The 54,807-nt window shown below is 40.9% G+C and overlaps 1 protein-coding gene across 2 annotated transcripts; it reads left to right on the top strand.

The window, feature by feature from the left end:
• Positions 1 to 6,479: 6,479 nt before the first annotated feature.
• SFT2D2 (SFT2 domain containing 2) lies at positions 6,480 to 32,541 on the top strand. 2 transcript variants are annotated; one of them, XM_019986351.2, is made up of 8 exons: positions 6,485 to 6,654; positions 12,300 to 12,386; positions 12,638 to 12,723; positions 15,729 to 15,810; positions 18,180 to 18,215; positions 18,303 to 18,361; positions 20,260 to 20,289; positions 22,092 to 32,541. In XM_019986351.2, the coding sequence occupies exons 1-8, from the start codon at positions 6,592 to 6,594 to the stop codon at positions 22,129 to 22,131; spliced, it is 483 nt and encodes a 160-aa protein (XP_019841910.1). In that variant the 5' UTR covers positions 6,485 to 6,591; the 3' UTR covers positions 22,132 to 32,541. The 2 variants fall into 2 exon arrangements, with proteins under 2 accessions (XP_070638298.1, XP_019841910.1); XM_070782197.1 differs by lacking the exon at positions 22,092 to 32,541 and having other exon boundaries at positions 6,480 to 6,654; positions 15,729 to 15,815; positions 20,260 to 20,295.
• The last annotated feature ends 22,266 nt before the right edge of the window (positions 32,542 to 54,807 follow it).

Raw genomic sequence — 54,807 nt, 5'->3', positions numbered from 1 at the left:
CACTTGACTTTGCTTTCCAGGATGTCTGGTTCTAGGTGAGTGATCACACCACTGTGGTTATTTGGGTTATTAAGACCTTTTTTGTATAGTTCTTCTGTGTATTCTTGCCACCTCTTCTTAATATCTTCTGCTTCTGTTAGGCCCATACCATTTCTATCTGTTACTGTGAGCTTGTATGAAATGTTCCCTTAGTATCTCTAATTTTCCTGAAGAGATCTCTAATCTTTCCCAAACAATAGAAGCTGTTTTCCTGTATTTCTTTCATTGATCATTGAGGAAGGCTTTCTTATCTTTCCATGCTATTCTTTGGAACTCTGCATTCAGATGGGTTTATCTCTCCTTTTCTCCTGTGCCTTTCTCTTCTCTTCTTTCATCAGTTGTTTGTAAGGCCTCCTCAGACAACCATTTTGGCTTTTTGCATTTCTTTTTCTTGGGGATGGTCTTGATCATTGCCTCCTGTACAATGTCACTAACTGCCGTCCATAGTTCTTCAGGCACTCTATCGGATCTAATCCTTTGAAGCTATTTGTCACTGTCACTGTGTAATCATAAGGGGTTCGATTTAGGTCATACCTGAATGTTCTAATGGTTTTCCTTACTTTCTTCAATTTAAGTTGATTTTGGCAATAAAGAGTTCATGATCTGAGCCACAGTCAGCTCCCAGTCTTGTTTTTGCAGACTATATTGAGCTTCTCCATCTTTGGCTGCAAAACATATAATCAATCTGATATTGACCATATGGTGATGTCCACGTGTAGAGTCATCTCTTGTGTTGTTGGAGGAGGGTGTTTGCTATGACCAAGGCGTTCTCTTCGTAAACCTCTGTTAGCCTTTGCCTTGCTTCATTTTGTACTCCAAGGCCAAACTTGCCTTTTACTCCACGTATCTCTTGACTTCCTACTTTTGCATTACAGTCCCGTATGACTTAAAGGACTTCTTTTTGGTGTTAGTTCTAGAAGGTCTTGTAGGTCATCAAAGAACCGTTCAACTTCAGCTTCTTCAGCATTAGTGGTTGGGGCATAGACTTGGATTGCTATAACATTGAATGGTTTGCCTTGGAAATGAACAGGGTTCATTCTGTCTTTCTTGATGTTGCACTGAAGTACTACATTTCAGACTCTTTTGTTGATTATGAGGGTTACTCCATTTCTTCTAAGGGATTCTTGCCCACAGTATTTAGATATAATGGTCATCTGAATTAAATTTGCCCAGTCTGGTCCATTTTAGTTCACTATTTGTAACATGTTGATGTTCACTTTTGCCATCTCCTGTTTGACCACTTCCAATTTACACTGATTCATGGACCTAACACTCCAGGTTCCTATATATTGCTCTTTACACATCAGACTTTACTTCCATCACCAGTCACATCCCCAATTGGGTGTTGTTTTTGCTTTAGTTCTGTCTCTTCATTGTTTCTGGAGTTATTTCTCCACTCTTCTTCAATAGCATATTGGGCACCTACTGATTTGGGGAGTTAATCTTTCAGTGTCCTATCTTTTTGCCTTTTCATACTGCTCATATGGATCTCAAGGCAAGAGTACTGAAGTGATTGGCACACTAGGTTAGTAGCTTCAAATTCCCCAAGCAGTTACAAAATGGTCGGAGAGACCAGGAAAAGCTGATTGGGCAAAAGAACTTCAGTCCATATGCTTTTGAGTTAGCAAAATAGAGCCTTTACAGTAAAACAGTAAAAGAGTTCCAGCTCTGAGTATTCTTACCTTGCTTTGAAGATCCTGGATGAGCCCCCAAGATGATAGCTTAGCAGTGAATGGTGAACACTGCCACCGGATTTGTGGTCTCCAAAGGAGAAGCTTTAACTCTGAAACCAAAAACAGTCTCAGTCACTCAGAGTTTTGTGTAGATTTTCCTTTAAAGTAAAAGTGACAGAAAAAGCTTCTGACATAGACATCAGAAGTGGGTAGCAGAGAACCCACCTCCCTATTTTAAGCAGGGCCTTATTTACGTCTCAGCTGGTTGCTGAGAATAGATAAAAAGAATACCTTAAGGCATAAGACTTTCACCAGACCATTACCCAAAGCATACATTTTGAGATAACTTTGGCACAAGATTAGCCAGGGAGGAAGGATTCTAGGAAAGGTCTCTGGGAAAGATATACTGTTGCTATGTAATCAGGGGTACAAGTCTTGAGAAACAGGTTCCCAGGCAAGATCTGTTACAGTTACAATCATTAATATAGAGCCTAAGAAAAGCATTTCCATGAGCAAGACCTTGTGTGTGTGATCATTAGTTCCTTAGTTCCTGATCTAAAGAAAGGCCAGTTCTGAGGCTGGGTACATTGTTGCACAAGGCTTGAGGAAATCATGAGCCAGAATGTTCACTTCCTCCTTAAAGGGCCCTAAGCTTTAACTCTATCAGCACAGGGAACTCTACTCAATATTCTGTCATAACCTATATAGGAAAAGAATTTGAAAAAGAATATTATATATACATAACTGAACCACTTTGTTGTATATGTGAAAGTAATACAACATTGTAAATCAATTATAATATAAAATAAAGAAACTAAAAATGAAACAGAAAGTCTTTGTACTTTTATATCTGAACCCATCTAGCATTTCCCCTCAGACAACTCAAAAGTCCTTTGACTGGACCACTTCCAGTAAGTGTTCCCCTAAGATTTTCAGGGCCTGAGAAACTGTACAAATGGAAGTCCATATGTCTAAATACTATTTTAAAAGCCATTGGAATATATTATAACAACATAAATTCAATTTTCAAATAAAATTGTCACTTTTTTATGTTTTCAAGAGTAATTTTTCTAAAATGTTCAAAATCAAAAGTTAAAGGGAAGAAATATAATTTATGATTAATAAACATTAAGAATTGAATATCAAGTATTTAAATAAAGTTGAAACTTTTTACTTGACATTTTGAAAACGTAATGAAGTTTTATTAAATAAAGTTATTTATGATTCAAGTGTTCAATATCAAGTTAGAGTCATGTTTCACATACTTTATGTGTATTCATATTAAAGAGTAATATGAATTGTTTAATTTTGCAAAATACTTGCCAGCCTCCATGTGAACTGCTGCAAATACTGAATTAATTTATGGGTACCTCTGGGATCTTAAATTAGAGCATGCAGAAAAACAAGAAAATGGTTATTTCGTAGTGCTGGGAGATGGTATGTTCTTATACAAGAATCTATTGCATTCAAGGAATCTTAGTGGAGGGATCTGACAAGTGGACTTAGCTTTCTTCCGTTGCCTAAGCTCTTCCATTGTTTGTATTCACTGGCGAAGCAGTCTCTGTCTGCACAGGTAGTGGCACAACCTAGGAACTTCACAGATGTTGCCTTCTGTTTCAAGGACACTGGCTAGAAAACATGGATAAGCAGCTCCCTGGGACCTGAGCAGTGTTAACCACGAGAACGGGGTGTCACAGTGTTGAGAGTGAGATCCCAAATAACCACAGTGTCCTGTGTTCTTTAATGCATGTGTGCGTGTATTTGTGGTTTTCAGGCTCCCTTGCCAGCCTGGGCTAAGAGCAGTCTATCCCTACCCAGTCGAAAGAGAAATACTAATTTTAGGCATGAGGTGAGATTACAAGTATGGTCTTTCTTATCAAAATCTCACTGACTCTCATGAATGCAGAGTGGAGGTGGAGGTGGAGGGCAGACCAGTGGGTCTCACTTTGCTAACAAAAATAGGCTTTCTCTGCTGAGTTACATAGCATGGCCATTTAAATGTCACCATATCTGCCAATCTGGCTGTTAAATTCACTGAATTGCAAAAGACAGAGGCAAGTTTCTCATTCATTCATTCACTCACTAAATGTGAATTTACTGAGCACCTGTTTTGTGGGTCTTCTCTGGGTTCAGGGAATAAAGAGATGAGTGGCACTGTGAGGGTCTCCCAATGTAGAGGAGACAGGCGTGTAATAAAGGTAAGTATTTACAGTATGCTTAAGGGGCTCCGGGAACACAGAGGAAAGAGCAACTGCCATGTTAGTATGGCCTAGAGCAGGCTTATAGGATGAGGCAGAGTAATGCTGGCTCCCATGAGTTGCTAACTGAATGCCTGCCATGTTCCAGACTTTCTATAAACTGCCATGTTTACTGCCCACAATCACTTGCAGAGGTGGTCATTTGTGTCCATTTTATGCATGAGAAAGGTTAAGTAAATTGCTCAATGTTACACAGCTAGTAAGTGACGGTAAGACGTTTAACACCCATTTCTTCCTAACTCCACTATGGATGGACTTCTCACTGTGTCCTTATATTTGAAGAGTCTTGAAAGACGTGTAGGAATTTACTTGAGTGAAACGAGGGTAAAGAGCATCCAGGCAAGAGCAGTAGCATTTGTTGTTCAAGATCTCAGGTGTAAACTAAAATTATAAAGCACAGCCTATCCATAAAGATGAAATCACATAAACATGTAATTACAGCTATTTGACTGATTTGCATAGGGTCCTGTGCAAATCCCTTTGCTTAGTTGATTTACAATACTTTCTAAAGGTCAAGTTCTTGGTAACATCTAAATTCTCTCCATTCAGACACAGCATTCCTACTCTTTCATGAATGTTCTCCTGTGTGTGTGTGTTCATGGTGGAGAAAGAGGGTATAGGAATATTCTCTAGTGGGTACTCCTGGTACTCTCCCTGTGGATTTCTTTTTTCTAAGCCTTTTTACACTTGAAATTAGTTTTCCAGACATTTCCCAGCAAGCAGTTTGAGATGTGAGACCATGTCCTGTCTATGCACCATCTGAAGGTAACATGGATTCTCTAACATAGAATCATTAGCACTGGAGTCTGGTTTCAGTACAACAAACCAAGGTGAAATGAAATATTTTCTGCCATATGGTGAGCAAGAAATGTCACAGCCATCAGTGATTTCAGGCCTCCAAATGTGAATGAAGGCTCCCAAAATGGAACACAATGCCTGCAAACCAGCAGATGCCACCAACACCCCACGCCCTCTCCCCCACCCCACACAGATTGCTGAGGAGCTGGGGGTGGGGGAATGCAAGAAGAAGCCATCTGCTACATCTGCCACCCCTTAGGGTGAACAAGAAATTAAGAAGGTAAACAATCTAGAAACAGGATTTGGCCCCATATAGTTGGCGGTGGCGGCTGAAAGGCTTTAGTCGTGTCTGACTCTTTGTGATCCTATGGACTGCAGCCTGCCAGGCTCGTCTGTCCATGGGATTCTCCAGGCAAGAATACTGGAGTGGGTTGCCATGCCCTCCTCCAGGGGATCTTCCCAACCCAGGGATCAAATTGCATCTCTTATGTCTCCAGCACCTGTAGGCGATTTCTTTACCACTAGCGCCACCTGGAAAGCCCCCCAGATAGCTGAGAGAGAGAGAGAGAGAGAGAGAGAGAGAGAGAGAGAGAGATCAGTCGCTCAGTCGTGTCCGACTCTTTGCGACCCTATGAATCGCAGCACGCCAGGCCTCCCTGTCCATCACCAACTCCCGGAGTTCACTCAGACTCACGTCCATCGAGTCAGTGATGCCATCCAGCCATCTCATCCTCTGTCGTCCCCTTCTCCTCTTGCCCCCAATCCCTCCCAGCATCAGAGTCTTTTCCAATGAGTTAACTCTTCGCATGAGGTGCCCAAAGTACTGAAGGTACATGTAAAAGGAATGAGTTCAGTGAGCCCAGAGGCTTGCATCTTCCCGTACATAGAACACTAAATTTCTTAGCTTGACATCTGGCTTTCCTTACTACTTAACAATAATCTTTGATGTTCAGACTGCCTGCCCGCTTTGTTACAAACGTGTATATAGCCTGACTCCCTTTCCTGCCTCCTCAGAACAGTTTTCTCAGGGTTACTGAGACACTATTTCCCAGGCTCAGTCTTCCAGGCTCAGAGTCGTTAACATTCCCACGAAATAAAATAACTCTCTACTTTCAGGTTGTGACTAATTTTTTAGCCAACACCAAAAAACACAAAACAATCTAATATAGATTGCACTCCCTCAAGCAAGTTCTACTCCTTTCTGCCAAAATCAGTCTTCTGGATGCATTTCCAGTTGGAATTACAGTAGTGTTTTTGTTAACTTTTCCATAAAGCTTATTAAATTTACTCCAGTTGGCCTCAAGTGATTTTTAAACAGTTGTTTACACTGTAAGTAGGACATGAATGCAGATTCCTCACAGCATTTGTTTATAAGTTTGCACCCACACCAGAGGGAGTGTGGGGCACAGGAAGATGGGTTCCAGGCGTCAGTCTTGTTTTTGCAGTGTCTTTCATGTGCTAGGGACTCCGCGTTTGTTCACTGAACCTATGGAGGGCCCCCGGAAGGGAGGGCTGCCGCTTGCAGTGTGTAATGCAGCGCTGGACGCAGAACCGCGACTTTTCCTAGCTCGGCAGACCTTAAATCCAGCTCTTCCTGCCCACCCCGCCTTCCCAGACCAAAATCAGCCGGAGAAAGAGGGCGGGGCGTAGGCGGGCTGTGGGCGGTGGCCTCGCTGGGCGCCTGCGTGGGTCGGAGCCAGGTGGGCAAGTACCTGGGCGGGGCGCGCTGTGGTTGGCGACGGCTGGGGCAGCACCCGGAAGAACCTGCGACTTAGCCAGCGCAACAGGCGGCTGGAGGGGCAGCCGGGTGGACCCGTCCCGCCATGGACAAGCTGAAGAAGGTGCTGAGCGGGCAGGACTCTGAGGATCGGGGCGGCCTGTCTGAGGTGAGTGCACCTTGGCGCCCCACCCTCCTGGTCGCACTCACCTCCGCCCCGCGGCTGCTGCTCCCCTGCAGCGGTGGTAGGTCCGTCGGGGGCCTCGGAGAGCACCAAGCCCGCCCCCCAGCTCCGCCGGCTCTTGTTGCTGGCTGGTGAGAAAAGCATGCTGGACTTCTAGGGTTTCTTGGAAAGCAACTCTGCCTCTGCCCCTTTCTCCTCCCTCGCAGGCTCAAGACCTTCGCGTTCCCCTCACTGTCCACCCCAAGTGCCAGGGCCCAGGCACTCTGCATAGGGCGGTTGGCACCTGTTTACTTTTTTTGTGCTTCACCCTGTCAACCTTCCGCGCCCCATCCCCTCACAAAGGGAGGGCCACGCTGGAGCAAAACTGAGAAACATCTGCGAAAGGAAGGGTGGCCGTCGGCGACCCCGTTCCTGCTGGCCAGGGAAGAGGCTTTAGCGCCGAGCTAGGCTGAGGCCTCTGAGAACCCGGCGGAGGGAGTCTTCGTATAGATTGCCTGGGCTAGGCCCTGGTGAGGGTCCCTGCTCGATGCCCACTGCGCGACGGGGCTTGTGGCCGCGCCCTGGTAGCCCCGGCTCGGTTTAAGTTGTGGGGTGTTACATGCCCACCCGACGTTTGTGTACACTGCTGCTGTAAATTGTCTCCAGGAAAACCGTGAATTCCTGGAGCTTTGGGACCACATCTTGTTTCTCTGCCGGCACGTAGGCGTCTTAGACTTCATCGACGCCCAAAACCTCTTGAGGCCGCCTGCTTGTGTGTTTAGCTTATTAGAAAGGTTTGGTCGAGCTGAAACGTGGGCAGTATTACCCACTATGTTCTAGAGCTACACAGTATGTTTATTGCCTATTTCAAATGCTTTGAGCTTTTGTTATTTTTTTTTCCTTTGTAGATGACAAAGTAACATTTCTCTTTATTCTTTTTTGTATTCCATGGGCTTTGGTTTCCTCAATTATAAAAAGAAGCCGTTGCACAAGATAATATAGCTCTTTCAACTCTGTACCTAAGTTTTTCCTCAGATTTTCATCAGTGTCTTTAGTGGTTATCTCAGCATGCTGCTTTCAATTGGTTTTGCAGTTGCTGATTTTATGTTGAGTGACCCTGATACCTCCACCCCTCCTTGAAATCTCAGAACCCTAAAATTTGCTGTCTGAATCTTCACCTTGAAGAAGTAACACTATAGATGTTGACTGTTATAGGAATTGGGGTTAACATTTTTTGGACAGTTCATAGCAGCCTCTGGCTTCTTTTAAATCGATTGCCTTTATTAATTGGTCAAGGCTCAGAAGTAATTTCATTAGTTCCTGTTCTTGATTTCTGGCTTCTAATATGAACCCTTAAGCCCAACCTCAGACTAGGCCTAAGAAAATTTAGATGGTTGACAGTCATGCTTATCTTAAGTTTTTGCTGCACAGACTGTCAATAAAGTTTTAAAGCAGCTGGGGTTCAAAAGGGAGATGTTTTCTTTTCCTGAGAATTCTTGGGGGGACAGTGGGAATTATGCAGTTATTTTGATTTGGAAAACCACCATGAAGTGGTAGACAGACCCTCAAGAGTGAATGATGGTAGTACAGATTGAAAATATAAATGCTGAGTTTGTTTTTACCTAAGATAGTGAATGCCTATGTTGGATACAATGAAGGGCTTTAAAGAGTTGTATCAGGCATGTAAAGTCTGTTTTAGGAAGACGAGGTGCTTCTCTCTTGTTCTAAAACACTGCTGTCAGTTTCCTCTTTCTTGAGTGTGAGATTCCTGATTACATACATCACTGTGTGGTACTTTCTGAGTCCCCACTCCCAGGAAGCATTTTGCATCTAGCTGAATCACTCTCAGGGTTGCTTTTGGCTTAGTTTTTACTTATTAGGTCCAGGCCGCCTTGAAAATGTTGGTCCTGACTTGTCTCACATTTCCTATGCTTTTAAGACTTAAGAATGCTGGTGAAATTTCTGTGTTTGTGTGTGTGTATGTGTGTGTGAAGTTAGACTTGGTGACCTTAAAGTCTCTTTTAGTTCACTTCAGTCGCTCAGTCGTGTCCAACTCTTTGTGACCCCATGAACCGCAGCATGCCAGGCCTCCCTGTCCATCACCAACTCACGAAGTCCACCCAAACCCATGTGCATTGAGTTGGTGATGCCATCCAACCATCTCATCCTCTGCTGTCCCCTTCTCTTCCTGCCCTTAATCTTTCCCAGTATCAGGATCTTTTCCAATGAGTCAGCTCTTCGCATCAGGTGGCCAAAGTACTGGAGTTTCAGCTTCAGCATCAGTCCTTCCAATGAACACCCAGGACTGATCTCCTTTAGGATGGACTGATTGGATCTCCTTGCAGTCTAAGGGACTCTCAAGAGTCTTCTCCAACACCACACACAGTTCAAAAGCATCAGTTCCTTCGGCACTCAGCTTTCTTTATAGTCCTACTCTCACATCCATACATGACCACTGGAAAAACCGTAGTCTTGACTAGATGGACCTTTGTTGGCAAAGTAATGTCTCTGCTTTTTAATAAGCTCTCTAGGTTGGTCATAACTTTCCTTCCAAGGAGTAAGCGTCTTTTAATTTCATGGCTGCAGTCACCATCTGCAGTGATTTTGGAGCCCAGAAAAATAAAGTCAGCCACTGTTTCCACTGTTTTCCCATCTATTTGCCATGCAGTGATGGGACCGGATGCCATGATCTTCGTTTTCTGAATGTTGAGCTTTAAGCCAACTTTTTCACTCTCCTCGTTCACTTTCATCAAGAGGCTTTTTAGTTCTTCATTTTCTGCAGTAAGAGTGGTGTCATCTGCATATTGAGGTTATTGATATTTCTTCCGGCAATCTTGATTCCAGCTTGTGCTTCCTCTAGCCCAGCGTTTCTCATGATGTACTCTGCATATAAGTAAAATAAGCAGGGTGACAATATACAGCCTTGATGTACTCCTTTTCCTATTTGGAACTAGTCTGTTGTTCCATGTCCAGTTCTAACTGTTGCTTCCTGACCTGCATACAGGTTTTTCAAGAGTTTACATTCAATTATAAAAGCTGTCAGATGTCACCAGAAATGAGTGCTTAAAAAAAAATGTCATTCTTTTAATGCAAACAATAGAAGTATGATTAGTTCTGTTTCTCCTATACCTGAAACTGCAGAATTATAAAACTTGCCTGGTAATGTCTAGTCACAGATGGCTTCTTGATGAGTTTTCTAACTGATAACCTGGTCTTCGTAAATCCAACTTCAACCTTTATTTTCTGTGGGCTTTCTGAAAATAGAGGCTTTGCGTTTTCTCTACAGGATTGTAGGGACGAGGAAGGTCTGAATGGTACCTGGTTTGAAAGCACAGGAATGAAGCAGTGTTCCTTTCTCACCTTCGTCTAGTTACCAGTCCTGTTTTCCTGAATGATTATCAGTTTTTCTTATTTTGGCAAGAGCCCCTCTTCTCTCCACATCCTAGAGTCAAAGGGACCTTTGTGCATAACTACCAGTCAGACAGCCTGGGAGCTGTTTGCCTACAGCTTCTATCCAGGTGCTATTCCAACTACTCTAATTTCCAAAAAGTGCACTAGCAGTTTCTAGAAACCATGAATTTAGGGAGTTATTTTGCATCCACACGGTTGATCTTCACAAACAGACAAAAAGAAGTGTTTCGTTTTCGCTGGGTCTAGTTGGAAGTGGAACAACAGCAACAGCTTCCTCTGGCCTGTGACCAAGCACGGGTGTGAAAGAACCTGCCATTACATGGATGAAAAATTATGGCCCCTCCCCCATTTTGCCAAATAGGGTGACATCTGGATGGTAGTCAGCTTGAGAGACGTGTAGAACCAACGTGTTACTTTCCTTTCTGAAGGCAGAAACCAGAACTGCTTCCTATAACAAATGATTTTAATTTTTACAAGAGCTGGCATCTCATCATCCTTTTGGAACTATTGTGGCTTATCTTCTTTAAAAAACAGATGACTCTTAAAATGTCTCTAGATGCCAAGCAATCCTATCCAATCTCGCTACCACACTTTTTTTTTTTCTTCTCACGGAGCTCTGTTCCTTTTTCCACCTTGACAAGCACCTTCTTTGGTGCTTGCATGAGTAGCAAGAGTGGTAGCTTTTGATTTTTTTCCTCTGTCCTTGGTAGGAGGGTGAAAAAGGGTCTAACCTGATTTTCTGGGATGCCAGTAAAGCCTGGTAACAGAGCATCACAAGGCTCATTTCGGGGGAGAGTGTGGAATCAGGTGGCTCTGCTGTCAGCTCCTGACTCCTGCTCCCCTTGCACGTCACCATCTCTGATCATGCTGTTCGTGCATTCTGTGGCCGTGTGTGTCTGCAGGGGCTCTTTGTGTGTTTGTGTACGTGTGTGTGTGTGAAGGGGTTTGCAGTGTCATGAGCCCACTTTCAATATGTGTGAATAGATGGGACAGGAGAGCCCCTTTTGATAAGCTGCCCTAAATACTTTTCTTGTGAGTGGAGAGGAAGCCATGCTGTAGCAAACTTGCCATGCCTGGGGGAGCCTCTGGTCCTGTTCTTCTGGCTTCTGGTTTGACAGGAAGTTTGGAGACAGGGTTGAGAACAGGCTCCTAAGCTGGGAGCAGTCAAGGCGGTGCCCATCTAGTGACTTTCGCAGCCTCTACCACACTGCCTTCTTCCATTAGGTAGTGGGATGTGGAGTCTGTAAGCTCTTCCCACATGGCCTGGTGGAGACTGTGCTGTCCACCTGAGGCGAGGCCTGGGTAAATGAATATACGTCGGGCCTGGCTGCCCTGCCTCAGCTGGGCTGGAGGAAAGGCCTTTGGTCTCCCTGGCAGCTACCTGTGCAACTTGGAACAGCTGTGGCCAGTGCATGAGGTGAACAGGCCTCATGTCTCTGGTGCAGACACCTGACTGTCATCTTTGACATGGGGAAAAATAGCCTCAAGAGCTACTCATAGGCTCCCTTGTTTTAGCAGAGCTTTTCTGGAAATCTTGGCCCCTTCTGAACTTTGCTCTTGGGAAGGATCAATCGTGATGGCAGAGAGGGATGAGTAGGACAGTCATTAATTAACTAGGATCCGTCTCACATGAGGGTGGCTTGGCTGATGCCAACACCCTGAAGAACAGTTTCTACCAAGAGTAAATAGACTTGGATAAGAATCCTGATTAGGGTGAGAGTCAGACTCCTCCTGGGTCCTGGAAGGGCCAGCAAAAGCAGTGAGTGACAAAACTTGACTGGTTGAATTAGGAGATGGTGCCCCATGGACCCCACTGCCTGAGTGCCACCCCTGTCTCTTCCCCTTTTCCTGGGCCTCTACAGGCAGAGCTCATGCCTTTCCAGGTGTCCTCATCATGTCTGGGCTGCCGTAAGGGCTCAGGCTACCCTAGGATCTTCTGCAGTCTCGCCTTTCTGTTTGTGAAGTGCATTGTGCTTAAGGCAGAGAGTTTTCACCTCTGCAGATATTCAGCCAGAAGTTGGTAGCCTCTAGCTACAGGAGACGAGATTCATGGGATGGATAAGGAGCTGGATTCAGTGACTCATGAGGGCTGTTGTAGACATGACCAATTAGGAGTCTGTGTTCCTGCATTCCTCAGTACAAATTCTAAATTTAATTATGTGTATCCTTTGTTTTGGTGATTAAATATGCATACACATGTATGTAATTAGTTTTTTTATTTTATTTTTTAACTATTTTAGGTTGTTGAGGCAACTTCATTAAGCTCGGGCACCAGAATAAAAGGCTTCATTGCCTGTTTTGCTGCAGGAATTCTCTGCTCACTTCTGGTAAGACCTCTCTCCCCTCCTCCAGTCTTTCCCGCAGCCTGCCTTCTCTCCTCTTTGTACTTTCATCAACCCCCTTTTCTCTTTTATTTTTCACTGAAATGCATGGATAAGAGGAGGGGGAGGTAGGTAACAGGGGTGGAGAGGGAGCTGAGGGGTGCGGGGAGGGAACAGGTTCCTCTGTGAACTCCTGGTTCTGTGGCTGTGGTAGAAGGGGTTCCTCATGTGCAAATGCCCTGTGTCTTGTCTTACAGGGAACTCTTTTGCTCTGGGTGCCCAGGAAGGGACTATATCTGTTCGCAGTGTTTTATACCTTTGGTAACATCGCATCTCTTGGGAGGTAACAGTTTTGTTTTTTTTAAAATCTAACCTTAGCCAATTATTAGATGGGGAAATGGATGTAGATTGTGTTTAGAGGGAGGTGAAGGAGAATGCTTCAGTAATTATAAGGATTTGGAGAGTAAAGAAGTCATTAAAACACATCACTTTTATATCCTACCACTTCTATATATACATATGTATTTTTAACTTCAGCATGTATTTCTATCTTACTTCATCTTTGAAGTACCCCCGGGAGGAGGCAAGAACCACTTGTAAAAATTACCACTGTAATTTTACATGGTGCAGAGCAGTTGAATGACTTCTTCAAGATTTACAACTCCACCATCTCCAACACCACCTTCTCCATTGCTCTAGTCTTACTGCTCTGCTCCTCGCTGAGTGACTTACATGCTCCCACCTTGTGCTGCGCTCAGCAGATTCACAGACAAACAGGGTTTGGATCCTTACTGGTTGGCCAGGCAGACAGACATACAGGATATGGAGAGAGTGATGCCTGGGAGAGGGGCAGGTGGGCTGAGCTGATCTGACCCGACTTGGGGAGCCAAGAGGACTTTCTGTGGAGAAGGTGCTATTTGAGCTGCTCAGAGCTCTGGCATCTGTCACTGCTCCTCTGAAGACTGTGTGAGTTTCCTGTTGGGCTTCCCTGCCTCTTTTATGGACCCCTCGCCGGGCCATTTCCCACAGGACTGTGGAGTCACTCCTCTTGTAGCCCAACTTGCCCCCTTAGTGGCCCCCCCATTCCCTCTCAACAGGTGAAATCCAAACCCCTCAGCATGCATGTGGGGCAGACCCTTCCAGCCCTCCTCCTCAACCAGGCTCAACTTGCATTTCCCCCAAACGTTTTTGGTCTTTGCTGGGACTATTCTCTGCCTGGGGTCCTGGCCCTTGTGCGCCCCATATTTGACGGGTACTTGCTCATTTGTCAGTACCTGACTCAAAAGTCACCTCTTCTATGAAACTTCCCTTAGTTCCATTTTCCCCTTCAGAATCACTGACCTCCTCCTTTAAAACGGGCTCTGTCTATCCCATATATATTTATGTGACAACACAGGTAGCGTTTTATTACACTGACTTGTTGCAGGCGTGTAAACCACTTGACATGGGCTGCACTTCTGTCTTACTTGTCTCTACATGTCCCCCAATGTAGGTCTTTTTCTGGCTGGAAATGCTAACCAAATGATTAAGTATAATGCACTGGACACCTTCCTGAAGCTTCGTTTATTAATTCTTATGATAGTATGATGCTGGACCTTGGAGATGTCTAATCTGGCTCTAAAGCTCTCTCAAAGACTAACTTTTGGGGAGTTTTGCTTTGGGTAGGCAGCACAGGTTATAATGTAGAGTCTAGATTGAGCAGAAATATATAGGTGTGTTAGTCCAAAAGACCTATTTAACAAATCCTAATGGAACTGACCCTTCATGGCATTGCTTGGGGAGATAATAAAGGGACTGAATTATTTCAGCGTGTGTCTAGGAGTTTGTGATTTTACCTGTAATCTTTTATATTTCTATATATGTGCTGCATTTAATTTTGAAAGCTGCCTTTGGCTCTTGCTTCTTGTTCAGTGTAGGCTTAAGAGTGCACTCAGCTCAAACACTTGACCTGGCAGCCTTGAATTCAAGTGGAAACTTAATGGCACTTCAAAGAGAGGTAGATTTATTTAGCTTTTTTTTTTTTTTTTTTTTAATAGAACACTTAGTAGCTCATGTCATCTGCTGGTTGGCTGTGTTAAACACTGACTATAACCAGCTACTCCTGGAGCGATGCTTCTTGTGGCATTTCTGTCAGAGGAGTTGGGAAGCATGACTTACAGCTGGCCCTGGCTCTTGCTGTGTTAGGCATGTCTGATTCATTTGTATTTACTCTTTCTTATTAGCCACCTCCGGAGACGGCAATGGCACCCCACTCCAGTACTCTTGCCTGGAAAATCCCCTGGATGGAGGAGCCTGGTGGGCTTCCGTCTATGGGGTCACACAGAGTCAGACACGACTGAAGCGACTTAGCAGCAGCAGCAGCATTAGCCACCTCTCAAATTTCATCCCTGCAGAAGACATGCTGAACCTGTCCTTTGGAGCTTGGTAATCCAATAAATGTGGGCTGGAATGCCAGCTTGTTTAAATGCCTAGCTGTGTGATCTTGGATAAGTAAATTAACCTTTCTGAACTTCATTTTCTCAACTCCAAAATAAGCGTAATGATAACTAACTGCCAGAGTAGTTGAGAGGATGAAATGGAATCATGTATGTGATATCTGCTGCTGCTGCTGCTGCTAAATCGCTTGAGTCCTGTCCGACTCTGTGCGACCCCATGGACTGCAACCTACCAGGCTCCCCCGTCCCTGGGATTCTCCAGGCAAGAACACTGGAGTGGGTTGCCATTTCCTTCTCCAATGCGTGAAAGTGGAAAGTGAAAGTGAAGTCGCTAGCATTTAGCAAATAGTCCATACATCATGGATGCTACTAGTATCATCATTAGAATTATTCTCTGGAGATTATGAAAGAAAATGGAATTCTCTACTTATTAACATAAACTGCCTAAGCCTGTAAGATATGTTTTTTCTTTTTTCAATTTCCTGAGTCTTTTTGTCTCCATGGGTAGGTTGTTAAGCAGGCCAAGGTAGCACCTGTGAGAGAGCGGTCCTCTAGCCTAGTGGTTTTGGAGGTTGTTCTGGAGTCAGGCCTACATGCATCTGCAGCCTCCCTGTACCATTTTCTAGTTGGATGGCCTTGGATAAGTAAGAAGTACTTCTGGATTTAAGTTTCTTCACCTGCAAAATAAGTATGGTAACTGTTCTGTGATCACTTCATAAACTGTTAATGGATTGAGTAAGAATAAGGCACAAAGGCCCTGAGCACAGCACCTGGCCCAGAGCTTTCCGAGTGCAGGCCACTGTTCCCTCTCGCATTGCCACAGGTGAGCTGCAGCGGGCGATGAGGCGGCACCTTGGTGTCCCCAGTGTGGTTTTGTTCCAGTCTGAACGGCTTGTCTGTGTTTGCTTCTTAGCACTGTCTTCCTCATGGGACCAATGACACAGCTGAAGCGAATGTTTGAGCCTACGCGTTTGATTGCAACTGTCTTGGTGCTGGTAAGGTCTGCCTGTCAGGTAACAGAAGTTACCTGTTTAATTATTATTATTATTTTTAAAAATTTTTTATTTTATTTTTTAACTTTACAATACTGTATTGGTTTTGCCGTATATCAACATGAATCTGCCATAGGTATACACGTGTTTCCCATCCTGAACCCTCTTCCCTCCCCGTACCATCCCTGTGGGTCGTCCCAGTGCACCAGCCCCAAGCATCCAGTATCATGCATCAAACCTGGACTGGCAGCTCATTTCATATATGATGTTATACATGTTTCAATGCCATTCTCCCAAATCATCGCTCCCTCTCCCTCTCCCACAGAGTCCAAAAGACTGTTCTATACATCAGTGTCTCTTTTGCTGTCTCGTATACAAGGTTATTGTTACCATCTTTCTAAATTCCATATATATATGTTAGTGTACTGTATTGGTGTTTTTCTTTCTGGCTTACTTCACTCTGTATAGAGTTTTTGTTTCTGCTGTTTGGAGTTTTTTTCCTCTTAAATCTATAGACTTCTACCCTTTTCTCTTTCATCTTCAGTTACAACCCAATGTCTGCACCCGCTGTGGCAGAAGGGGGTATCCCTTTTTTAAAATTTATTTTTATTTATTTATTTGGTGTGCTGGGTCTTAGTTGTGGCATGCAGGATCTAGTTCCCCCATCAGGGATCGAACCTGGGCCCCTTGTGTTGGGGGTGAGGAGTCTTAACCACAGGACTACCAGGGAAGTCCCAGGAGCATTCTTTATCTAATAATTTTTCTCTTCCCTTTGACTTGTGTTTTAGTTGGTATTAAGGTATTGCCAGTTCTATAAAGACCTCCCAGAAGGTGTTGCTTGTCAATTTAGCCAAACTCATGTGGTAAAAGGCTTCCCAGGTGGCGCTTGGAGTAAAGAACCTGCCTGCCAATGCAGGAGACATGAGACGTGAGTTTGATCCCTGGGTTGGGAAGATCCCCTGGAGGAGGACATGGCAACCCACTCCAGTATTCTTACCTGGGGAATCCCATGGACAGAGGAGCCTGGCAGGCTACAGCCCATAGAGTCACAAAGAGTCAGACTTGACTGAAGTGACAGCACGCATGCAGGCATGTGGTAATAAGAGAGCTGTGACATCCTTCTGGTAACGGGTGATGCCACATACAAGCAGAGCTTGGAGGGCATTACTCAGGAATACAGGGTTCATTCTCTAGAGTGGGTATCCAGTCTAACATGGTCTCTTTTTCTCCTTGTCATTATCTGACTTGGGAATCCTGTTTGTTTTTGTCAGTTTTCCTGCGGTGGGTCTGGTCTCCCTCTGGCTCAGCACCCCTGTTCCCTGCTGGTCACCACAGTGCCTTAAGTCTTGTCCTGTCTTTCTGTCCCTAATGGGGAATGCCTCTCTCTTCCTTGGGCCATTTCGTTCCCTTGGACCATCCCATCATTCCAGACCATATTCTCTGGACTTCTGTTATAATTACCGGTATTACAGTATTGTAACTTGATCCATATACTTCTGTTTTTAGTTTTGTGTACATCTCATTTGTTCAGATAGGTAAAAGTCCATTGCAACTATTTTGTGTTCTTTGAGAGCATTGGGTACAATGCTGGACACCAGTTTATTTCCATCAAATTTTTTAGCAATTACTGATACAGCAGGGTAGAGGGGACAAGCGTGACTGACAGCTGGATTAATTGTTGTTGGCCAGCCCTGGAGGTAGATGAGCTGGAGAAGTCTCTTGCAGAAAGAACTTTCTAAGAAAGGATGCAGTGCTGAGGGGAAGGCGTGGGAGTCCCTGGCAGTCCAGTGGTTAGGACTTTGTGCTTTCACTCTCATGGCTTGAGTCCAGTCCCTGGTCAGGGAACTAAGATCCCACAAGCTGTGTGGCGCAGCCAGAAAAAAAGAAGACTAGAAAGGACTCGGGGAAAGTGTTAGGTGTAAACAGATACAAACAGATAACTGACTCGTGGGCTCTGAGAGTGCCATCTCATGTTAAACTTTGTCCTTTCTACTCCAGAGACTATAAAGAAGTGTGTGTTAAACCTACTTTCGCACATTTGATGGAAAGATGGATGGATGGGTAGACCAGAAATGTGCTTGTATTTGCTGGACAGAGATTTTGAGAAGATTTGAAAGTAGAAGAGGATCCTCCTTCTCTTTTTAATCTACATGAATCCTTATTGACAGTTGCATTTGTACTGTTCTGCCAAAACATGGGTTCTGAGGTAGCTTAGATGCTTTGAAATAATGGATGCATTTGGTTGCTGTGATAATCACAGAATCTGATTACCGCAGTTTGATGTGCTGTTGTAAGTTTGTCAAGAACGACGGTTTTTCCCCTCCCTGTTGTCATTGTCACTGTATTAATTAACGTTTCCATTCTCTCTCTAGTTGTGTTTTGCACTTACCCTGTGTTCTGCCTTTTGGGTAAGTGTTTCTTTTAGTTTTCCGTAACCTTTTTGGTGTGTGCCTCTTGTCGTACACATTCCTGTAACCGAATCATTTTTCTTCCAGTGGCACAACAAAGGGCTTGCTCTCATCTTCTGCATTTTGCAGTCTCTGGCCCTGACGTGGTAAGTAACCTTTTCAGCCGTCCGCTCCCACATCAGTCTCTGACTAATGCAGCTGACGGAGATAAAATCCCACATGATTTGGGTAGGAGGATTAGGAAAACAGAAGCTTTTCAATTGAAAAATCCTTAATGATGCAAGTCAAGTACACTGTCGAGCCAAAACCTGTCAACTCAGCGCACTGCCAGTAGGTGGCATTAGTGGTCTTGAGTGGTCATGGGAGGCTGTTTGCCCACTGCGGCATTTTTGCTGGGCTCAGGGTTGGTTTTGAGATGTTGCTAGCATTATTCAACCATTCACGTCCGGTAAGGACAAGGACAATGAAGTATTGTAGGGGCTGGTGAAAAGAGGCTTGTGAGTCAAACAGACATTAAAGAAAAGGGAAACTGGCAAAAAAAATCATGAGTGTTATATTTATGGTTGGATGAATCATTTAACAGAAGGACAAAAAGTGTCACTGTCCAGAAACAGTGACTGATGAAATGGAAAACCGTGTGGCTGTGGGCTGTAGCACGACCAGAGAATGGTGGCCCAGAGCCCAAGCATAGAGAAAGGACCACTGGAGACATTCAAAACCATGGATGGTGCTGGAGGTTCATGGACATTTCACACCTGCCCAGGCACATATGGAGACAACAGCTCCTGAGACATTTCCGTAATATGTCCACAGTTTATCAAAGGATGATGTCTGCCAGGACAGTTTCATAAAAATGTGACTAGATCTACTTTGGGAAAAAAATGTTGGCTCTAATGCAAAGAAAGGAGGACTGAAAGCTTTAAAACTTCCAGGGATCAAGTATAGTCTTATTGGATAGAATTCAATCTTGAGACTGCGTGCTTAACATCCATTCTTCCTTTTAGTAATTTTGGACTTTTGAATAAATGTACTTTCAAAATTCCCTTTGGAATTTACTCTGTTCCAAGTAAGTGAGCTTCTGTACATGGTGAGTGTCAGATTCAGAGAAGGATGGCCTGATTTTAATATGACACATACAGTGTGTTAATGTATTGAAAGCGCCTGGTGTAATGGCTTATGTTTATATTTTTGTTTTTTTTTTCTGGAGGCAGAAATCAGTCCTCACATGCCCATGCCTTTCTTTGCTTATCGACTGATTATGAAGCCAGTTTTTAAAGGTTTAGCATTCATATGGGCAGAAGCAAATGGCCCTGTTACAATGCTGATGTGTTTCAACTATATGCGCCTTCTTAGGGCTGATTGACTTCCAGCCTGCCTGACACCCAGGCCTGGTCTTTTAGGGTGTGGCCAGCTTCCTCCCTGTGTGGTTCCCTCCTGGGGAAGGGGCTGAGTTAACTGAGACCACCAAGAAATCTGTGGGCTTGGGTTCTTAAAGAATCATAGTTTAAAAAAAAAAAGAATCATAGCTTGCTTATACTTTCATCCATAGAGCAGTTGGTAGTGTGTTTCCCCACCTTTACCTATTCTCTTTTCACTTCTTTTACAATTAATAGGCACGGACCAGAAAATTTATCCCAGTTGGGTAGAAGGTACATTCTGTTGAGGATTTGTAAAATATTAGGGGACAACTGATCTGGATCTTATTTAGTGTTCCTTAAGAATAGGGCTTCCAAAAGAAAAAAAAAGAATAGGGCTTCTAGGATATCTGGAATCTGTATGTTGTAGGTGATGTTGCTGGCTCATTTGGTTAAAGATTAACCCCGTGAGGCTGAGGTGACAATTACCACCACATGGGCCTTTTGCCCTCCAACTTTGATTACAGATAATACTTGCTTCCTTGTTATACACATGACAGTGTGTGTGTGTGTGCTTGTGTGTGTGTTCGTGCACCCTCCACACATTGCAGATGCTCAGAAGCCCAGTTCACTCTGTAACCTTCCACTCGCTTCATCTGACTAGATCTTTTGTCTGTTTTTCATTGTAGGTACAGTCTTTCCTACATACCATTTGCAAGGTAAGACTGACTCTCCTTAGGACTGTAACATCAAGTATTTGGGGATGAGGATATGTTTGCACAGGTCCTTTTAGTTTAGGGTGGTTTTATAGAGCTCATGCTATTATATGGTTACGAAAAATCCTTGAGACAAATAGGCAGATGTTATACATCTGTTTTATGATTTTATACATTTGTAAGCTGAGGCTCATCCCCAGCCCCACCTATAATACAACCAGTGATGGTCATTGACCCAGGTCTACCAATTCCTGATGCTGGGAACATTCTGCTGTGATAGATAGATAGATAGATGGATTCCTTATCGCTTTTTTTAACCTGTAACTTTGTGGATATTTTCTTAAAGGTGATTATCACCTTAATAATCACTGAGCAAAGCATGGAAGGTTCATGCTTGTTTTCTTGCCCTATCCCACTGATGGAACATTTCAGAAAAGAATTCATAAAGGGAAGTAAGCAGGGCCAGAACTCTGGAGGACTGCAGTTTTCTAATGAAAGCAGTATGACCTTGGGCAACTCACTTGGCCCCACCTTGGCCTGAAAGGACTCATGATAACTAAGAATAGTTTCACCCCTTCTCACTTTGAGCTTCTGACCTCAAGACCTCCTTAAATTAGCACTTTCAGTGATCTCTATCTCTGACTCTGTTCTCATTTCACTCTTTAATGTCCATTCTTTTATAATCTGTGAACTAAAAAGGGGCTTTTCCTTAACTGTGTTAAGGAAATGAGAAGTGTGGGAGAGCTGAGAATGAGGAAGAATAGGCTTAAGTTTCAACGCCTTCCAAGGCTGTGTCTGACAGTGACCAGAAGATGCTGGGGAGTGACTGATTAGACAGGAAGTTAACCAGCTCATTGTGTTAAAGGCTGTGTGAATAGACTTCCCAAGTCCTTTAATATGTTATGTATTTTGTGAGCTGCCACGAAGGATCTTCGTCACAAAACACTTTCTCGTGGATCTGCTGACTTCAGTGTGGAGCGTATCTTAAGAAATGCAGTCCTAGAATTATCTTGATAGTAAAATACAGTGTCTTTTCATGTGAATGCGTTCTCTCATGCTCCCTCCCTCAGGTGACTGTAGCGTCCTTAGCACAAGAACATAGAGAATAGAGCTTGGGTGAGAAGTCTTAGATGTGGAGGTGGGATGGACATGCCTGCTTGGAGAGCATAGTAATTTGCTGAGCCCTCACTCTTTTCTTGCATGCTCTGCACTGAATTCCAAGGAGTAAGTGCCTGAGTTAGGGCTCATACAGCAGGGTCACAAGTGCTTAGTCCTCATAGAGAGCTCCATGTGCTAGGGAACTGCACAATGTCTCTTAACAAGTTTCTGCTGCCTACTTAGAAGGAAGAAAGGCCCTAGTGCTTATTTTATTTAATGTTTTTAGTGCAGTCTGTGCTTCTGGTTGATATTAAAGTACACAGTTCTGACTAATTTTTTGGTTTCAGAAAGTTTCTGCTTTCTTCCTGTTTTTTCCTCTGATTGTCAAAATAGCTGTTGTTTATTAAATACCTCCTCTGTTCAGTGCATTAATCCCTGAACTGGTCAGTAGGATTGGTGGGAACATGTCCTTTTACAGGTGAGGAATTTGAAATTCAAGTAAGGCAAGTAACTTGCCCAGTAAAACATTGCTAATAGGTGTTGACGCTGAAGTCGATGCCATGTAGGTCTGACCTCATAGTCTAGGTGCTTTCTGCTCTGCAGCATGCTACTCTGGGTGCCCAGGAAATCTCAAGGAGGGCCTTTACCACTTCCAGGAGGCTTTGGGGTGATGATCTCCTGTTTTTCTTTGTGTTTTTTTCTCCCAGGGACGCTGTAAAGAAGTGTTTTACTGTGTGTCTTGCATAACACAGCCAGTTTTGCAAAGCTCTGGAAAACACCGTGGATGGATGTGGGTGGACCGTGTTGTAAATATCTTCTAAACCTCTGTCTCAGAGACATGTGCCTTTGATCTTGCAAGCAACACGTGGCTTGCATTTTGAACCTTTGAGGATTGGTTCTGGAGGCAACTGTGTGTTCCCAAACCCAAGTGTCTGCCACATGATACAAGAAATGGTTCTGTATCTGACAGAGTGGAATCTCCCTCATATACCTTTGGATGGTGTTCCACTGAGTTTTTATGGGTAAAAACCTTGTTAGCAGCAGCAGATAAGCCTTGGGAGCCAGTGATTCCCAGTTAGTGACAATGGCCCCATTGGATACAAAGGTGCAACAGGAAGGGATAGAGTTTGGGAATCCATGGGACTTTGTAGATTTGTCCCTCAGCGTGTCACGCCTGCCCCATACAACATGGATATACTTCTACTTTGGTGTCCAGGAACAAGCTGCCATCCTGACATTTGAACATGAGCCTGTGAAGAGCCTGGCTGTGGAATGAGGTAGAAAAGCACTTTCTGATGATGTGTGTTGTTTTTAAACCTGAACAGCTGTCTTCTGATTCCACACCTGTGAATGTATTTTCTTTCCTTTTTTTTTCTTTTATTGGAATATAGTTGCTTTACAGTGTTGGGTGGGAATGTATTTTCTAATGCTCATTGCATACTCGTCTTCTTGGGTTTTCATTTCTTTCTTTCTCCCTCCCCAACGTATCTTTACTCTTGACTTCCTGGAACGAGATTGAAAGAGAACAAAGCTGCGGCAGTAAATACTAGTGTTTCCTTTTGGACAGGAGCCAGTAGGAGGTGGAAAACCATGCTGCTCTCTGCTGTGTTCCGCCCCCACCACCATTATTTGTAAATGTTTGCTTTTAAACCGATTTTATTTTCCATTCTCCCCTGGAATGGGGCCAGGGGAGAGTAGGTGGGAAGACAGAGCCCAACCCTGGAGCCAGCAGAAAGTAGGCACGCCCACCCAGTGACCTTTAAACAGTCCCAGTGTTTTGCACTGGAGTCTGTGCTGGAAACAGTGGGAGAAGACACCAGGGGCTGCAAAGTGGCCACATCACAGCCTGAAGCCTGATCACAGACAGACTGCTTTCGTGTCCCTGATTTTGTCTAGTTCTGGTAAGAGCCTTGTGATGAAGCAGAGATTGTCAACCCACTTGGCAGGCCAAAAAAATCAAGGCTCAGAGAAGTTACTAACCCTAACCCAAAATCAGAGTTGATGGCAGAACTGAGTCCTGAGCCTGGGTGCCCCCACTTCAGTCCCCTTTGTAACCCGCATTTCTGGATATGGCTCTGGTGATATCTCCTGTAACTATTTTCCCCGTTTTCATCAGCAAGCTTCTTCCTTTTCTGGCCCAGTCCTCTACATCATTGTATCTTCTCCTGCTTAGTCTCCCTGTGGGAAGCTTTCTCCTGGATCTGTGGCCTCTTCATCAGTTCTTTTGTGCCCGTTTGCCCTTCCTTGCTGCATGACCATCAGAATGTCCTGTACTGATCATCAGAGCTCTTGGCATTGCAGGGCCTCCAAAGTCTCCTTCAAAGCCAGTCTATTTGTGTTTGCCTTTCTTGTCTTCTTCCAGGTCTGGCCTGTCCACTCAGGCTCTTGCTCTGGGAGCCTCCAAACCAAACGCAGTGTTCCACCTCTTGTCTCCTTGCTTGCTAATTGCTGAATTCTTTCTTCTGCTGTAGCTGAGACCTCAGACTGGCAAGACTTTTCTTCTGATCTGGGGAAGGTATGAACAGGCCTGATGGTGCTAGAGTGAGGAACCAATGTTACTGGGTCCTTTCTAGGCTGTTGAGGGCATCCTGTCTTCTGCTGAGACCCCTAATATTCATTCAGCTAGAAGTGGAAAGTATATACCACTATCTGGGGTTACCTTAACATGCCAGGTGCTTCCAAGAGACTGCTCAGGTCTCAGAAGGACCCTGAATGGGGCCAGAAGGAAGTCAGGAGTCTTCATTGTTTCTTCTCTTTAAAGCTAATGTGAAACTAACCTGGTCTCACTGTGAGCTTCAACTAGCCTGGAGGCCACAGACAGCCACAGGATCTCTGGAGGCTACAGACAGCCACAGGGTCTCTGTGGCTGACCCCTCTGTACCTGTTTCAGAGGCTGGACTTGGACTTTGTGAGACATGAGGTTAAGGGGTCACCTGGCCTGTATGATGTAGTGGTAGTTAATGTGGGCTATGAAGTTAAACAGGTCCGGGTGAGTTGTGGCTCAATCACATGCTAGTGTCAGGTTGAACAAGCTCCTTAACCTCTGGTCTTCATGTTGCTCATCTGTTTAAAAATAATGGGGATAATTGCTGCTGGATCATTGCAGGATGTCAATGAGAAATATGTCAAGTGCTTAGCAGGGGGCCCAGCATAGGTAAATATCTCAGTAAAAGGTGGGTATTATTATTTAAGCTTGACAATAATGGATGACCATAGAAGGTGACAAGGTGAATGTCTCTGGTCATTAATTTATCTAAAAAAATTTATTTTGTAGTATGTGTCTGGCACTATAGACATCACCATGCAACATCTCACTGAATATTCACAATAACTTTGCTAGGCTAGCAGTGTATGCTAGTCGCTGGGTTGTGTCTGGCTCTTTACGACCCTACATACTGTAGCTCACCAGGCTTCTCTGTCCATACGATATTCTAGGCAAGGATACTAGAGTGAGTTACCATAGACTAGCAGTCTTGTCTCTATTATTAGACAAGAAACAGCCTCGGAAAGGGTAAAGGGTCTGTACCAGATCTCACCGGCAGAGGACGCCAGTTCTTAGATAAAAGCTCCTACTTTGTCTATTCTTGAGTCCTGTGGCCAGTTTGCTCAGACAGGTCCATTCCAACACCTTAGCAGCTCGGGGGTGATCTTGCCTTCCAGGATCTTCCCAGACTCCTACGTTTTTCTTTCTGCTGCCTTACCTTTTGGTTGGTTCCCTACTTGTTTTTGTCTGCCGGATTGTAGGTGCCCATTTCAAATGTACTGAAATCTGTTACCAAGCAACAGTGCCGGTTAAAAAGCAACCCCATGGATGAGACAAGGAGTGGAGAGTTAGGGCTTTAGATCCTGTGGCTGTTCGTGGTCTGTTTCCCTGCTCCTCTGCCTTCTACCTTACCTGTTCATTGCTGGGTTAGATCTTTGCATTTTGGAATGAAGGGAGCCATTGAGGTGGCTCTTTTGTAGACAAGAAATGTGTGTGTTCAAGGCGGCGCTTCCAGCAGCTGGCTGGGAGGCTGGCCTGAATGCTGTTCCTTGGCTGTGGTGGTCTGTGACCACTGTGCTGGGAGCAGCACTGCTCTCCCGTCCTGGAGGCCTGGCTTCTTAGGTTTCCCCGCCCCTTAGAAACTGCTAGTCTGATGCTGGGCCAGCGTGTTTTCTAACTCATTGCCCCCCACCTCCGGTCTCAGAGTTCTTCGCTTTTGCCTGATGTGTTCAGGGTGGCCTCTGGCTCTCCAACTTCTCTGCGTGGCTGTGCCCATGGCTGTGGGCTGCTGAGACCTGGCCCAAGGTTTCCTCTTTCTCTTCCACAGACTGTCTTGTCTCTGGGAAGGAGCAAAACACTCTGTCTGGCTGAGCATTCTCATTGGCCTCATTATCAGTGCTTGGAGCTTCTGTGCATCACTCCTCTGTGGTGATTGTGGATTATCCACCTGAGTGCTACCCTAATCAGTATATGCTGAGAAGCAAGAAATATAATCATGAAATGCATCTAAAATTACTTTTGGATACTTCCATTAGGAAAGATAATTAAGAAGAGGGTCATACCTTAAAAAAAAAATGGTGTGGGGGCACTGGTTTGGCTGCTTCTGCTTTTGGTATCTCCACAAGAGTGACACGTGTTACGACACACGTGATGAGACTTGGTGGAATGAATTAGAAAATAAAACTGCAGCCCTGTGACTTCAGTATTCTTTTTGTATGGGGTTGCCTATACAAGGCTTGTCTTCTCATCTCTTTCCTCAGATAACTTCTGACCAGAGTCGGCTACAGAATTACAGATACTTCAGAGTTCACAACCCATCCTTAAACTTCATTTTAAGCAAATAAAAACAACAAAATCAGTGTTTAAGGTTTATAAAGTCATTTTGCTAGATAGTAGGCATCATTCTTTTGATTTTAAAATCCAAGACTTAAGTTTTTAGATACGCAGTAGTTTCCTTGCAGTTACCATTTTTAAAAAGTGACTAGACTCTACACCTGATGTGTAGCTGTTGAAAAGATTAACAAAAGAATTTACATTTAAAAGTCTACATTTTTTTAACCAATTTTTATTTAAAAAGTTGGAAAGTTAAATCATGTGACTTTAACGTACCTTCTCATTTATAATTTTATGAAAGTCTGAGACCTTGAGGGTGTTTTGGTCAAGTGAAGAGGAGAGTGCCATGCAGTGTAGTTGCCCAGTTTACTTGGGGTAAGGCATTTAGTTCCACTTTTCAGTTATCTAGTTCTACCCTGAATGCCTTGATAACACTCCTAAGGCCCTGGTACGCTTACGCTTTGCTGTTTTTGGCTCAAATTTCTGCCCCTTGGCTTCACAAAGCAGAGATCTCACTGCAGAGCTTGTGAGCAGAGCCCAGGGACCATCAGTGCCTTTGTTGATGTAAACTGACAGAATAACATTATGTTCTTTTTTAGCTGGAGCTGATAAACCGATGATGAGCTTGAAAATATACAAAGCATTTTCTATAGATGGAATGAACTGAAAGCAGGGAAGAGTATCTTCACTAGGCAGAAGGAGCATGGCTATCTGAAGTGAAAGGTCAATCCATAGCATTGTAATAAACAATCCACAGCATCGTAATAACTACTACTATTGATGTGTATATTCAGAACAATATCACTACATTTTTTTAGTGGAGGGTAATTGCTACAGTGGTCATTACATTTAATAAATAGCACCAAAAAACAGACATAGCATAGGCAAAAATTCCCTGATATAAATGGCTGCCTAGATTTAATATCATTGTGGATCTGTCCGTGGGAGCCATCCTTTGAGACCAAATGGAGACTCAAACTGGGCAGAATGTTGCCTTCTGCCTGTTGAACTTCCAGACTGCACCTTAAGAGGTTAATGCACCTTAAGCGTGGATGAACCTTATACTAGTTTAGTGTCTTAAAGGAGAAACACAGTTTACATGCAATCTTGTGGTCTTAATGCTATGAAAAGTGCTTTCTTTGCCTTTTTCAATATATTTGCTTGACTTAGCCACTTTGAACAAGGAAAAACAATTAAAACCTGAACTATGATCTTTTGCTGCTTTGTACATTCTGATTGTGCAGTTGAGATGACGGATTTTTAAAAGCCCCTGGGGAGTTTATATGCCTACAGAACATTGTGCCTGTTCTAATATGATAAGCTTTTAAGACACTTTGTTAAAAATTCAATTTTTATAATTGTATAGATACTCAGCTAATTTTGAATGCTGCTGATGGCATACCTAAATTTTTATGTCAAAAATATATTATGTGTTGTTTTTCCTACCTTGAGATCCTATTTCATACAATGAATATTGTTTTCTTTTTACTAACTCCTTTCAAAGAGAAAGAATTTTACTGTTAAGCAAGCTGTTTTTCCCCCAAATATCACAAAACTTTTTTTTTCTCTAATAAATGAGAGCATTATGATCTTTAATAAATCTTGTGCTGTCTCTTATTCATGTTTGTTTTTCCAGGAGTCACTAAGCCAAATGAAGACTGCATGACCTATGAGAAAAGACCATGTCTTTAAGATGAACCTTTAATGGTAGCACATGTCGTAGGTACTTAAAGATGTGTTTTGAGATAAACTGATATGCTTATCCTTTTTTCAAATGACTTAGGATAAATACAGATCTAAGGACAGTTTTAAAGGTTTTGAAATGTAAGAAATTTCAAGTGGTTATTCTGGATTATTCCTGTATACCTAGCTAGTTTAGTTACTTTGTGTAAACCAGGTTGTCAAATTAATTCCTGTAAGGTTTTTAATAATAATATTTCCTTATTCTTTTAATGTCTGTAGCACTTATACAGACATTACACTCGTACAGACTTGTACAGACATTGAAAGAACTTGTCAGTTCTTTCATTGCTGATACTGATTATTTGTGTCTATATTGATCAGTCTAGCTTGAAGTTTATCAATTGTATTGATTGTTTCAAAAGACAACTCAGTTAAAAAGATTGGAACAGACATTTAACTTAAGAAAATATGTGACTAGCAAGCAAACACATCTAATAATAATATATCATCATTATATGAAGTTAATAAAAACAGGTAAAACTCAATCCTAGATTTTGAGGATGTATTCTTAAGTGGTAAAATTATAATGAAAGCAAGGAAGTTATTTGCATAAAAGTTTGGATAGTGATTGCTTTGAGAAGGATGGAGAGGTTAACGATTGAGAAGAAACAGAATGTGTAGGGAGACCCTGGGTGCTGATTGTATTTCTTGATCAAGTGGTCCTTACAGGGTGTTCATGAGTAAATCATCGCACTTTGTATTTTTCGTGTATGTGCTCTTTAAAAGAATATTTATTTTTTTGGCTGCACTGGATCTTAGTTGCGGCACACAGGTTCATCATTGCAGCATGCGGGTGGGATCTTCCATGGGAGTGCACAGGCTTCTCTCTAGGTGCACTGTGCTGGCTTCGTAGTTGAGGCACATGGGCTTCACGGCATGTGGGATCTTAGTTTCCCAGGCAGGGATTGAACCTGTGTCCCCTGCGTTGGAAGGTGGATTCTTAACCACTGGACCACCAGGGAAGCCCCTGCATGTGCACTTTTGTGATGTGTTGTATTTTATAATAAAAGAACCAGCTTCAGTTTCGTTGGTTGTCTGTTTTCTATTTAATTAATTTCTTACATTTCTTCTTTCCTTTCTTATACTTACTTTGGGTTTATATTACTTTTCTGGCTTTTTCAAAGTTAAGACATTTAAATAGTTGACTTTAGATCTTTCTCGTAATATAATTTAATACTGTAAATTTCTCTTTAAAGATTATTTTAGCTACATCTCACAAATTTTGATATATTGTGTTTTCATTTTCAGTCCAATATATTTTTTATTTCTCTGATTTTTGTTCTTTGGTCCATTGGTTATATACAAGTGTGTTTAATATTCAGGTATTTGGGGATTTTCTTGATTTATAATTTAATTCTGTTGTAGTCAGAGAATATAGTCTACATTGTCTTAATGTGTTTAAGTATATTGGGACTTGTTTTATGGCCCAGCATATAGTCTGTCTTGATGGATGTTCCATGTATATTTGAAAAGAATTGCATTTAGCACTGGTTGTGGGGAGTACTCTATAGGTACCAGGTCAAATTGGTTAATAGTATTATTTAAATTCTAACCTTACTAATTTTGCCTACTCAATTTATATAATTGAGTGCGATGGTGTAAATTATAATTGAATTTAATTATCCATTCAATTAGCTTTTTAAAAATAGCTTATTTAAAGCATTAAAAAATAAAATACATGTGGAGAAACAAAATATGAGACAAAAATGTTTAGCTCAATGAATTATTACAGAATGATTGTCTAACTACCACCCAGGTCAAGAAGTAGAACATTGCCATCACCCCAAAGTTCCCTTATGCTCCTTTCCAGGTATCATTTCCTATATCTCTCCTTCAAAAAGGGGACCAGTATTCTGATTTTATAGTGTCACTTCCTTGGTTTCTTCAGAGTTTTTTCTTTCAATTTTATTGAGATATAATTGACATAACAGCACTGTATAAGTTTAAGGCATATAGCATAATGACTTATATACATCTTGAATTGATTGCCACAATAAGTTAACATCTATAATCTCATATATATACAAAAAAAGAAAAAGAAAAATATTTTTTTTCCTTTGTGATGAGAACTTCTAGGATTTACTTTTCTTAACTTTCAGATATACAGAGTTTTAACTGTAGTTATCGTGTTGTACATTATATCCCCAACACTTATTTATCTTCTAATTGGAAGTTTGTAACTTTTACCCACCTTCATCCAATTTTCCCATCTTCCAATCCCTGTCTATAAATCTATAAATAGTAAGTATAAATCAGAATCTTTTTCTGAGTTTTATTTTTAAGATTCCACATATAAGTGAGATCATATGGTATTTGTCTTTTTCTGTCTGACTTCACTTATCCACCCATGCTGTCATAAATGGCAGGATTTCCTTTTTTATGGCTGCACAGTATTCCTGTGTTTGTGTTTCAGTATGATGTTGAATTTGGTTTCCTGGGGCTTTTTTTGTTTTGCTTGTTTTGAGCACTTCTGCATCAATGTTCATAAGGAATATTGGTCTCTAGTTTTTTTAAATAGTATGTTTGGCATCATAGAATAATTTAGGAAGTCTTCCTTCCTCTTCAAGTTTTGGGAAAAGTCTGTGAAGGATTAGTTTTTCTTTAAATGTTTGGTAGAATTGTAGTGTCTGTATCATGTCCAGGGTTTTTCTTTGTGGGAATGTTTTTGATTACTGATTCAACATCCTTACTAGTTATAGGTCTATTCAGATTTTGTATTGGTCTGTGACTTAATCTTGGTAGACAAATACCAAGTGTTGTGTTTCTAGGAATGTGTTCATTTAAACTAGGTTATCCAATAATTGTTCATAGTACTCTCTTAATCCTTTTTATTTCTGTAGAATTGGTAGTAATGCTCCTACTTTCATATCTCATTTTAATATTTTGAGTTGTCTCTCTTTTTTTCATAGTTCATCTAACTAAAGATTTGTTGATCTTATTGATCTTTATTTGTTGTTGATCTTTTTGTCAGTCTTTTGTAGATCTATTGACCTGTTGTTTTTGTTTCATTGATTTTTTTCTATTGTTTTTCTATTCTCTGTTTATCTCAGCTCTAACCTTTATTATATTAAGTTTACTTTATTACTTTACTACTAGCTAGCTTTGAGTTTAGTTCTTTTTTTCCCTAGTCCTTAAGTTGTAAAGTTAGGCTGTTGGTTTTAGATCTTTTTCATTTTTTAATGTAAGTGTTTATATAGCTATATATTTCCTCCAGGATTGCCTTTGCTGCATCCCATAAGTTTTGGTATGTTGTGTTTTCATTTTTGTTCAACTATTTTCTTTCTTTTTAAAAAATTGTTTTTAATTAGAGGATAATTGCTTTACAATACTGTGTTGGTTTCTGCCATATAGCAACATGAGTCAGCCATAGGTATACATACGTCCCCTTCCTCTTGAACCTTCCTCCTACCTCCCTCCCCACCCCACCCCTTTAGGCTGTCACAGAGCACCAGATTTGAGCTCCCTACGTCATACAGCAAATTCCCACTGACTATGTTACATATAGTAATATATTTGTTTCAGTGCTACTCTCTCAATTCGTCTCACCCTCTCCTTCCACTGTGTCCACAAGCCTCTTCTTTATATTTCCTAATGACTTTTTTGGTTTAATTTCCACAATCTGTGAATTTTCCAGTTTTCTTTATGCTGTTGATTTCTAACTTAATCCTGTTCCGGTCAGAGAAGATCTTATGTATGATATCTGTCTTTTAAAATCTATTGAGACTTAATTCATGGCCTAATATATGGACTATCTTGGAAAATGTCCTGTGCATTTGGGAAGAATGTTTATGCTGTTGTTGGTTGGTGTTCTGTATACGTCTGTTAGATCTCATTAGTTTATTGTGTTAAGTCCTCTATTTCCTTATCTTCTGGCTGGTGGTTCTGTTCATTACTGAGTGAGATATTAAAATCCCCAACTATTATAGTAGAACTGTTTATTCTTTTTTTTAATTCTGTCAGTTTTTGCTTCATAGATATTCATTCTGTCATTATGTGCATAAATGTTTATGGTTGTTACATCTCTTGCTGTATTAAATCTTTCATTAATATATAGTGTAATTCTTTGTCTTTTTGCTTTAAAGTCTGTTTTGTCTGTTTTGAGTATAGCCATTTCTGCTTTCTTCTTATTACCATTTGCATGAAGTACCGTTTTTCATCTTTTTACTTTTGACTTGTTTGTAACTTTGGCTTTCAGGTGAATCTCTTGTAGATAGCATGTAGTTGAATCATGCCTTTTTTTTTTTTAATCCATTCTACAAAATTTTGTCTTTTGATTGGAAAGTTTAGTAGATTTACATTTAAAGTATTCGTAATTGTTTATCAGGGAAGACATATCTGTCATTGTACTATTTCTTTTCTATATGCTCTATAGCTTTATTGTCCCTCATTTTCTGCATGTTCATCTTCTTTTGTGTTTAACTGATATTTTTTGGAGTGAAATATTTAAATATGTTCTTAATTTCCTTTGGTGCTTATTCTGGGCCATTTTATTTGTGGTTACCCATGGAAATTATGTTTAACATCCTAAAGGTATAAATTTGAATATATTCTAATTTGAGTGTGTAGCAGCTTACCTTCAATAACAAATAAAAACTGTATTTCTTTATAGTTCTTACCCACACTTCTTTTGGTTGTCAGTGTCATATTTTTGTGTGCCTGAAAACATAAACTAATAATTTTTTAAAATGTAGTACTCTCCTAAATTTTGTAGAAAACAAAATTTGGAGTTACAAACCAAAGTCATAATAATATAGTCTTTTATACTTTGTTGATAATTGCTTTTTTTCTTTAAATGAATTAGTCTCTAAAGTCGTGTAGAAAATAAGTACAATTACAAACTGTTGTTACAATAAAACTACCTTTTATAATTGCCTAGGTATTTACTTTTATTGAGATCTTTATTTTTCCATATGGGTTTGAGGTGTTGTCTAGTATCTTTCCAGGTCTCCTTGCAGGACTCCTTTGAGCACTTTTTGTAGGCAGGTCTAATAGTTATGAACTCTCTCGGGTTTTGTTTATCTGTGGGTATTTTGATTTCTTCCTCACTTTTGAAGGACAGTTTTTCTGAACATGATTCTCAGGTGGCAGTTTTTTCTTTTAGTACTTTAACTATCTTGGCCTACTGTCTTTTGGCCTTCCCAGTTTCCGATGAGAAATCTCATTGAGGATCTTATTGAGAATCCCTTGTGATGATTAGCTTCTCTCTTGCTGCTTTCAATATTTGCTCTTTGTTTTGGCTTTTGAAAGTTTGATTATCCTGTGTGTTGGTGTGGGTTTCTTTGAATTCACTTTACTTAGAGTTTTTGGGCTTGGATGTTTCATGTATTTCATTCATGAAATTTGGGAAGATTTCAGTCATTATTTTTTCAAATATTTTCTCTTTCCCTTTGTCTGTCTTTTTTCCTTCTGAGAAACCCACGATGCATATGTTGGCCCACTTGCTGGTATCCCAAATGTTCCTTAGACTCTGGTCACTTTTCTTCAATCTTTTTTCTTCCTGCCCCAGCCTTGATAATTTCCATTGTCCTACATTCAATTCACTGATTCTTCTGTCTGCTCAAATCCACATTTAAGTCCTTTTTACTACCCTAGCTTCCATAAGCTGTGTGCAGACTGTTTCAGGAACACTGCACGGCTGCCTTCCAGTTGGGTGGGGATGGGTGATGGGTAGGTGCTACTGAGCTTAGAGCTGAAATTGACCACAATTTATTGTCCAAGCCTTCTCCTCAAAGTTGCAAGCCTTCAACAGACCCCAGAATTCCAAAATAGTTACATCAGACACATTCTGCCAAATGTAGTTGTCTAGGTGGGGAGGCAGATTCCTGGTGCTTTTTACTCTGCCAACCTTCTTAGAATTTTCATTGTCTGTTACTTTCATCGTGTTCATTAAGAAGTCAGTTTTATGATAATCAGTACGTCTTTGAAGGTAATCTATTTTTTCTACCCGCTCTCTGTACTCAGTATTTTACTATGACATTCTTAGATGTTCATTTCTTTTTATGTTTTTAGAATTTTTAGGGCTTCATGAACTGTTAGCTCAATGTCTTTCATTAGTTTTGGAAAAATATTAGCTTTTATCTCTTCCATTATTTTTCTCCTTTCCTTCTGGGACTGTAATCAATGTGATAGTTTCACTTTATGTCTCTTACCCTGTTTTCTGTGTGCTTTTAGTTCTTTTGTTTCTTCACATTTAATTCTAGATATTATCTTATGACTTCTTCCAGTTCATTTGCTCTTCAGCTCTCCTATGTTGAACTTATCTACACTGAATTCTTAATTTCAGTTGTATTTTTAGTTTTAAAGTTTCTATTTAGTACTTAAATAGTTTCCAGTTTTCTGCTGAAAAATCCCCATACTATCTTTTATCTCCCTGAAAATGATCAGCATGTATCTGTTGAATCCGTGCATCTATTATTTGAAGGTCCCGATAGTTCCCTTTCTAGTGTCTTGGGTTTTATGGGTTTTGTTCATGTCATCGCGTTTCCCTTATTTGCCTGACTATTGCATGCTAGGAAGAGCTTTACAGAAAGCTCTGTGGAAATAATTTGAAGCCTATATCTTCCAGAGGTAATTTATATTCGCTTCTGTCGAGTAGCTGGGAATACTAGCACTCAGGGTAATTTCAAGGTGATTGATAGATAAGTTACTCCTGGTTTACTCTGTTTCCCAGTGCACAGATCTTCAAGGCCAAACCCAAGAAAAGGAGGATCTCTTCCCTGTGTCCTAGTCTCCCTGCCCTGACCTAGATTCAGGAAGCCTTCAGAAGTGTTTGCTAGACCCCTTTGGAATCAGCAAAACCTTCCTAGAAAAAGCACCCCAAACAGTTATATCACTTTTCCAGTCTCTGTCTTCTTTCCTATCTTGACTTTATAAATCCTTACCATTTTGTTGGCTCTCTAATGCTTTCAAGTAGATAATTACATTTTGTTCAGATTTTCTATTTGTCCTCAGGATGAAGGCTAGTTCAGATTATTTGGTTTGCTATGAATGGAAGCAAAAAGGTCTTCCTATTAACTTTTGTGATTCTATCATAGTCACAAATGACCTTTTCATGCTTTTTATGGTGCTTAAGCTTTTGACTAATAAGAATAATGACCTTATTTAGCTTCCTTCCCTGTGTTTTTTTGTTGTTGTTGACTTTTTTGCTCACCCTCAATGTTTATTTTTTCATTTGGCATCTTTTCTCAAGTTATTTCAAAGCTGCATGCAACAACAACAAAAAACTTGTGTGTTGTGAATATATCCTTATATGCAAGGTAAAATTTGTTTTCATTCTTCCTCATAAAAAGAGTAGTTGTTGGGCCTTAGAATTCTTTTGCTTGGGAATTTAGTATTAGAAGATACCATAATATTTAGTAACTTAGATAAAATGCTTGAACTATACATTTTAAAAACATCTTTTAGTTATATATATATATATATATATGTGTGTGTATATAAATTTAAAATTCTCATTAGACATATATATACACATAAATGGGTAATTAATAAAAACCTACTTTTAATTTATTTTCTTCTGAACTATTTCATGGAAGTCATACTTCTGTTTTCTGGAGTATACTTATCCTAAACCTAATTTAGGAAAAAGGGAGAGAATGTTGGCCTCTAGATAGAACATCAAAGAACTTGATTTAGGGGGTAGATAAGCTAACCAACTGATAGAGGATACTTCCAAAAACCACTCATAGGTTTCTATATAGAAATGTTTTATTTTCCAAACAAGCAAGTAAAACTCTTCTGTTATAAATTATCATTGTATTTTGGGAATTAAAGTAAGAAATAAGGGAATATGTCAAATAATGAGGTCCATTGAGGATCAAAGTTGAGGTTGCTTCTATTTTAGTATTCTCTTAAATATTCCTCAAGAGTGATTACATATAAAATTAAGAAATTTATAGATGAGGTAAAGTTCACCTAAAAAGTAAAGTTCTGAGCTGATATAAAGTGCAGGAAAATCCAACCAGATCTTAAGAATGGTCAGAAAAGTGGTAGAAGACTAAGCACAGAGTATAAAGCAACTCAAATTGTGTTTATGATCATGGGCTTCAACTTGCCTATTGCAACCTTGAGAGGAACTTTGGAGTCCTTATGGGTATTGGTGGGAAGGTATTATAAACAAAACAGAGAAAGTCTTCCCATGGATTTTTTTTGTACCAAAACACTGGATACAGTTCTATCAGCACACTTCACAAAAGCTGTGATACAGCTGGAAATGGTTCACAAAATCTTGGGTTTCCGAATAAGGTGAGAATAAAAACATGTGAGGTCCTTAGGGTAGAAAAATGAAGCTAGCTAACTGGCTATAAATGGAGATTCTATAATTATAGAAAGAATGGGAAAAAAAAAAAAAAAGAATGGTAGTCATTGAAGAAAACACAGGTTGGTGTCACAAATCCTTAAGTCCCAGAACTGGAGGTACTCCTTGAAAATTAAAGGAGACCATTTTAGATTCAAATCATTACTATATAGCAGGGGAGTGAGAGCTGGATGATAAAAAAGGCTGAGCACTGAAGAAGTGATGTCTTTGAACTGTAGTGCTGGAGAAGATGCTTCAGAGTCCCTTGGACAGCAAGCAGATAAAACCAGTCAATCCTAAAGGAAATCAACCCTGAATATTTATTGGAAAGACTGATGCTGAAGCTGAAGCTCCAATACTATGGCCACCTGATGCAAAGAGCTGACTCATTGGAAAAGACTGATTCTGGGAAAGTTTGAAGGCAGGAGGAGAAGGGGACGACAGAGGATGAGATGGTTGAATGGCATCACCAACTCAATGGACATGAGTTTGAGCAAAGTCTGGGAGATGGTGAAGGACAGGGAGGCCTGGCATGTTACAGTCCATGGGGTCACAAACAGAAATGACTGTGGCAGGGGAGTAAATGTGATGTTTGTGATTCTGAGAAATAATACACATAGTCCAAGTTAGTGGTGGTTTAGTCGCTAAGTTGTATCCAACTCTTGTGACTGACTCATGGACTGTAGCCTGCCAGGCTCCTTTGTCCATGGAATTCTCCAGGCAAGAATACCAGAGTGGGTTACTATGCCCTCCTCCAGGGGATCTTCCCAACCCAGGAATTGAACCCGGGTCTCCTGCATTGCAGGCAGATTCTTTACAGACTGAGCTGTGAAGGAAGCCCTCAGTTACTAATGGAGCTGTCTACTAATTCGTCTGTTCACATCTATTCTAGCATTCTTCTAATAGTCTCTTTATTGTAACCAGAGTGATTTTTAAAAAAAAAAATTTTTATTGGGATATAGTTGTTTTACAATGTTGTGTTAGTTTCTACTGTACAACAGAGTGAATCAGCTATACATATATTCCCTCTGATTTAGACTTCCTTCCCATTCAGGTCACCATGGTGCATGAAAGAGTTTCCTGTGCTATACAGTATGTTCTTATTAGTTATCTATTGTACACATAGTATCAATAGTGCAGAATGGTCTTTCAAAAGGGCATTTTCCCATTGTTTTTAGGATTACTGAATACTTCATATTTTGACCTATAAGACTGTATATTGTCCTGTATGGTCTGGCTTCTATCTACCATTTCATCTTCATTTTGCCTCCATTTGTTTCTCTTTTTGTCATGTTCTCTCTTGTCATGTGGTCTTTGCACATGCTGTTTCATCTGCCTGTGTTCCTCCTGTTAGCCAAGTTATTTCTTCCTTACCTTCTGTATTTCAGAGCAAGCTTTGCTTTCCAAGGGTGCTCTGCCCTGACCTCCTTGACTCAGTGCCATTGTCCTTAGCAGACCGTAACACTTCCACAAGAGCATGGGCTGTGTTTCTTTTAGCTGCCCTTTCTCTAGCACTTAGCATACCACCTAACAGAGAATAGACACTTAAGATATTTGCTGAAGGAATGAAAGTATAAATAAGCATATATGGTCACAAGTGGGTCACTTTGGCTTATAGATGTATTTTGTTTATTCCCACACTATGTTTAAAATGTCTTTTGATGCCTCTGGATTGACATGTGCATTTCCATTTCCCTAGTCTCTGATGTGCCTGTCCTTCATTCATGTTAAGAGTGTTTATGTTCCTTGGTTTGGCTGCATGAGGGCATGGCAGATGCACAGTGGGTATCTATGGGGAAGTCAAGGGTCTTTTTACTTTGTCCACATGGAGAACAGTCATATTCCTATCCCAGTGCTGTTCCTTCTCATTATTGTTAGAAACTCAACTGAGAATTTAGAATGACATTCTCATGGACACCTAAAAACTCAGGACCCAATTAATTTTTGAGTGAAGTTTTCAGTGAAAAATCAGATATGTAGGGGTCTGACAAATAGGTTGTTAGTGACTTTATAAAATCTAACCTTTCACACATGGAAAAGGATGAGCTGTTGTTATGGAAAGGTATCTTAAAAGGCTCTTATGATTGATTTGGAAATGACTTCAGACATTAATGAAAGAGTAATCTTCCTTAAATCACCCAAAAGCTAGTAATCCCTAGGGCTGCATGTTGGTGATTAAAAAAGAAAAGTAGGAGCAGCTGTCTTTTTGTTCAGTTTAATTATGACCCAATATCTGGGGGAGTGTTAATTTCCTGGTGGCACTGGAGGTGGGTGGAGAAAGGTGTTAGGTTTCTGTACACTGCAGGGACTGAATGTGCAGACATGGATTCTACCTGGTTTGTGCCCAAGGATGCTGACAATGTTCAGGGGAGCTCATGCTCATGTGCTCAGATTGCATGGCATTCAATTCCTGCCCTTTATGTCTGAGACATGAACCTCTGTGTGCCAGAGGACACAAGAGTGCTATCGGATGTCAGTTAGACTACACACCTTAATTAATAGCCCCTCACCTCCAGCAAGCCATCTGCTGCACCTGTGAGATAGAACTCCTTTATGTCATCAGGAAGAAGAGGAACATTTAGCCCTCTTAATTCCTTCGGCAGCATTTAAGGCTGGAAGTCACTGAACTGGGCATCTTCTTTCCCAAGTTCCGAGTTTTGAATATTCAAGTTGGTGTCTGAGTGTGTATTCACAAACAGTCTGTGAACTGCTGGCTGTTCTTGAAAATTAACACCCTGCTAGTGGTGAACATGAACACCATTCCTCCCAACTTTTCTCCTTTTGTATTTGATATATTGAGAATGGCCCTGTCATCTGCCCAGTCATCCAGCCAGATGCTTGGTATCATGTGCCTTCTAAATAGCTATCACATCTACTGTGTCCTCTCCTCCATGGCACCTACCCTGTTCTCCTTCACCACCCAACCTGAGATTTCTGCAGCATTCTCCCTGCCTGCCTGAAATCCCATCACTTTCCTGTCCAGCTTCCACATGACTACTAAAGCACTCTTCCAGAAGTGTCAATCTCAGGTTGTGTAACCTGCTTAAAGTTACAGAGTGGCTCCTAGTCACATGCAGCAGCTTTTGCTAATCGTCAATCTTCTTACCACCTTTGTAATGTTCAAGTTTTACCTTCACTATTTCTTTATTAGTATTTTAGTTTAAACCACACCACTCCTTTTAGTCTTACTTGTCCTAGGAATGGCCTGGGTTTCACATGCTAGTTAAAGTTCTTTGCTGTAACTAATATAATAATTGATGTTAGTCCATTTGCCATCTAAAATTGTTTCCTTGTGGGAAATACTTAACATCAAAAGCCCTTTGTCATTTCCTCTCTAGTCTAATGTTTCACAGGTTTGACTCCTTGATATTACTTGAGTATACAACCTGCCAAGACTGAGCCAAGAAGAAACCATTTGAACAGACTGATCACTATTAGTAGAATTGAATTTGTAATAAAAACTCTAAGGAAACAAAAGTCCAGGGCTGGACGGTTTCATTGCGGAATAATACCAAACATATAAAGAACTAATACCTATTCTTCTCAAACTATTCCAAAAATTTGAAGAGAAGGGAACACTCCCAAATTCATTCTGTGAGAACACCATTACTATAATATCAAAACCAGACAAACACCCTACAAAAAAAATTATAGGTCAATATCTTTGATAAATATAGATGTAAAAATACTCAAGAAGATATTAGTAGGGACTTCCCTGGTGGCTCAGTGGTAGGAATCCAGCTGCCAATGAAGGGGACGACGGGTTTGATCCCTGGTGTGGGAAGATTCCGCATGCTATGGAGTGACTAAGCCCCTGTACCACAGGGGCTGAGCCCGTGCTCTAGAGCCTGCAAGCCACAGCTACTGAAGCACCCATGCTACAACTACTGAAGCCTGTGCTCCGGAATAAGAAGCCACCACGGTGAGAAGCCCATGTACCACAATGAAGAGTAATCAGTGCTAGCCACAGCTGATGTAAGCCTGTGCAAAATCAACGAAGACCCAGCACAGCTCTCCCCTACCCGCCCCCTGCCCCCCAAAAAAGATATTAACAAACCAAATTCAACAATATATAAAAAGAGTCATATACCATGATCAAATTGGATCTATTTCAGGGACACAAGGATGATTCAACATTCACAAATCAATCAATGTTACGCATCACATTGGGCTTCCCAGGTGGCTCAGTGATAAAGAATCTGCCTGCTGGTGCAGGAGACACAGGAGATGTGGGTTCGACCCCTGGGTTGGGAAGATCCCTTAGAGGAGGAAATGGCAACCCACTCCAGTATTCTCACCTAGAAATTTTCATGGACAGAGGACCCTGGTGGGCTATAGTCCATGGGGCTGCAGGGAGTTGAATACAACTGAACTACTAACTACACACACATGTACCACATTAACAAAAAGAAGAATAAAAATCACATGATCATTTCAATTGACACAGAGAAAGCATTTGACAAGATTCAACATCCACGATAAAAACTCTCCAGAAAGTGAATATAAAAGGAAAATTGTTGTTGTTGTTTAGTCACTGAGTTGTGTCTGACTTTTTGTATCTCCATGGACTGTAAACCTTCAGGCTCCTCTGTCCAGGCAGAAATATTTGGAGTGGGTTGCTGTATCTCAACATAATAAAGGCCATTTGTGACAAACCCACAGCTAACATCGTGTTCAGTGGTGAAAAGCTGAAAGCCTTTTCTCTAAATTCAGGAACAAGACAAGGATGCCTACTCTCACCAATTCTATTTAACATAGTATTGGAAGTCCTAGTTACAGTACTAAAGAAAAAGAAGGAAAAGACATCCAAATTGAAAAGGAAGAAGTAAAACTGTTGCTTTTGCAGTAGACTTGATACTTTATATAGAAAACCCCAAAATCCACACCCCAAAACTATTAGAACTAATAAACGAATTCAGCAAAATTTCAGGATACTGGATTTATATACAGATTTATATACTGCTTTTCTATTCACTGATAATGAGCCATCAGAGAATAGATTTTTAAATCTCATTTAAAATCACATCAGAAAGACTGAAATACCCAGGAATAAACTTAACCAGGGACTTCCTTAGCTCAGATGGTAAAGAATCTGACTGCAATGCAGGAGACCTGGGTTTGATCCCTGGGTTAGGAAGATTCCCTGGAGAAGGAAATGGCAATCCACTCCAGTATTCTTGCCTGGAGAATCCCATGGACAGAGGAGCCTGGTGGGCTATAGTCCATGGGGTCACAAAAAGTCAAACACGGCTAAGCAACTAACACACAAACTTAACCAAAGAAGTAAAAGACCTATATTCTAAAAACCATAAAAAATTGATGAAATAAATTGAAGATACAAATTAATGGAAAAATACCTCATGCTCTTGGACTGAAAGAATTAATATTGTTAAGATGGCCATACTTACCCAAAGCAATCTACAGACAATGCAATCCCTATCAAAATACCCCATGACATTTTTCATAGAAGTAGAACAAATAATCCTAAAATTCTGTGGAACCCCAAACTGAAAAAGACTAAATTGTCCAAGGAATCTTGAGAAAAAAAGAATAAAGCTGGAGGTATAAGCCTCCCAGACATCAGATTATATCACAAAGTTATGGGAATCAAAACACCATGGTACTGGAGCAAAAACAGACACATATATCAATGGAACAGAATAGAGAACCCAGGAACAAACCCATGTACCTATGGTCAATTAATCTATAACAAAGGGAGCAAGAATATACAATGGAAAAAAGACAGTCTCTTCAATAAGTGGTGCTGGGAAAATTAGAAAGCAACATCTAAAACAATGAGTTTATAGTATTTCCTTATGTGCTGTCACCCCATGGACTGTTTGTGACCCCATGGACTGTAGACCACCAGGCTCCTTTCTCCATGGGCATTCTCTGGGCAAGAATACTGGAGTGGGTTGCCATGCCCTCCTCTAGGGGATCTTCCCAACCCAGGGATTAAACTGGGGTCTCCTGCATTGCAGGTGGATTCTTTACCAGCTGAGGTACCAGGGAAGCCCAGTATTTCCTTATATAATATACAAAAATAAACTCAAAGTGGATTAAAGACCTAAATGTAAGACCTTAAACCATAAAACTCATAGAAAAGAACAAAGAACACTCTTCAACATAGCAATATTGTAGCAATATTTTGGGGGAACTGTCTTCAAGGCAAAGTAAACAAATGTGACTTAATTAAACATAAAAGCTTCTGCACAGCAAAGGAAGCCGTCAACAAAACAAAAAGACAACCTACAGAATGGGAGAAAATATTTGCAAAATATATAAACAGCTCATATAACTCCACATCAAAAAGATTACCACCCCCCCCCCCCAAAATGGCAGAAGATCTGAGCAGACATTTTTCTAAAGAAGACATGGCCAATAGGCACATGAAAAGATCATCAACATTGTGAATAATCAGAGAACAGCAAATCAAAATAGGATACCGCCTCACACCTGTCAGAATGTCTGTTATAAAAAAGTCTATAAATAAATGTTGACAAGGATGTGGACCAAAGGGGACACTTGTATACTATTAGTGAGACTATAAACTGGTGCAGCATTATGGAAAAAAGTATGAGAGTTTCTAAAAAACTGAAAATTGAATTACCATATGATCCAGCAATTCCATACTGGTTATATATACAGAAAAAAAGGAAACACTAATTTGAAAGGAAATATGCACCTCAATATTCATAGCATCTCTGTTTACTATAGCCAAAATATAGAAGTAAACCAACTGTCCATCAACAGATGAATGAATAGAGATATTAATATATAAAGATAACACACACACACACATATACATACATATGTACACATAGTGGAATATTACTCATCCATAAAAAGAATGAAATCCTGCCATTTGCAGTACTGTGGATGGACCCAGAGAATATTATGTTGCTATTATTGTTTAGTCGCTAAGTTGTGTCTAACTCTTTGCAACCCCATGGGCTCTAGCCTGCCTGGCTCCTCTTCCCATGGGATTTCCCAGACAAGAGTACTGGAGTGGATTGTCATTCCTTTTCTAGGGGATTTTCCTGACTCAGGGATCAAAGCTGTGTCTATTGCATTGCAGGTGGATTCTTTACTGCTGAGCCACCAGAGAAGCCCAGAGAATATTATACTAGTGAAATAAATCAGAGAAAGACACATATTGCAGGATATCATTTATATATGGAATCTAAAAAATAATAGAAATGAATGTATAGAAAAACAAATAAAACAGATATAAAAAACAAGCTAGTGATGAACACAAGATCGTGGAGGTGTAGGTGGATGTGGAATACATCTCTCTCCATGGATAATCAGGAATACACCTTCAGAAACAAAAGAGTTTGCAGAATACCTGCTGAGAGCAGGCAGGAGTACCTGATCACCAGAAAAGAATATATAGAACCACACAAAACTTGGTAGAATGAAGGAAGTAGGGGGAAAAAGAGGAGAGTTAGTAGGACTGGACCTGCCCTTGGCAGATAGGGGAACTGAAGCAGAGTCTGATCCCCCCATTGGGGCAATTGTTTGGGACAGAGGAGAAACATTTGAGGCTGAGAGTGAAGCAGGTGAGCTGCAACAATCCTAATGGAATGAGAATCACACAGACAATCCTTGCCACCACCAGACATACCATGGACAGGGACACGGGTCCCCTAGAAGGCACAGTGGCTGGGAGCTGGAGTGTAGGGATTGTGGAAGAATCCCAGGATGAGGTCTGCTGCTGACTGTGAGGAGATGGCCCAAGGGACTATGAGAGAGGGGACTGTGGTGGGCAATGCCTGTGGAGGAAAACCAGGCAGCCACGGAAGCAAGGCGATACTGCTGAGGCATGTGTAGGGGATGGAGTCATCACTGCAACCTCTCTCTCCCCACATGCCAGCACTGATAGCTGAACAATAGAGAGGCTGGCCCTTTAAGCACCTGACCTCCAAGCAACAGAGTAGGACCCCAGCCAGGGGCCTCTTTAAGTGCCTGATGTACTGAGCAACAGAGAAGGACCAGCCAAAAAGGCCTTCTGATCTCCAGCTGCCAGAGGCTAGAAAGATTCTGTTAGGGCTATAGCTCCTGCAGCTGAGGTAGTTGGTGTCCCTGCACATGTGGCACTGCCAGAGTCTCCACGACCCAAGCAGCTGCACCACCTTCATGTTTAACCCTCACTGGGGCAGAGCTGCACAGGCTAGAAAAAGCCCTAATAGCACCATATATCCTGTGACAATAGTCACCGGCACTCCTGTGTAGCTGGTGTTGCCAGAGTCTGTGATCCAAGTAACCACACCACTTCTATGCATGATCCCCAGAGGGACAGAGCTGCCAGAGGCTAGAAAAAATCCTGCACTTGTGCGTGTAGTGTTGCTTCAGGCATTTCTGACCCTTTGTGACCCTGTGGACTGTGGCCTGCCAGGCTTCTCTGTGCATGGGATTCTCCAGGCAAGAATAGCGGAGTGGGTTGCTGTACCCTTCTAGAGCACCATATTTCCCGCTGCCCTTGCCACCAGCTCCCCTGAATACCTGGTGCTGCCAGGGCTTCTGCGACCCAGGCAGCTGTGGCACTTCCACACCTGGCCCTCACTGGGGTGCACACCCAAGGCCTCCAGGGCAGCCTCGGGAACAAATCCCTGTGGATGACTCACAGAAGAGGAGATAAAACCACAGTTGAAACCTAGGGGCAGTATGCTTAAGGAAGAGTACCCAAAACCTTCCCGACCAGCTGTACAAGCTACAGATTAAATCCACATAATCAATTAGGCAGACTCTGTGTCTATGGAATATATTAAAGGACAATGAGAGTTCCCACAAAAGAAAATGCACTAGTTCTGACAGTGTGGACCTTGGAGGCAAGAACACCCAAGAGTAGGACCAGATTGGAGTCTGAGCTGCCCCCACAGCAGGTCCAGAGACCAGCCCAGTGTTGGAGGGTATCCTAGGGAAGCGAGGTAAACTGTGACTCCCAGCGAGGGGAAGGATGCTGACAGCAGAGACTCAAGAAAGACGTTTATTATTATTATATTTTGACATGTTCTATAGTTGCCTCTGGATTTTTTTCTTTTTCTTTCCCTCCTCCCCCTTTTCCCTCTATGTTGTTGCAGTTGTTGATTTTATTAGTACTATTAAATATATTTAAGTTTTTGAGAATTTTTTAAAAAAATCACACCTTCTGTTTCTTTTATATACTTCTGTCTCTATGTTGGGCCTTTTGTGGTTCTGTGGGGTTTTCCTTCCTTTTTTTCTTCTTCTTTTTTTTTAAATTTTAATTTTTGCATTTTAAAAATCTATTACTTTTTCTACATTTATTTTTTGTTTGCTTTTCCTTCTGTTCTTTTTCCATTGTAATTAATCTTTAATGTATGTATATCTTCTTTATATACCTCTATTTAACTTTGTGTTTCTATTCTTTCTTTTTTCTCTTTTCCTCACCGTGTTTGTTAGTTTGTTTTGTTTTCATTGCTTTATCCCCCAGGTCGCATCTTGCTTTAGTTTTGTTTTCCAATTTGTGCTGTAGTTAGTTTTGTTTTTAACTGGTGGACATCATTTTTGGTTTCCTTTGTTCACCAGGTCAATCTATTGTATGTTATTATTATTTTTTTGTCTGTTTTGGTTTGGTTTATGGGTGTATATGTATATGTGTATAGTCCATTATTTTAGTTATTATTGGCCTGATTCTGTAATTGCCATTTGTCTGGGGTGCGTCATTTGTTTCTCATATTTGTGTATTTGTTTTAATACCATAAAAAAACCACCTGTGGAATCTCCATTCTCTGGCCAGAGAGCAATCCCTGAGGCTTTGGTGTGGGAGCCCTGACTCCAAGACCCTAGGCTACCAGAGAACTCCTAAACCCTAGGGAGAATCAATAGAAGACAAGTCCCATAAAGGCAACCACTTGTACACAAGACCTGGCATCATCCAACTGCCAGCAGCACCATGTGCAGGACGCCTCATCCAAACAACAAACAAGACAAAATAAACCCAATCATCAGAAGACAGGATTACCACCTCACAGAGCCCTGCCCATCAGAGGAAAAAAGAAAAACAAAAACCAAAAACAAACTCACCTTTTCCCATCAGATCTCAAGCACAAGTCACACCTATACAGCTTACACAATACACTGGACCAAATTTATGAGGGCAGAAGCCAAAAGGAAGAAATAATTCAACCTCAAAGCCTTAGAGTGAAGTGAAAAGTGAAGTGAAAGTTGCTCAGTTGTGTCCGACTCTTTGTGACCCAATGGACTATACAGTCCATGAAATTCTCTAGGCCAGAATACTGGAGTGGTTAGCTGTTCCCTTCTCCAGGGGATCTCCCTAACCAGACCAGGGATTGAACACAGGTCTCTCACGTTACAGATGGATTCTTTATCAACTGAGCTATCAGGGAAGCCCTGGAATAGAAGACCTCAAACACAATAAGTTAAAAAGAAAATGAAAAGTCATGGAAATACTGCACAAGTGAAGGAACAATCTAGAAACAGATAAATCCAAGTAAATGAAGATGACATAGGCAAACTACCTGAAAAAGAATTCAGAATAATGATAATAAAGATGATTCAAAACTTCAAAACTAGAATGGAGAAAATACAAGAGTCAATTAACAAAGTCCTAGAAGACATAAAGAACAAACAAACAGAGACAAGGCAATTACTGAAATTAAAAATATTCTAGAAGGAATCAATAGCAGAATCTGAGGCAGAAGAATGGATAAGCGAGCTGGAAGCTAGATGGTGGAAATAACTTCTGAAGAGCAGAATAAAAGAAAAAGAATGGAAAGAACTGAGGATAGTCTCAAGGATATCTGGGACAGTATTAAACACAACAACATCAAATTATAGGGGTCCCAGAAGAAGAAGAAAAAAAGAAAAGGTGTGAGAAATTTTTTGAAGAGATTATTGTTGAAAATTTCCCCTACATGGGAAAAGAAATAGTCAATCAACCCTAAAAGAACAGAGAGTCCCATAAAGGATCAACCCAAGGAGAAACGTGCCATGACGCATGCTAATCAAACAGTCTCTCAGTTGTGTCTGATCTTTGCAACCCCATGAATTGCAGCACACCAGGCCTCCCTGTCCATCACCAACTCCCAGAGTTCACTCAAACTCACGTCCGTCGAGTCGGTGATGCCATCCAGCCATCTCATCCTCTGTCGTCCCCTTCTCCTCCTGCACCCAATCCCTCCCAGCATCAGGGTCTTTTCCAATGAGTCAACTCTTTGCATGAGGTGGCCAGAGTACTGGAGTTTCAGCTTTAGCATCATTCCTTCCAAAGAACACCCAGGACTGATCTCATTTAGAATGGACTGGTTGGATCTCCTTGCAGTCCAAGGAACACTCAAGAGTCTTCTCCAACACCATAGTTCAAAAGCATCAATTCTTCGATTTGGCGCTCAGCTTTCTTCACAGTCCAACTCTCACATCCATACATGACCACTGGAAAAACCATAACCTTGACTAGATGAAACTTTATTGGCAAAGTAATGTCTCTGCTTTTGAATATACCATCTAGGTTGGTCATAACTTTCCTTCCAAGGAGTAAGCGTCTTTTAATTTCATGGCTGCAATCACCATCCGCAGTGATTTTGGAGCCCCCCCCCCCCCCCCCCCCCCCCCGCCCAAATAAAATCTGACACTATTTCCACTGTTTCCCCATCTATTTCCCATGAAGTGATGGGGCCAGATGCCATGATCTTAGTTTTCTGAATGTTGAGCTTTAAGCCAACTTCTTACTCTCCTCTTTCACTTTCATCAAGAGGCTTTTTAGTTCCTCTTCACTTTCTGCCATAAGGGTGGTGTCATTTGCATATCTGAGGTTATTGTTACTTCTCCTGGCAATCTTAATTCCAGCTTGTGCTTCTTCCAGCCCAGCGTTTCTCATGATGTACTCTGCATGTAAGTTAAATGAATAGGGTGACAATATACAGCCTTGGTGTACTCCTTTTCCTATTTGGAACCAGTCTGTTGTTCCATGTCCAGTTCTAACTATCGCCTCCTCACCTGCATATAGGTTTCTCAAGAAGCAGGTCAGGTGGTCTGGTATTCCCATCTCTTTCAGAATTTTCTAGTTTATTGTGATCCACACAGTCAAAGGTTTTGGCATAGTCAATAAAGCAGAAATAGGTGTATTTCTGGAACTCTGTTGCTTTTTCGATGATCCAGCAGATGTTGGCAATTTGATCTCTGGTTCCTCTGCCTTTTCTAAAATCAGTTTGAACAAAGATTAAACACAAAGAAAGAATATTAAAAGCAGGAAGGGAAAAGCAACAAGTAACATATAAGGAAAACCCCATATATTTAACAGCTGATCTTTCAGCAGAAACTCTGCAGGCCAGAAGTGAATGACAGGATATATTTAAAATACTGAAGGGGAACAATCTACAACCAAGATTACTATACCCAGCAAAGATCTCCTTCAAAATTGATGGAGAAATCAAAAGCTTTACAGACAAGCAAAAGTTAAGAGAATTTAGTACCACCAAACCAGCTTTACAACAAATGTTAAAGGGACTTATGTAGTCAGGAAATGCAATAGGAAAAAAGCCTACAGAAACAAACCCCAAACAATTAAGAAAATGGCACTGATGTATAGAACAGTCTTTTGGACTCTGTGGGAGAGGGAGAGGGTGGGATGATTTGGGAGAATGGCATTGAAATATGCATAATATCATATATGAAACGAGTCGCCAGTCCAGGTTCAATGCACAATACTGGATGCTTGGGGCTGGTGCACTGGGACGACCTGAGGGGATGGTATGGGGAGGGAGGAGGGTTCAGGATGGGGAACACATGTATACCTGTGGCAGATTCATTTTGCTATATGGCAAAACCAATACAATATTGTAAAGTTAAATAAAATAAAATAAAATTAAAAAAAGAAAATGGCAATAGTAAGATTTATATCAATCATTACTTTAAATGTAAATGGATTAAATGCTCCAATAGACTGGCTAAATGGATACAAAAACAAGACCCAAATATATGCTGTCTATAAGATACCCACTTCAGGGGGATGGGAAGATGGCAGAGAATTAGGTCAGGGATACCACTTTCTCCTCCACAGATTCATCGAAAGAACATTTGAACGCTGAGCAAACTCCACAAAACAACTTCTGAACGCTGGCAGAGGACATCAGGCACTGAGAAAAGCAGCCCATTGTCTTCAAAAGGAGGTCACCTCTATCTCCTCCCTCTCCCTTCTCTTCTCAACCCAACTCTGTGAATCTCTGTGGGTGTTCTGGGCTGTGGAGATCACTTAAGAAACAGCACTGCCTAGATCTATCTCTACCCTTTTGATTCCCCCTCTTCTCCTCCTGGTCACCTCTATCTCCCTCCTCCCTTTTCTCTTCTACATGTAAAACCTCTTCTCTGTGAACCTCTCAGGGTGTCCCTCATTGTGGAGAATCTTTTCACCATTAACTTAGAAGTTTTATTATCAGTGCTGTATGGATGGAGAAGTCTTGAGGCTACTGTAAGAATAAGACTGAAAACCAGAGGCATGAGGCTTAAGCCCCAAACCTGAGAACACCAGAGAACTCCTGACTTCAGGGAACATTAATTGATAAGAGATCATCCAAAAGCCTCCATACCTACACTGAAACCAAGCACCACCCAAGAGCCAATAAGTTCCAGAGAAAGACATACCACTCAAATTCTCCAGCAATGATAGCCCTGAGCTTCAATATACAGGCTGCCCTTCAATATACAGGCTGCTCTTCAATATACAGGCTGTCTATATATAGACATCTCAAAACTCACTACTGGACACTTCATTGCACTCCAGAGAGAAGAAATCCAGCTCCACCCACCAACACAAGCTTCCCTAACCAGAAAACCTTGACACTCGTCCCACCCCACACACAGGAAGGAACCTCCACAATAAAGAGGAACCACAAACTGCCAGAATACAGAAAGGCCACCCCAAACATAGCAATCTAAACAAGACAAAAAGGGAGAGAAATACTCAGCAGGTAAAGGAACAAGATAAATGCCAACCAAACCAAACAAAAGAGGAAGAGATAGAGAGTCTACCTGAAAAATAATTTAGAATAATGATAATAAAAATGATCCAAAATCTTCAAAACAAATGAGTTACAGATAAATAGCCTGGAGACAAGGATTGAGAAGATGCAAGAAATGTTTAACAAGGACCTAGAAGAAATAAAAAAGAGTCAATTAATAATGAATAATGCAATAAATGAGATCAAAAACACTCTGAAGGGAACCAACAGTAGAATAATGGAGGCAGAAGATAGGATAAGTGAGGTAGAAGATAGAATGGTAGAAATAAATGAAGCAGAGAGCAAAAAAAAAAAAAAAAAAAAAAAGAAAAGAAAAAGAAAAAGAAAAAAGAATTAAAAGAAATGAGGACAACCTCAGGGACCTCTGGGACAATGTGAAATACCCCAACATTCAAATCATAGGAGTCCCAGAAGAAGAAGACAAAAAGAAAGGCCATGAGAAAATACTCGAGGAGATAATAGTTGAAAACGTCCCTAAAATGGGGAAGGAAATAGTCACACAAGTCCAAGAAACCCAGAGAGTCCCAAACAGGATAAACCCAAGTAGAAACACCCTAAGGCACATATTAATCAAATTAACAAAAATCAAACACGAAGAACAAATATTAAGAGCAGCAAGGGGAAAACAACAAATAACCCACAAGGGAATTCCCATAAGGATAACAGCTTATCTTTCAATAGAAACTCTTCAGGCCAGAAGGGAATGGCAGGACATACTTAAAGTGATAAAAGAGAAAAACCTACAACCCAGATTACTGTACCCAGCAAGGATCCCATTCAGATATGAAGGATAATTCAAAAGATTTACAGACAAGCAAAAGCTGAGAGAATTCAGCACCACCAAACCAGCTCTTCAACAAATACTGAAGGATCTTCTCTAGACAGGAAACACAGAAAGAGTGTATAAACTTGAACTCAAAACAACAAAGTAAATGGCAACGGGACCATACTTATCAATAATTACTTTAAATGTAAATAGGTTGAATGCCCCAACCAAAAGACAAAGACTGGCTGAATGGATACAAAAACAAGACCCCTATATATGCTGTCTACAAGAGACTCACCTCAAAACAGGGGACACACACAGACTGAAAGTGAAGGGCTGGAAAAAGATATTTCAGGCAAATGGAGACCAAGAAAAAGCAGGAGTAGCAATACTCATATCAGATAAAATAGACTTTAAAATAAAGTCTGTGAAAAGAGACAAAGAAGGATATTACATAATGATCAAAGGATCAGTCCAAGAAGAAGATATAACAATTATAAATATATATGCACCCAACATAGGAGCACCACAATATGTAAGGCAAATGCTAATAAGTATGAAAAGGAAAATTAATAATAATACAATAATAGTGGGAGACTTTAATACCCCACTCACACCTATGGATAGATCAACTAAACAGAAAATTAACAAGGAAACACAAACTTTAAATGACACAATGGACCAGCTAGACCTAATTGATATCTATAGGACATTTCACCCCCAAATAATGAATTTCACCTTTTTCTCAAGTGCACACGGAACCTTCTCCAGGATAGATCACATCCTGGGCCATAAATCTAGCCTTAGTAAACTCAAAAATATTGAAATTATTCCAATCATCTATTCTGACCACAATACAGTAAGATTAGATCTAAGTTACAGGAAAAGAACTATTAAAAATTCCAACATATGGAGGCTAAACAACACGCTTCTGAATAACCAACAAATCACAGAAGAAATCAAAAAAGAAATAAAAATATGCATAGAAATGAATGAAAATGAAAACACAACAACCCAAAACCTATGAGACACTGTAAAAGCAGTGGTAAGGGGAAGGTTCATAGCAATACAGGCTTACCCCAAGAAACAAGAAAAAAGTCAAATAAATAACCTAACTCTACACCTAAAGCAACTAGAAAAGGAAGAAATGAAGAAGCCCATGGTTAGTAGAAGGAAAGAAATCTTACAAATTAGGGCAGAAATAAATGCAAAGGAAACAAAAGAGACCATATCAAAAATCAACAAAGCCAAAAACTGGTTCTTTGAGAAGATAAATAAAATTGACAAACCATTGGCCAGACTCATCAAGAAAAAAAGAGAGAAGAATCAAATCAACAAAATTAGAAATGAAAATGGAGAAATCACAACAGATAACACAGAAATATAAAGGATCATAAGAGACTACTATCAGCAATTATATGCCAATAAAATGGACAACTTGGAAGAAACAGACAAATTCTTAGAACAGTATAACTTTCCAAAACTGAACCAGGAAGAAATAGAAAATCTTAACAGACCCATCACAAGCATGGAAATTGAAACTGTAATCAGAAATCTTCCAGCAAACAAAAGTCAAGGACCAGATGGCTTCACAGCTGAATTCTACCAAAAATTTAGGCAAGAGCTAACACCTATCCTACTCAAACTCTTTGAGAAAATTGCAGAGGAAGGTAAACTTCTATACTTATTCTATGAGGCCACCATCACCCTCATACCAAAACCAGACAAAGATGCCATAAAAAAAGAAAACTACAGGCCAATATCACTGATGAAGAGAGATGCAAAAATCCTTAACAAAATTCTAGCAAGCAGAATCCAACAACATACTAAAAAGATCACACATCATGACCAAGTGGGCTTTATCCCAGGGATGCAAGGATTCTTCAATATCCACAAATCAATCAAACTATACACCACATTAACAAATTAAAGATAAAAAACATATGATTATCTCAATAGATGCAGAGAAAGCCTTTGACAAAATTCAACATCCATTTATGATAAAAACCCTCCAGAAAGCAGGAATAGAAGGAACATACCTCAACATAATAAAAGCTATATATGACAAACCCAAAGCAAACATTATCCTCAATGGTGAAAAACTGAAAGCATTTCCCTAAAGTCAGGAACAAGACAAGGGTGCCCACTCTCACCATTACTATTCAACATAGTTTTGGAAGTTTTGGCCACAGCAATCAGAGCAGAAAAAGAAAAGGAATCCAGATTGAAAAGAAGCAGTAAAACTCTCATTGTTTGCAGATGACATTACCCTCTACATAGAAAACACTAAAGACTCCACCAGAAAATTACTAGAACGAATCAATGAATATAGTAAAGTTTCAGGACATAAAATTAACACACAGAAATCCCTTGCATTCCTATACACTAACAATGAGAAAACAGAAAGAGAAATTAAGGAAACAATTCCATTCACCATTGCAATGAAAAGAATAAAATACTTAGGAATATATTTACCTAAAGAAACAAAAGACCTATATATAGAAAACTATAAAACACTGATGAAAGAAATAAAAGAGGACACAAATAGATGGAGAAATATACCATGTTCATGGATTGGAAGAATCAATATAGTGAAAATGAGTATACCACCCAATGCAATCTATAGATTCAATGCAATCACTATCAAGCTACCAATGGTATTTTTTCACAGAACTAGAACAAATAATTTCACAATTTGTATGGAAATACAAAAAACCTCGAATAGCCAAAGTAATCTTGAGAAAGAAGAATGGAACTGGAGGAATTAACCTGCCTGACTTCAGGCTCTACTACAAACCCACAGTCATCAAGACTGTATGGTACTGGCACAAAGACAGAAATATAGATAAATGGAACAAAATAGAATGCCCAGAAATAAATCCACACACCTATGGACACCTTATCTTTGACAAAGGAGGCAAGAATATACAATGGAGAAAAGACAATCTCTTTAACAAGTGGTGCTGGGAAAACTGGTCAGTTCAGTTCAGTTCAGTCATTCAGTCGTGTCTGACTCTTTGCGACCCCATGAATCACAGCACACCAGGCCTCCCTGTCCATCACCAACTCCTGGAATTCACTCAAACTCATGTTCATCAAGTCGGTGATGCCATCCAGTCATCTCATCATCTGTTGTCCCCTTCTCCTCCTGCCCCCAATCCCTCCAAGCCTCAGGGTCTTTTCCAATGAGTCAACTCTTTGCATGAGGTGGCCAAAGTATTGGGAGTTTCAGCTTCAGCATCAGTCCTTCCAATGAACACCCAGGACTTATCTCCTTTAGAATGGACTGGTTGGATCTCCTTGCAGGCCAAGGGACTCTCAAGGGTCTTCTCCAACACCACAGTTCAAAACCATCAATTCTTTGGTGCTCAGCTTTCTTCACAGTCCAACTCTTACATCCATACATGACCACTGGAAAAACCATAGTCTTGACTAGACGGACCTTTGTTGGCAAAGTAATAGCTTTGCTTTTCAATATGATATCTAGGTTGGTCATAACTTTTCTTCCAAGGAGTAAGCGTCTTTTAATTTCATGGCTGCAATCACCATCCGCAGTGATTTTGGAGCCCCCCCCCCCCCCCCAAAAAAAAAAAAAAAAAATCCGACACTGTTTCCACTATTTCCCCATCTATTTCCCATGAAGTGATGGGACCAGATCCCATGATCTTAATTTTCCGAATGTTGAGCTTTAAGCCAACTTTTTACTCTCCTCTTTCACTTTCATCAAGAGGCTTTTTATTTCTTCTTCACTTTCTGTCATAAGGGTGGCATCATCTGCATATCTGAGGTTATTGAGATTTCT

Source organism: Bos indicus, chromosome 3, assembly GCF_029378745.1.
Source record: "Bos indicus isolate NIAB-ARS_2022 breed Sahiwal x Tharparkar chromosome 3, NIAB-ARS_B.indTharparkar_mat_pri_1.0, whole genome shotgun sequence".
Lineage (NCBI taxonomy): Eukaryota > Metazoa > Chordata > Mammalia > Artiodactyla > Bovidae > Bos > Bos indicus.
The sequence above is the reverse complement of the archived record's forward strand: the minus strand, read 5'-3'. Positions and strand labels throughout refer to the sequence as shown.

What these genes read in the sequence shown, in the direction of transcription:
- SFT2D2 (XM_019986351.2), top strand. Translation starts at nt 6,592, where the DNA reads ATGGACAAGCTGAAGAAGGTGCTGAGCGGGCAGGACTCTGAGGATCGG. An exon ending in ATCGGGGCGGCCTGTCTGAG is followed by an intron (nt 6,655 to 12,299) that starts GTGAGTGCACCT and finishes TAACTATTTTAG; the next exon opens with GTTGTTGAGGCAACTTCATT. An exon ending in GAATTCTCTGCTCACTTCTG is followed by an intron (nt 12,387 to 12,637) that starts GTAAGACCTCTC and finishes CTTGTCTTACAG; the next exon opens with GGAACTCTTTTGCTCTGGGT.